General features: G+C 36.4%; 3 protein-coding genes across 3 annotated transcripts; 2 read left to right on the plus strand and 1 right to left on the minus strand.

The window, feature by feature from the left end:
• Window positions 1-8,664: 8,664 nt before the first annotated feature.
• LOC132276107 (uncharacterized) lies at window positions 8,665-9,537 on the minus strand. Its single transcript, XM_059777380.1, has 2 exons — window positions 8,980-9,537; window positions 8,665-8,883 (listed from the first exon to the last, which is right to left on the minus strand). Exons 1-2 carry the CDS (start codon window positions 9,535-9,537, stop codon window positions 8,665-8,667), a joined length of 777 nt encoding a protein of 258 aa, XP_059633363.1.
• A 16,322-nt stretch (window positions 9,538-25,859) lies between these two features.
• LOC132276114 (guanosine nucleotide diphosphate dissociation inhibitor 2-like) lies at window positions 25,860-35,400 on the plus strand. Its single transcript, XM_059777387.1, has 13 exons — window positions 25,860-25,892; window positions 26,958-27,083; window positions 27,177-27,260; window positions 27,380-27,487; window positions 27,611-27,783; window positions 31,122-31,233; window positions 31,349-31,429; window positions 31,615-31,677; window positions 31,795-31,896; window positions 32,127-32,251; window positions 33,754-33,964; window positions 34,059-34,133; window positions 35,159-35,400. Exons 1-13 carry the CDS (start codon window positions 25,860-25,862, stop codon window positions 35,207-35,209), a joined length of 1,344 nt encoding a protein of 447 aa, XP_059633370.1. The 3' UTR covers window positions 35,210-35,400.
• A 2,470-nt stretch (window positions 35,401-37,870) lies between these two features.
• On the plus strand, window positions 37,871-46,849 carry LOC132302892 (uncharacterized). Its single transcript, XM_059799888.1, has 3 exons — window positions 37,871-38,374; window positions 44,146-44,352; window positions 46,477-46,849. Exons 1-3 carry the CDS (start codon window positions 37,895-37,897, stop codon window positions 46,618-46,620), a joined length of 831 nt encoding a protein of 276 aa, XP_059655871.1. The 5' UTR covers window positions 37,871-37,894; the 3' UTR covers window positions 46,621-46,849.
• Window positions 46,850-69,962: the final 23,113 nt, after the last annotated feature.

The raw sequence follows: 69,962 nt of genomic DNA on the forward strand, positions 1-69,962 counted from the left end.
TTAACCAATCTATTGGACCTGGACATGTGTCATTATGGTATGTTTTGGGATGGGATAATTAAACCATCACAATGAGTCAAACAATCTAGAACGATTAATTTGATATACTTTACGTTAGGTATGGATTCGTATCATATTACAACGCCATGATATTGGTGATTGTTAATGTTTCGGTATGCGTGAGGTAGTGGTAAATAAAGATCACTAAAACGCCATGATGATATATCAGAGGTGCTGGATTTGCTGAACATCTTCTTGAAAATTTCAGAAGTTGTTACCAAGTCAGAAGGAGGATTTAGTACTGGATTAAGTACTTATTGGAATGACACCGAGTGAGGATAGGAGACTGAATAAATATTCATTAGTAAATTCTTAATCAAGAATTTATTCAAGAGGGTGTGTCATTGGGAGGAATTTGCCGGTGTTGCACATGGAGGAAGAAACTAAGTCTCTTCATTTCCATAAATAATATGGAATTATTTTTTTAGTCACATTTTGCAACAATTAGCTGTTGCAAGGAAATTGATGACTTATGTAGAGGATGGGAAGATTTCATATTCTTTTGAAGTTAGATAAAGAAGTCGGATTGTCACTAACTTGTCTTAAAGAAGCAGGGTGTGTCAAAGACAAGATGGTGAGATCAAATACTTATATAAAGATGAGGTGCATGGTATGTATGGAAAGGTCGTAGTTTGTTGACTTTTGTTGAGTTAAAGTCATAGTTAACTATTAATAAATTGAATTACCGATTGATTTTTAATATCGGCAAGTTTATCACGGATCAGTGGTGGATAAATTTAGTTACAGAATTTGCTTTTGAAGATGCTCCAATTTAAACAATGGGTACAGACGAAAGCTGGTGGTACCAGACTAACGGTACTTTCTGTAGACAAATTTGATGGAGGATGCAAGGATTGAGTTTCACAACTCTTAGTTCTTTATTCACCCTAGTAGAAACATGATGCTTCACAGTATGAAGCAGATGTTTGGAGGACAGGCAGGAAGAGGAATATAGTGTTTTTCTCTAAGTCTAATATTTATTAAATAGTAGAGATGGACCATCAAAGATCACTAGATCGTTTGCAGCCATTTCCTATACTAAAGTGGAAATGAGAGAGCATTTTACAGATTTAGTTGCGGGAATTCTGATTTTACACAAGGGTCAGGATTCTGGATGGGATATTGGTTGACTGATACATTAGGTCAACTTGATTCTTGTCTATTTCGAACTGGTAGGACTTTAGTTCATACGAATAGAATGGATCACGAGACGGTTTAGATGGATTACAGTGGTGATTCACACTTTATATCAAGTTCCGTCTGGTGGAAGCAATGATGTAAATGGATGCTCTCAACAAATGATAGAATATTTAAATCTTTCGGTTAGTTGTGGAGTTATTAGATGCATTTATAGCAGGTGTAATAATAACACTTGTTATTACTACGATAGTTGAGAAGGTCAACTTTGAATATTGGAGCTGACCTTGAAGACGGTGTTACCTTACTCAGATGGAGTTTAAGGTACTCGAGGAGGATTTTGTAGTTTCTGTAAATAATGATATGACGGTCAGGCGACTGAGATGGAAATTTATAATTTTTTTTGGTACACCCAGACAGTTAGAAGGTACATCACGACATCAAATGTCAGTTTTGGTGAACAGGTACGGATAGGGACGTGTATATAATTGCCCTAAGTGTAAAACCTGCTACAAAAGTGGAAAGTTGATCATTAGATATCATAGGAATCTTTAGCCACTTCCTATAACAAATATGGAAGTTGAACTAAACAGGAGTGATAGTTGGTGGGAAGGATCGACATTGATTTAGAATTTCAATTTTCTATATGGAATCTGAGTGGTGAATTGAGAAAGATCGCTTGAGGACATAAATTTGAGTGATACTTATTTTAGAACTTCATAGTAGTTCTATAGTTCAGTGATAGTGGTGTTATAGCATGTGGATGTCCATATTAGTGGATGCAAAGTGCTATTTCGAAGAAGCTTTATGAAGATTTTGGATCAGCAGCTCTACTTCATATCTATAGACAGATGAATTAATCGAGAGATTAAATTAGACCATAAAGGATATGTTTGAGGTGTATATCCTAGATTTTCATGGACAGTTGGAAGTGCTTACTTCACTTGTCAGAATTTTATCTATGATATTGTTGGCACAAGGAGGTTAGTGTGACAACTTTGGAGGTTTTGTATCTTTCACAATGCATACCTCTCATTTGTTGGTTGGAAATGGAAGTATGGGTTGTACAATCAGACCTTGACTTCATTTAAAAATATGTCGGAAATAGATACTTCCCTTTATATTGAATTGCGCGCGATTGGGAGGCAACAGTAGGATGTTGTAAATAGTTGAACTCGTATACTAGAGTTTTTCTATCAGGGAGTAGTTTGCTCGTTCTGTTTTCTATGTAGGAAGAAAGACGATTTTTGGAGAAAGGTCAATTTTACTTATTACATTGACTTTTAGAAGATTGTGTTTCGCAATTGAGGCAGTCATCTCTGAATTAGCGTTACCAAATTATTAGTGCTGGGTGCATAGGAGTTTGTGCGTATATTCTATGGCACTTGGAGGTATGTAGATCATTCCCTTGTCGACATGGGAGGATTACGTTGTTATTTGATACAACCTACGCATCGTATGATTATTGTGTTTCTTAAAATATAGGAACTCTGTATACCACTTGGTATATTGGAGTTAAGTGGAGCCCTTATAGCGAGGTTGCGTCTATTTGGGAATATGAGAATGTTTTTCGCTCACAGTTTCCAAGCATAATGGAAGAAAGTAAGGGCGAATTCCGAGGACGGAATTCCTTTTATTAGGGGGGAAGAATGTAATACCCCTAATTTTAAAAGGATAGTCTCGGTATTTATTTATTTATTTTTATTGTATTCTTTTAATTATTTAATTGATTATTTGACTAATTGTTTATGTGTTTAATTGAATTAAGTGTTACTTGATTAATTGGTTACTTATTTATGTGTTATTTGTATTTTGTCTAGGTGTTATTTATATTATTTGTTTAATTAGATTGTGTGCTTAAATGATGTATTTGATTAATTGTAATTAATTGTAAATTAAATGATTAAATGTTTTATTTTATTTTATTTTATGGTTATGATTAGTGGTAATGGGCTAACTAATTGGGTCCCATGGACTACTTGGATAGAAGGTTGGATGGGTATGGATAATTACCCATAGATAGTTCTATATATATATATATATATATATATATATATACACATACATATATATAAAAATGAAAGTAATTTATTAATATTATAGTAACTCTAGTATTAATAAATAATCTGATGTATATATTTTATATATTTATATAATAAGGATACGTAACATGTTTTAAGTTACTTTTTTTAATATTATGGTAACTTTAGTATAAATAAATAATCTGATATATATATTTTATTTATTTAATGAGGATATACATAGATTATATACGTAACATATTTTAAGTTACCTTTTTAATATTTTCATTTTTTATTTTTCTTTATTAAGTTGACTTGGATTGGGAAAAGGAATAGGGTTATTATTTAGCCTATAAATACACAACTATAGGTTGAAAAAGGAGTGAAAATATATCACGTAATATATTCTAGAGAGAGAAAGTTAGAGAGAGAAGGAGAAAGAGGAAGGAAGGAGGAGAAAACCCTTTAGAGAGAAGATCAAGGAAGAAGAAGTTTAACTTTCAATCCGAAAGTTTAAGGCAAGTTTTTCTTCTATCTCTTTCCCTTTGATTCGTATTTCTGTACATGCCTAGGAAATTCCAGGATTTATTAAACACATAAAATTAAATAATTATGCATGTTTAGTTGGGTTAGAACATATGTTTTATGAAATTGGTTCATATCTGTTCTTGTGTTATGAATTGATAAAATGCATGATTTTGATTTAATTTCTTATGTGAATTTTTACATGTTTAAATTATGTATTTTTCATATATGTGGAATGATGGAACATAGAAACATGCCTAGGATTCCTGAACATTAAATAGGGACTAGGTTTGGGTTTTAATAAATTTAAATAGACTCAATCATAATGATGCTTGCTATTTGAATGTTTTAAACAAACGAATGGATTTAATCTTTTAAAATATTTTAGCAATTGAGATTAAATGTGTAGGATGAATTGGATATAGAGAATTCTTATTTAACGGTATAATAAAATATCATCATGTATAAGATTCAGTTTGTATAGCACATATGATATAGGAAATTTAAAAAAATAATAAGTCATTCCTATTATGTGATAACTTGATATCATATTTATCATAGTTATTTATGGAATGTTTGATGTATTTCCTTAATTGTTACATCAATTATTGGATTGTGTGGTTTAATGCACCGGTATAGGACGGTGGCATTCTAGGGATGGATTAACTTATCAGTTAAATCCTACCTATTTTATATAAGGGAATGGATTAACAAAAATGTTAAGTCCTACTTATATTTAAGTCAGGCCTGCTGAACAAGTTGAATGACTTATGGAGGATTAATTTATTATATAAGGGAATGGATTAACTAAAATGTTAAGTCCTACTTATATTCAAGTCAGGTCAGCTGAACAAGTTGAATGACTTATGGAGGATTAATTTATACTGGATAGGATGGTTACTAGATTTTATATATATAAGTATGGTGCCATGATATGAGCTTGAGTCTCGGGATCAATGGTTAGGGCGCGTATATCGCCAGGGATGTGTACCTAGATATAATGTAGTTATGTACCCTGGTAGGTCTAGGTACTCATGCCCACTATATGTGCGTTTTGCATGTTGCCTACTAATCAGGTTGAGACAACCTTATAGTCTAGTGAGGTTCCTTTAGTGTGTATACATATATATATACGGACTACTAGTTACTGTTGGATTGACTAGGATGTATACGTGTATCGGATCTCTGCTTGGACTGTAGTAGAGTAAAACTTGTTTGTGGGCCTGACCCACCATTATTTTTCAGGTGTTCGTCACGAGTAGAGGTTGTTCGTGCTGAGCGGGGATCAATCTACTTCATTCTTCCGATGCTACATAGGAGTTCCTTTATGATTCAGTTTCCTGTTTTAGATTACTGTCATTTGTTTAGTTTGGATTTTTTAGGGGTCCACACAGTATGGATTCCCGAGTTGTATTTTGGAGGATCAGTTGTATCAGAAGAGTTTATTAATTAATGGAAATATATTATGAGGTTTATTATTAGATTATCATTTTAGTTTCTTGTCAGCATTTTATTTATTCTTCTTTATTCTTTTGTACTCTGTGTTCGTTTATTATCAATTTGTTTTGATATCCTCGGGTATTCGGGCGTGGGCCTGGCCAACCCGCATTCGGAAATGCGGGGGTATCACAGTGCCAACTGCCACTTATTTGCTTAGGTGCCTGGCGCTTGGCTAGAATGCCACTTGCCACTTGGCCTTTTATTTTTCTTAGCAAGTGTCTGGCGTTCGGCTCATAGTGCCAGCTGCCACTTATTTGCTTAGGTGCCTGGCGCTTGGCTAGAATGCCATTTGCCACTTGGCCTTTTATTTTTCTTAGCAAGTGTTTGGCGTTCGACTCATAGTGCCAGCTGCCACTTATTTGCTTAGGATTTTAGAGAGGAGTGCAATCCTTATAAATCTCAGAAACTCATACATTCAACTGTTTTCAATTTAAAATAAATAGAATTCAGTACTGAATCTCAATTTTTTATTGATAATACCTCTTTAGAGAAGTAGCATTCCAAGGCTTGTTAACCAGCCTTCCGGCCATGGTTTCTAAGGTATATACGCCTTTTCCTATGGCCTCTGTAATTCTGTATGGGCCTTCCCATGGTGGCATCATCTTTTTGACTATCCCTATCTTCTTTTTCAGGACCAGGTCACCTGGCCTAAAGTCTCTGTGCTTTACTTTCCTGTTATGGCTGTTCGCGAGCGTCTGCTGGTAAGATGCGAGCCTTACCGCTGCTGCGTCTCTTTTTTCTTCCAGCAAATCGAGGTTAAACCTTAGCATACTGTCATTATGCTCACGGTTCCATGCCAAGCTTCGAACACTCGGAACTAAGTGCTCGACTGGTATAACTGCCTCGGTTCCATACGCCATGGTGAATGGGCTTTCTCCGGTCGGTCGTCTAAGGGTCGTTCTGTAGGCCCATAAGACGTTCGGCAGTTCATCTAACCACCTTCCTTTTCTTTCCTCTAGTTTCTTCTTGATACAAGTAAATATTGTTCTGTTTGTAATTTCCGCTTGTCCATTGGCCTATGGGTGACTTACTGCTGCCAGCTTTTGATTAATTCCATATTCCTCCAACAGCTCTCTTACTTGCTTACTGTCAAGGTTGGTACCATTATCCATGACGATTGACCTCGGAACACCAAACCGGCAAATAATATTACTCTAAATGAATCGTCTCACATGAGTTTGAGTAACGCTCGGATATGGCTCTGCTTCCACCCACTTAGTAAAGTAGTCTATAGCCAGTAACACATACTTGTTCTGAGCTCTGGCAGTTGGTAGAGGACCAACTACATCCATCCCCCATTGTGTGAAAGGCCATGGTGTGGCCATTACATGCAAGTCTTCAGGTGGTTGGTGAATCAGTGGTCCGAACCTTTGGCACTTATCGCACCTTCTGGACAATTCTTCCGAATCTCGCGACATGTTTGGCCAGAAGTACCCTTGAGCCATTGCCTTGTGTGCTAATGATCTCCCCCCTGAGTGGTTTCCACATACGCCTTCATGAATAGCTCGTAATATTTGCCGAGCCTCTGTGGGGGTAACACACTTTAAGTACAGTCTGGAAAAAGATCTTCTGTATAACTGGTTATGCACTATGGCGTACTTGGCAGCATTAGTTTTGATTTTCCTAGCCTCATTTCTTTGTTCAGGCAGAGTACCATCTCGGATGTAAGTTATGATCGGATCAATCCAACTTGGCTCATATGGAATAACATTCACTTGCCAAGGATCCGAGCCTAAAGGTTCTTCAAAAATGGATGGCTGATTTAATATTCCCACTGGAACCACTCTTGCCAATGTTTCTCCAGAACCCGAGGTGCTACATGCTAGCATATCGGCATCTTCGTTATACTCCCTTGGAATCTGAATGAATTCAATTTTTTCAAAGTTTTTTGCCTCCCGCATAACTGCAGAACGATATGCTTCCATCGTTTCATCCTTGGTTTCATACTCACCCCTCACCTGCCGAACGACTAACTGTGAGTCACTAAAAACATTTAAATTCCTGACCTTAAGTTCTTTGGCAAGCTTTATTCCTGCCAGCAAAGCTTCATACTCTACCTCATTGTTCGTGGCTGCGAATTCAAGCCGAAGCGCTTGGCTTAAGGCTGTACCTTCTGGTGTCTGCAGCTTGATCCCAATGCCTGCACCCATCTGATTTGAGGATCCATCAACGAAGGGTTTCCATAAGCACCTACAAAGATCCTTCTCCACGTCCTCTGAATCACATTCTAGTAAAAAATCTGCCACCGCCTGCCCCTTGACCGCTGTTCTAGGTTCGTACGTGATATCAAATGAGCTTAACTCTATAGCCCACTTCGTCATTCTTCCGGAGAGATCTGGTTTGTGCAGGATTATTCTGATAGGGAAAGTGGTTGGAACGATAATAGGATGGGACTCAAAATAATGCCTGAGCTTTCTTTTCGCATGCACTAGCGAGAGTATCATCCGCTCTGCCTTTGAATAACGTCTTTCGGCCTCAGTCATTGTCTTGCTAACATAAAACACTGGATATTGTTTCCCGTCTGCGTAGCGGACCAGAACGCCACTTGTCGCGATGCTGGACACTCCGAGATACAAAAACAGTTTTTCGCCCAATTCTCGAGCGGACAGTACCAGAAGGTTCTGCATATATTTTTTTAGAGCAGTTAATGCTAGGCGTTGTGCCTGCCGTGGCTCCGGATTGTGTCAAAAAATGGTTTGCATCGATCTGACAATTTGGAAATGAAACGGCTCGGTGCAGCAATCCGTCCCGTAAGTGTTTGCACCTCTTTGATTGTCGTCGGCTCGGCATTCTTAGTTAGAGCATCTGCTTGGGCAGGGCTTGCCTCGATGCCTCTGAGATTAACCACGTGCCCTAGGAATTGGCCTGAACTTACACCGAACGAGCACTTGGTCGGATTGAGCTTTATTCCATATCGCCGCAAAACATCAAACACGCCTCGAAGATGCTGCACATGATCAGCTTTCTTCTTACTCTTGACCACCATATCATCAATGTAAGCCTCCACTGTCTTCCCTATTTGTTCCTTAAAAATCTTGCTAATAAGTCTTTGGTAAGTTGCCCCGGGGTTCTTTAGTCCGAACGGCATAACTTTGTAGCAATACGTCCCGCGTTCAGTAACGAAAGAAGTTTTTTCTTCATCAGCGGGGTCCATGGGGATCTGATTATAACCCGAATAAGCATCCAAAAAGGTCAAGCGTTCAAATCCAGTAGTTGCATCCACCATCTGATCAATCTTTGGCAGCGGGAAGCTATCCTTCGGACAAGTTTTGTTTAAATTGGTAAAATCAATGCATACGCGCCATTTCCCATTTTTCTTTTGCACAACGACCACATTCGATAGCCAGTCGGGGTAGTACACTTCTCTTACGAACCCCGCATCAAGCAGCTTATCAACTTCCTCGGCAATAATTCGGTTGCGCTAGGGGGCAAACCGTCGCTGCTTCTGCTTTACAGGTTTTGCATTGGGGTTAACATTCAAGGAATGACAGGATACCGAAGGATCGATCCCGGGCATGTCTAGGTGACTCCATGCGAACACATCTGCGTTTTGAGACAAAAAATCAACTAAGTCCTGCTTTTCCTCCTCAACGAGTCGCTCCCCTACTCTGGTTGTTCGTTCTGGTCGGAACTGATCGATCTGCGCATCAAGTAGGGGTTCTTCAGTCAAGCCTACTGGTTCCTCCTCTCCATTCGGCTTGGAGGGAGGCTCCTGTAATTGCTATCTCAGACTTACTGAACGAATGGGAGCTTTCCCCTTTCCAGCATGTTTCATCGTTACAGAGTAACATTCTTTTGCTGCAACTTGGTCTCTATGAATGTCAATCACTTTGGTTCCGTCTGGTGCCAAGTATCTCATTACCTGATGCAGAGTGGAAGGAACACCTCGAACTCTGTGGATCCACCCTCTGCCCATCAGAAGATTGTAAGAGGGATGAATTTCAACAACTACAAAGGTTTCCATCAAAACCCTCTCGGCAGCATGTACCGCTACCTCCACCGTGCCGACCGGCTCCACTCGCTTTCCATCAAACCCTACTAGTGGATTCCCGATGGATTTCAACTGATCCTGTTTAATCTTGAGCCGATCGAATGTATCTCTTGGCATGATGTTCGCACTACTTCCAGGGTCAATTAGAACTCTGCGCACCAAGCATTTGGCCAGTGTCAAACTTACGACCAATGGGTCCTCATGAGGGATCTGAACACGCAACAAGTCTGCTGCGTCAAACTTTATCTGCGTTGATGCGCTCTGCTGGTGTAGGGTGTTTACACTGCCTATCCTTCTCTTCATCCGTGCCTGACGAAGGCGTGTTCGAAGCAATTCATCTTATTCCTCAGCAGGTTCTGGCCGACCGTGAATTGCATTAATTACTTGAACTGGTTGCGTGTTGTGAGAATTCGACTTCTGATTCTTCTTCACATGCTCTATTGGCCGGTTCTGCTCCACCGCTGGTCCTTGAATATAACTTGCGAACTCCCCTCTGGCTATCAGCATCTCTACCTGTCTCCTTAGGTTCCTGCATTCGTTAGTCTGGTGGCCAAAATCAGAATGAAATGCACAGTGTTTAGACTAATCCCTCTGTTCGAGAGGTTGTCTGATTGGTAAAGGAGGCCGGAACTTATCTTTATTTTCTTGGTACAGTCTTGCTAGGGTAACTTTCAATGGAGTAATCAGCTCTTCCTCTCTAGGCCTCTTCTCGGATTTCCACGATGAGCGTTGCGGTTAGACCTGTTTTTGCCTGATCTTTGCTTTGGTCTTTTCTTCCGTGGATATAACGGATGTCTTCCGAGCGTTTGCCGCCTCTTCTTCTTCCAAGCGCACAAATCCATCGGCTCTTTCGTTAAGTTCATCCATAGTCCTCGGCGTGTTGACCACCAAGCTTGTGTGGAACGGGGTGCCACGATTCATAGCCAGAATGAATGCTTGAACTGCCGTTGAAGGGTGACATTCAATAACCATGCTCTTGGTAAGGTTAAACCTGGTTAGGAAAGCCTGGAGATGCTCTTCAGCGTGTTGCTTCATTGTGAATAAGCTCAAAATATCTTTTGCTAGACGCTTGTTTCCATAGTATTGGCTTATGAACCGATCGCACAGGCTTTGGAAACTATCCACCGAACCCCTCGGCAGGTTCTTGAACCAATTCAGAGCTGGTCCGGCTAGACTCGTAGGAAAGCACTTGCACATCAAAGAATCATTCTCAGTGTTTAGAGCAATTTTCAGCTGGATGTGATACACATGATCGATCGGATCAGTCGTTCCGTCGAATAGAATGAAAACGGGCATGGAAAATTTCCTCGGACTCGGAGCATTCAGAATCTCATCGGTGAACGGTGAATCCACCGTTCGAGCTACTGAACGGAGTGCTTCATTTTCCCTCTGGAACCCGTGGCTGCTCTCTGGTCTACTGATCTCCTCTCTGAGCTGTGATAGTCGAACGTCGTCATGGAAGGCCGATAGGTCGGATCGAATGATCTATCCTCAACGAAGTCCTTGCGCCATGGAGGCATAGCTTTCTGACGAATCAACTCTGTTGCTTCACCTCGGCTGAGCGTTTCTTGATGTGGATCAAAAGTCATTGCTTCATTTCGCCTGATCTGCTCACGCCGTGGATCCATGTGAATCGATCCTTCACGATCATCCATATGACGAAGATTTGGCCATCTCGCCGTATTTCCTCGCGGTGAGGATCTACTAGATTGTTTTCAACCTCTTCACCGTGATGTGCTGCATCGGTACGTGCACCTTCTTCTCCTACCGGAAGTGGTCGTGGAATTACTGGAGCTTCTTGACGCTGTATTTCATTCCTTAGATCTGCATTCTCTCTTCGGAGAGCTTCGATCATGTTCATCAACTCATCAAGTTTCACTTGCTGGACGTTCTCAACCGTATTAGAGTTGTCACCCCCTATCATGATTCCGGATCGAAGCAAAGGCACGAATTACGAACTTCGAAACAAATCTAAGCGTTACCGATGCAAACTCCGCTAGATCTGGACTTAACTTTACCGAATTGTGATCGCTGTTTGCTAGATCTAAACTTTTCTAGCTTCAAACTCGTCGGATCTGACTGCAACTGAGCAAATCACAATTGCGTCCTTCCAAAGCAAATGCCTCAGAATCCACAATAAGCAAGAATTCTCTCGGAACAAACTACAATCTCATTGATCTGGATTCAACTTCCAGAAGTCATACTGCATATTCACAAACTCGATTGAACTAATATGGTACTGATCGGGCTCGAATTGATCTTCGTCATCGTTTCCCACAGACGGCGCCAATTGAAGATACAAGATTTCGTTTCTTCTCTCTCTCTCTCTCTCTCTAGCCTTCTCCCCACTTTCCACTCGTCATGGTCTATTTATAGGCCATGACCTTTTTTGTAGTTAACCAATTACATTGGGCTTATATCCAAAAGCTCTCTTCCTTCTGGGCTGGGTCTTGCAATGGGCTTGACCTTCCTCGGTGGACCCCCTACGTTCGGCCCATTCCAGGGTGCTTTGGCATGGATCCTATTTCAATCATTCGACCCGATCTCGTTTCTGCGATCCATATCCGGCCCATGCCACTTGCCGCATCCTCAGGTTAGTTTAGGTTTTTTTTTTTCAGAAAAAAAGTAGAAAATTATAACAATAAAAGTGATTTATATATTAATCTGGTTCGTTTAATTTAGTTTTCTAAAAACAAAAGAAAATATATATAAAAGACTACTTTAAAATAAAAAGATTTTTCTAAAAAAAATTATTGTTTAAAAACTATCCACCAAACAATTTTTATAAAAATAAATATATAAATGAAATTGTTCCATTAAATTATTTCTTATTTCAGTTGTCCGAGTTGATAGTCTGTTCATTTCTCCCAAAACCAATTATGTATTGATTTCTATGATATTATTTGAATTATTTAATTTGCTTGTCATATGAAAATTATAAATTTTGGATATGGTATGTGTGTAGCATAGGAATTATTGGTTAACTAGTTCAATCAGAAGCATATGGGCCTGTAGGGCTGCAAGTTGGGCTGGCTCAACTCAGCCCAGTCCCAACCCAACTTTAACCCGAATGGGGTTGGGTTAGGTCAACCCATATTATACTTAACATGAGTTATAGTCATAATTCGAACCGAATATTTTCGAACGGGTCGGGTTGGGTTACCGGTTGAGTTTTTTAAATATATTTTATAGTTTTTTTTTTTTTTTTTTTCAAAAATTTATATATATTTGATTATATTATTACTAAAAACAAAATATTTTAAGGGCAAATCATTTAGCCTCCCCAATTGCCTCCTTCTCTGATCTCATTCTCAACCACTTTAGTATATAAAATATTAGAGTAAAATATATATTTTTTACAACAAGAATGTTAAAGATAATATATTTTTTTAGTAGTTAGAGAAGAAAGGATAAGGATCTTCGCACAACAATCCAATCATTATAATATTATCATTAATGTACCAATCTATTGTAATTTATTACTAAGTAAAAGACATCTTAAGAAAATAACAAATTTTACTGGATTATGGTTTTAACTTTGCAAAAGGCATATAAATAGTGATGGTATTTTGGACCAATAAAAATTGAATATTCAAGTCTCATGATCCGACTCACAACTTCAAGAGTTAATCCTAGCCGTCCTTACTAGTTAATAAAACACTACGTACTACTGTTCATGCAAAACACGAATTGTCATTTTCAACTGGCCATTCACATTTACTCCCCCCCCAAAAAAAAAAAAAAAAAAACTATATTTTTAGGGCAAATCATTTCAGCCTCCCCAATCGCCTCCATCTCTATACTCGTTCTCAACTCTGAACTTGTCCCCCATCCTCCACCCCTCTCTCTCTCTCTCTGTGCAACTGCAAACTACAAAATCTACAAGAATCAGAAGTTCAAAACCCATATATTTCAGTTTATCTATCTGTCTGCAAGAATCAAAAGTTCAAAACCTATTACCTATATCAAAACCCACATCATTTCAGATTGTTCAAAAAATCAAAACCCATATCTTTCAGTTTCCATTCGCCCGCTGTTCCAGTACGGGTTCGCCGTTCGCAAGCTTCAGTTGCTGGCCCGCTGTCTCTCAACTCTCAAGCTTGCCCCCCTCCCTCTCCGCAACTGCTAACTTGTATGTATGGGATTTTTTTTTTTTTTTTTTTCCTCTCTCTAAATCAACTAATCAAGGTCTGTTATTCTTGTATTGCAAACTAAATCCTATTTGGTGAAATTTTTTTGATCTTTTTTAAATATATATATTTTTTACAATATAAAGTAACAAAATTTGAATTGCATTTTGAGGTAATCATTGCATTGAATTTTGAGGTAATCACTGTAATCTACATTTTATTTCAGCAAAACAAATATTTTTTTAAAAATTTCTATAACTTCTATTTCTGTTTTTTATTATTTTTTATTTTTATTATTTTTTTAAATTATGTCTACAAGAAAATTTGAATCTGGGCATAAAAAAAAAAAAAGAAAAAGGAATCTGGATTGGATTGAATTGGATTAGAAATCTGCAGCGATTGAATCTGAAACAATTTTTATCAACATGCCAGGCTTTTTGAAGATGGAAATCTTTTCAGAACTAAAAAAAAAAATCATAACAAGAACTTTGACAAGCAAAATTACTTAATATAGGGTAAAGCTCTAAAGTTACTTCTTGAAAATTAAAATACTTACAAAAAGCGTGCTTTTAAGTGAATTCCACAGTGTTGGAAGGGGCTTGCCATGAACTACCTCACACTCTGCTTCCACTAGTAGATTCTCAAATAGGATTAGTAAATTGGTCAAAAGAAGAGATAGATAGGGTACTGAGTGGTGAATTGTTCAGAAATAAATTGGTAATTTTTTATTTTATTTTATTAATTACCCAAATAGGATTTTCTATGCCTTAATCAGTCAATTGTCTACAGGTTTAGTTAACTAAAATTGAATTAAATAACAGTTGATTTTGGTTGATATATTTTGATTTAGTCACTGCATTGAGAAATCCTGATGTTTTGTTTCACATAAAAATACAATTTGTGTAATGCACGAAGGATATATTCAATCTTTCTGCAATATTTTTATTTACAAATTTTGGTTTTTGATTTTCTTTTGTTATTAGAATGCAGAATATCATGATATTGATTTGTTAATTTTGAAGATTATTCCTAAACTGATGCATTGTACTTTGTTATTGGATTAATTTAACATAAGAGATGAGTATAATATGTGTTAATCATACTTATTCGTAATCACACCTCTTTCTACGGATAGGTGTCCAACATTTTTGCGGAAAGCATAGTTGGGGTGGGTTGGGTTGATACATGATACAAATAGTACTTAGATGGTGGTGTTTTAATTGTTATGAATGAAATTGTGAAACCTCTTCCTCACAACTTGAGTGTTTTCTTATTTTTAGGGTTAGCATCGGGTTTTAATATTTTGCAAGAACAACGTTCAAGAAACATGCCTCCTCAGTCATCAGGTAACAAACTCTTACTTATTCTAAAATTTTAATTTGCATTTTTAGCTAATGGTTACGCTATTTTTGTTTTTGCTTTTGTTTCTACATACATATATATAATATTGTTATGATGTGATACTCGAGCAATTTATTAATGGGAATTAAAGACTTGGAAGTTTAGTTTTCAATTTCAGAATAAATGTTTTACAAGTTTATTAATGCTTTTAAAACTTTTACTCTTTTATCCTAATAATGTAGGTCTCTTTTCAGAAAGAAGAGAGTTGATGGGATTGGGTGGAGTTGGCAAAAAGAAAATTGGTATGTTTTTTTACCTAGCTAATTGAATTATATAAATCCCCTTACTGTTGTAGCTGTGATGTTGGTTTTAAAATGACCAATTATGATAGGAAGTCGCTTTTCTGTTTATCTTAATCAAATGTATGTCAATATAAGGCTTTAAGATTGAATGGTGTCAAGTGTGCACCCATCAGCTCTTGCTCCATTTACATTCCATGAAATCTATTTAGAATGAAAAGCTCGTTCGAAGAATAAGAAGAAGCCTGAGCAATGCTGGCTGATTTACTAAAGTTTTGAACTTTCTAACCCTACTAAAACGGACTCATTCACTACTTTCTCTTCTAGGAATGCCAGAATCTTGGGATCATAAGTGCCCCAATAGGATGCATGCAAGGCTAAGAAGCGTAAGGTCAATAACCTATTAATCTCCCTGGGGGATCATAAGTTGGAGTCTAATCCCCCCAACGCTTCCAATTCACTCACACCAGTTAACAATGCTTGAATGGACCTTCTCTATAAAGGGGGCTCTGGCCATCCTAGCTTGTCTTTCATTTGGAAAGGGAAATGACTTTGCACCTTCTCGTCTAACGAGGAAAGAATATTTTAGCAATTGTTGCATGCCAGGGAACCCATTGAAGGGAAGTTACTAGAGGGGCCTCAATCGGACCAAGCCTTTAGGTGGCCAGTCAGTCGTTTTCTTGCTTTCCGCCTCGTCACTTGCACCCGACACTTCCCAATGAATAGGTTCTTATTTCTTGCTATGGGTTTTGAGTTTGTGTAAGACGGTGATAGAGAGAAGTGGCAATCAGGGCTTGAAAGCCTGTGGCTAGCTAGCTTGATTATAGTCACATTAGGGAAGGGGGGAAGAAGGTGTCATGTATTAATTCATTCTTACATCCCTCAAAGACGAAGAAAACAGCTGAGTTGCACGTTCAACAAAGTCAAGTAGATGGTTGGTGATGTGCTGGTGGAGATATTTGAAGTGTGCCGTTAGTGCGATTCTTTCTTCTGAGCCCATATCCATATCAGTTGCAAAACAGCTCGCATTCGCATCTCAAATTTGTTCGAGCAGGAGATCCTGTAGAAAGAAGTATTGGTGTATGTGATGCTAGAATGCTCTTCGGTTTTCTTCCGTCGTATAAGTCTCTGCAGTGAAGTTCCTGATTTCTTGATAATGTCAGCTCCTTCAAGGGAGGTCTTGACCTTCCAATAGAATCCATTCTTTGTCTCACTCCCCACGCAGCAAGCGAAGGTTTGAGTTTATTGGGTAATAGACAGGTAAGCATTTCCTTTTCTCTCAGTCAGCTCACCTAACTGTGGGAATTGCATAAGAAATGAGTCGACGTCCTTCCTAGAACGCTTCACACACTTGTGTAACCAGTCTAACATACGAAATATCCCGATTGAGAAGGTTTGTGTGTAGATAGATGCCCCTTGTGAATCCCTTGTCTCCCACGTAAGGTAAGTTCATCATTTGGATGAAGGCCGCTTCCTATATCCATTAGTAATCAATTAAGTCGCACATCTCAAGTGAGCCTCCCCTTCCTTACGGCTCAGATACTCTTCCTAAGGCACTATAGGAGAAATAGAAAGAAATTATGGAATAGACTAGCTACGAAAAAAAAGAGTCAACAACTGACCTTAGAGCGACATCATTCTCACTTCTAAAAGAATCAAGGAGTTCGCTCGAACAGATGGAACTAGGAAGGCATATTCTTTATTGCTTCTAATGGCTAGGAAGTGGCGTAGAAGGAAGCTAAAGGCTCACCGAGGTGACTGGTTGAGGAGAATTTAGAGAAATGGAGGGCTTAAAGAACAATAGAACGTGCGTTACTGCACACGAGAATGTGATTGATTGTTCTAGCCCGATTCCCTAAGAAAGGAAACAGCATAGTGAACTGGCCAGTTTAGACTCCTGTAAGCAGACTGCATGTGCCCCCCATAACTGACAAGAGGACAAATCATCATTCTTGTTTCATTTCTGTAAAAAGTTAAATCTTGAGGCAATGAAATTGTCTTTGAAAATTTTCCTCACTTCATTTATGACTTTACGAAGTACTTTATTTCATTGTTGATTTTCAACCAAAGTAAACTCAATGATGAGAAATTTTAATCATTTCCTTCCTTTCAAACTTCTTACATTTAATTTAAATTTCTTACTCATATGTCGTATGTTCTTTTTTCTCTTCATAAAATTTCTTACTTGTGCATACTTATTAAGCATACGAGTTTAAATTTCTAAAAATTAGGTGGATTATATGTATATGTATAATATTTATCACTTATTTTGCAGGGGATTATCTTGGGGCAGGGTATCCATAATTCAAAATTTGGAATACTTACAGATCATGTAAGAAGATGCCCTTGTATGAGTCTGTAATGGAATTAGCTGCACTAAGTTGATGAATCTGGCGAAAGCCCTACTTGAAGAATTTGAAAGATTTAAAAAAAAGTACAGAAATATTCCTTGAAGATCTCAGTGGAAGAATGAATCAAGAGCTTGTGATTTGTAAAGAACCTAAACAGATTATAAAGATGGATACTTCTGAGAATATAGATGTTGGAGAATATCTCAGAAACATATGTCAACAATGTACTTTTCGAGGCCACTGAGAAGAACAAAATAATTATTCTGTGGGGAAAGATAGGAGTAGGCAAAACTGTAATTCTGAAGAATCTTAATAACAAATTGGAGGGTAAAACAATGTTCGAATGGGTGCTTTGGTCGACAGCTGAACTAGAAGATGGGCAGAGCGTGATCAGAAAAATTCAACAAGACATCCTCACTAGATTGAAGATAAGTGTGGGGTCGGGTAAATATAGCAGAGAACAGATAGCTTTTTGCATTACTAAAGCGTTGAGCGGCAGGAGGTACCTTGTCATCCTTGATGGTCTCTCATCATCTATAAAAAAAAAAAAAAAAAAACACTATATTTTTAGGGCAAATAATTTCAGCCTCCCCAATCGCCTCCAACCTCCATCTCTATACTCGTTCTCAACTCTGAACTTGTCCCCCCTCCTCTCTCTCTCTCTGTGCAACTGCAAACTACAAAATCTACAAGAATCAGAAGTTCAAAACCCATATATTTCAGTTTATCTATCTGTCTGCAAGAATCAAAAGTTCAAAACGTATTACCTATATCAAAACCCATATCATTTCAGATTGTTCAAAAAATCAAAACCCATATCTTTCTGTTTCCATCGCCCGCTGTTCCAGTACGGGTTCGCCGTTCACAAGCTTCAGCCGCTGGCCCGTTGTCTCTCAACTCTCAAGCTTGCCCCCCTCCTCCTCTGCAACTGCTAACTTGTATGTATGGGTTGTTTGTTTGCTTGCTTTTTTTTCTTCCTAAATCAACTAATCAAGGTCTGTAATTCTTGTTTTGCAAACTAAATCCTATTTAGTGAAATTTTTTATGATCTTTTTAAAATATATATATATATATATATATATATATATTTGCAATATAAAGTAACAAAATTTACATTGCTTTTTGAGGTAATCATTGCATTGCTTTTTGAGGTAATCATTGCATTGAATTTTGGGGAAATCACCGTAATCTACATTTTATTTCAGCAAGACAAATATTTTTTTAAAAATTTATATAACTTCTATTTCTGGTGTTTTTTTTTTTTTTTTTTTTTTTTGTTCAATTATGTCTACAAGAAAATTTGAATCTGGGCATGAAAAAAGGAAAAAAAGAAAAAGAAAAAGAAAAAAAAGAATCTGGATTGGATTGAATTGGATTAGAATCTGCAGGGATTGAATCTGAAACAATTTTTATCAACATGCCAAGCTTTTTGAAGATGGAAATCTTTTCAAAACTAAAAAAAAAATCATAACAAGAACTTTGACAAGCAAAATTACTTAATATAGGGTAAAGCTCTAAAGTTACTTCTTGATAATTAAAATACTTACAAAAAGCATGCTTTGGAGTGAATTCCAGAGTGTTGGAAGGGGCTTGCCGTGAACTACCTTCCACTAGTAGATTCTCTAATAGGATTAGTAAATCGGTCAAAAGAAGAGATAGAGAGGGTATTGAGTGGTGAATTGTTTATAAATAAATTGGTAATTTTATTTATTTATTAATTACCCAAATAGGATTTTCTATACCTTAATCAGTCAATTGTCTAAAGGTTAAGTTAACTAAAATTGAATTAAACGACAGTTGATTTTGGTTGATATATTTTGATTTAGCCCACCCCATTGAGAAATCTTGGATGTTTTGTTTCACATAGAAATACAATCTATGTAATGCACGAAGGATATATTCAATCTTTCTACAATATTTTTATTTTCAAATTTTGGTTTTTGATTTTCTTTTGTTATTAGAATGCAGAATATCATGATATTGATTTGTTAATTTTGAAGATTATTCCTAAACTGATGCATTGTACTTTGTTATTGGATTAATTTAACATAAGAGATGAGTATAATATATGCTAATCGCACTTATCCGTAATTACACCTCTTTCTACGGATAGGTGTCCAACATTTTGATTGAAAGCATAGTTGGGTTGATACATGATACAAATAGTATTTAGATGGTGGTGTTTTAATTGTTATGAATGAGATTGTGAAACATCTTCCTCACAACTTGAGTGTTTTCTTATTTTTAGCGTGAGCATCAGGTCTAATATTTTGCAAGAACAACGTTCAAGAAACATGCCTCCTCAGTCATCAGATAACAAACTCTTACTTTTTCTAAAATTTTAATTTGCATTTTTAGCTATTGGTTACGTTGTTTTTGTTTTTGCTTTTGTTTCTACATACATATATATAATATTGTTATGATGTGATGTTCGAACAATTTATTAATGGGAATTAAAGACTTAGAAGTTTAGTTTTCAATTTCAGAATATATGTTTTACAAGTTTATTAATGCTTTTAAAACTTTTCCTCTTTTGTCCTAATAATGTAGGTCTCTTTTCAGAAAGAAGAGAGTTGATGGGATTGGGTGGAGTTGGCAAAAAGAAAATTGGTATGTTTTTTTTGTCTAGCTAATTGAATTATATAAATCCCCTTACTGTTGTAGCTGTGATGTTGGTTTTAAAATGACCAATTTTGATAGGAGGTCGCTTTTTAGTTTATCTTAATCAAATGTATATCTATGCAAGAGGATTATGGACGATTCTAGATGAGGATGTTAATGTCAACATTATGAGGATGTTGATGTCAACGTTGACTTTAGTGATGACGACTAATGATGTTGATAACATATTGATGCACTCTAATTAAGTCAAAGCACTTGGAATTGAAGGAAATTTAGATTTTAAGACATACTATTGAGCATAGTGTCTAATTCTTTTAGTTACAATAATTTTTGGTCACTTCACACACGATTTTTCAGTTCTTGAAATTCTGAAACAATGGTGTGTAATATGATTCATCTACTTAGGCTCTCTTCTTTTTCATTTCTCTAAACCCTAAAAAGGAAAAGAAGACTACAATTTTAATTTAACTTTATCAGTTTGAGCATTGACAGAGCTTCTTAAATGTTGAAACTGCAAAGATATGGACTTGTAGAGACAAAATAAGCTCTCTGAGTGTCTTGACTAATATTGGCGTGGGAGACTTCTATGGATATGGACTTGTAGAGAGAAAGATATATGGTTGGGGGCACAAAAGTGTACAACAATTGTGAACCAACGATAGGGTTGTGAGCTTTTGGCTTGTTTCATGCATCGGATCTAGGAAGTGTACAAACAATGAAATGGAAAACTCTGATGCACTCAAAGTTTTAGACAGAGACAATAATTAATATTATATATTTATAACTTTACTAATCTAATATGATACTGCATATATCACACACACACACACATATATATGCTTGTAACTTTATACTTAGATATAATTTGATTTAGCCCACCCCATTGAGAAATCCTGGATTAGCCCTTGATTGCTTCAGACGTTTTAAAATTCTTTAATTTGGGTGTGATGGTCTTCCCTTACTTGCAGAAGATAAGATAACATGGAGAGAATTGTATGTTTGAATTTGTATATACGCACGTATGCATGTATACAAATTTTATGAAATTAGTTTAAACATTTTGTTGTTGTGATGGGCCCATTGTTTATATGATGTGTCTTGGGTGCCTACAAAAGGTTATCTCAATTTCAAGTGTCCAAGGAACGGCAGGACATTGATAGTGTCCAAGGAATGGCAAGACATTGATGGGTGGTATCTCAGTTTCACCAGTGAATCCATTTTTCATAAATGGTGTCTTTGAAAGACTATTTTCTGGAAAGGTATTAGTAGTATCTTTTAAAAAACACAATTTTAAAATTTTTTATGTATGAATTTGTGTATAGGCAAGTATGCATGTATTGTGCACCGATGCATATGTATATATTTATTTGTTTAAATATATAAGATATGTTATTTTATACATATTGCTTCTAAAAACTGTGGCCATTTAGTTGGCTGACCAAATTGAACTTTTTTTTATTTCTTCTGATTTTTTTGTATATTAGTTATGGCAGATTTTGAGCTGCAGTACTGTTTATATTTAAAAATTATCTGTAATTTGACTTGAAATAGTCATTATAGTGGCTCTGGACCCCTGTACTTGTTTAGATTGACTTTTCTAAAAATAAATGGAATTGCTTCGAGGTTAGTTTAGTAATTTTACTACGTATGCTAAATCAAGACACATTCAAAGGTGACCAAGTCATTTTACATTGTACCAGACCTTTGCAAATAGTGTCAGGTGACAAGAGGGGATAGTTTGTGAAATTCTTTACAAACATGGTGGCGAGTTGACGACAATCGCCCTAGTTCGTTTCTAACTGAAGTATAGGGCAAACCTTAGGGGGTGATTGAAATTTAGCCCAATAAAAAGAAAATATACAATTAGGTCATTCTAAATTCTCATAATTGTTTTAATGGCATTGATACGCTGGATCACCTTCTATGGACATGCACTTATGCTAAGGCAGTTCAGTATTGGTTTATGCATCTTTACCAGTGTCTGCTATCTATCAGTTACAATCATTTTCAGATCTGATTATCTGGTTTAGTAATCACAATGCAGCTGGTAGTATGCAGTCTTGACTCTCTTTCTGCTAATTATCTTCAATGGTTTGGTATTAGTAATTGCTGCTGCTAGTATGCAGTCTCTAGTCTTTTTCTGTTAATTATCTTCAATAGTTTGGTATTAGTTTATTGATTCTCAGGTTTAGTAATCACTATGCAGCTCTGGTAGTATGCAATTTCTTTCTGCTAATTGTCTTCGATTGCTTGGTATTAGTTTATCGATTCTATGGTTTAGTAATCACTCTATCCATGAGTTTCACTCTCTCTATATTCTCGTGTTTTACTTAAAATTTTATTTTTCTTCATTAAAATTAATCATTACACACACATATATATTTACCTTATGTTATATTGTGGTCTGCTAGAATTCGAAAATGCCCACTACTCCCACAAAAGATAGTCCGCGTGATTGATCACGATAGGCAGGTGGAAGACCATCACAGATCCAATTTCAGGATGAATCAGGCGGCAATGGGAATGAATCAGGCGGCCATGACAAACGCGTACGTCACAAATGTAAGTTTTGCCCGAGATGCGGTAATGGCTACGAGGATTAAACTGATCCACACCATTTGGAAGTCTGTCCTCAAAGGTAAGTTATTGTTATTATTAATTTTTATTCTTTTGCAGAATCTGGGAAGATTGCGAGAAAGTTATGTGATGTTACGCTAGTTTGTTTCGACGCAAAATATTCTTTTTGGATTTTTTTTTTTTCAAGTTAAATATTCTTTTATTTTTACTTTGTCGGTGTTTGGTAAAAGTTTATGTCGAAGTTGAGGTCGAGTTCATCGGACAAAATTATGTAAAATAACTTGTCGAAAATTTATAAATAAATTATTTTTGTTAAATTTTAATATTTTTTTTTCTTATTTTACGACAATCAAACACTAGAAAATAAAAAAATATTTTTTAAAAAATATTTTACGTCCAAACAAAGGAGCCTTAGAGAAGAAGATTTACTTACTTTACTGCGGTGAAGATTTACTTACTTTACTGCGGTGAACTTTTGTATTACTAAGTTGTATCAAATTTCTATGGTAAGCAAATGATGAATTAATTGGAGCGAGTATTTTAGGGTAAGTCATGTAATCTTTTTTTATGCCGTTCTCACGCTAAGAGAAAATTCATCCACATTTCATGAATTCAAAGATGAATCTTAAATAAAAAATCCTCCCTACGAAAAATGATTCTTCAAATCTGCACCTCTGAGTCAACAATAGTGGATCAATTTTACACAAAATTGGACATATTGATGAGATAAATGAGTCAAATTTTTGAACAGTTTCGGACAACCCATTAGTTAAATGAAATGCACCAATTCTGTCTCCCAAGCACGAAATCTCAAAGAATACATTACACATGCAAAACAGTGCTTGCTGTGCCACACACTCTTTATAATCTCCTCAATTGAAAATTCCATTTTCTTGCAAATCTCTTCCATTCGACTTCGACCAAGATTAAGGACAGTTAGATTCTTAGCATCTACTGTTTTCTTCTCGTTATAAAAGCCACTACTCATGACTCGATCCTCTTACTCTCTATATCACCTTGCTCAAGTTAGTCTTGCGACTTTTTCAACTTAAGCTCACTATATTCAATTCTCAGAATAAGATATTTATTCACAATGTTAGTCTTACTTACCTTGCCTAAAAGAGTGTTGACTTCCTCATTGAGATCAGATATGATTGAATTCCTCAAAAGCCTTTCTTTTTCCCTTCATCAATTTGTTTTCTCAAACCATCATTCTCTTCTTTTGCTTGAATGAGCTCTTTTGCTAACTTGTTGATAGTCAATTTTACTTCAATAGTCTCTGCGAACAGTTTATCTATCTGTCAGCCAGAATCAAAAGTTCAAAACCTATTTCTTATATCAAAACCCATATCGGCATATCATTTCAGATTGTTCAAAAAATCAAAACCCATATTTTTCAATTTCCATCGGACGTTGTTCCAATTCGGGTTCGCCGTTCGCAAGCTTCAGCTTTGTCTCTCAACTCTCAAGCTTGCCCCCCTCTCTCTCTCCAACTGCTAACTTATATGTATGGGTTTTGTTTTAATTTTTGAAAGTGACGGTGGCGGTAGCAAAGGGGACGGGGACGGGGACGGCGGCAACAGAAAGAGAAAGAAGAGAGAAAGGAAAAAAAAATTAAAAAAATAATAAATATTTTTTTTTATATTGGGTTTTGGGTTCGTTTCAGGTTGAGCCCGAGCCTAACCCGAACATGTCTAGGTTTTGACAAAACCTAATCCGAACATGAATCCGATTTGTAAATTTTAAGCCCAAATTTCAAAATTTCTGGGTTGGGATTGGATTGGGCTGGGTTAGCATGTGGATAGGAATTGAGAGTGTTTGGCTTGGGTTTTATTATATCTAATTTTGGAATTGTTTGATTTAGCTTATCTTATTTTTGGACAAATCCATGTTTATTTTATTCTTGTCCCAAACAAACAAAATTCTACACAAAACGGACAAAATAGTCATTTTATATAACATGTATTTATATCTCTAGGGAGCTATTTGGACCAAATCACTATATAGATAATAGAGAGATTTTTTTTGTACTTAACCCCAAACAAAACTAGACAAGCTATGGAAGGTAGGTGCTCCATTTAAGGGTAAAGAATGTAATATTGCAAAATTAGCTGTTACACAACGCATCAACTCACTTGTAAAATTCAAACAATAATTATTCAGAACAACAAAAGAAATTATCATTTTTGAAAGTAAATCACCTGCCATCTCGTATGCAATTTGCACCGTGAAGGCGAGAGGGAACATAAAATCCCAAGGAATAATGATGTTACATAACAATAAGGGTATAGTCCACCAGTATCAGTGGCAATAATCATAATATTTCATAGCCAATGGCGGCTTTTGATGATGTATTGGCTAACACCACACACTCACACACGTATTTATGCACGTATGATCTGTGTATATTGCTTGTGGGCAAGTGCACGTGTAATTTATCTTTTTTCTTCATAAGAATATATTTCCCATTTTCTAAGGAAAATGGTGTATGTTTAGATATCTATAAATACTTATCACGGTTTCAGGATTTTATACTTTAATGACGAGGAAGAGGTTAATTGAAACAGGTAAAAGTCGTATATTATTAAGTGAGATTTAGCATGACTCTATCTTTCCATGGCACAATTTTGAAACTGATTTCGTTTTCACATTATATAATGTGCCGGATAGGGATCAAAAGTTTTGGATATGATTCTGCAAATGAATCATTTTCACAATTTATTGCGTGTTGGAGAGAGCTCAACAGATGATATTTGAGAGAAGGAATGGTTTTCTTCCACTATTCACAAGAACCAAAATGGTGGTAGAGTTGTAAATTATGAAGTAATTTCCTGTTGAAGAGTGAGCAAGAGAGGTTCCGGAAGCGGGCAGTCTTTTCTTGGTTGTGTAGTTCTTCACATATGACTCTGCACCATGTAATGATGTTACAAACAAACATGATAACTGGTATAGATCAACGAGGTGGCAAATGGTGCTAAATGATGATCTAATATCAAGCATGAATCTCTAGGTTATTAATTAGGAATTGTTAATTTATTTGTTGTTGAGTTGGTTCATTCTTTTACATGATCCTAGGTCTGGACAAGTTGATAGGATTGAAGAATAGTTGACGTTGAATCTAAAGGATCTATTACTAGATGGATACCTTTGGCAGCTAATCCTCTTGATAGTACAATAGTAGCATCTAAATGTGCAAATGTCGTAGTGGAAGCTGCCATTGAAAGACTCTATTGAGACAAGGATGGGCTATCGATAACGTAGAGGAAGTAGGTTGGGCAGTTGGTCAGATCTAGTATGGATCGTACATGGATGATAATTGGAGTCGGCGGTTCCATGTGGTAATGTATGCGTATTGGTACCTTCTTTAGGACCGATTGCTTCTGATTTGCGTTCATATGTTTGGAGAAGCCTTCTAAACATCTTACCCAGTGTGATTATATCTATCGGCTCATACTTTCCTATCGTCCTTAGGTGCTACAAGGATTAAAGTTTATGGATGTCAAAAAATCATCTTCAAGTATACTGGAGAACTTGCAAAGAAAGAGTGAGAACCCAGACATAGGTTAATGTCTGCCTTAGGTTCACAAATGCTAAATGAAGGAACTGAGTTCAAAATCTCAAGTTATATGGATTTTTCCCAGAGTGCTTGTTATGTAGCAGAACTTTTTGTCCTGTCATTTTGAGTTTGAATATTAATTTTGGATTGATGAAAGGAGATTGAGGCCATCAGATGTTATCCTTAGAATTTAGGAGTTATGGAAAGATTCATTTAGCTTACTGTTATTTTTGATGTGGTAGCTCATGAGCTCTGCTGAGAGGATCTTTGTTTCCAATCGTCAGCTCCTCCCTTTGAGGGTGGTCTATCATTATGGCAAAGTTGTCTGATAGAGTTGGAGCTCTGTGCCTCTGTCATTAAGCTCCTTTCAACACTGGCTTGCGTTGTCCTCTGGTTCTTTTTGCTTAGTAGCTCCCTTTCTTTCCTTGTCTGGTTGGGCTGATAATTTCTCACTACAAAAATTTCATTCTATTCTTTGCTTCTGTTGGCCTCGTTCTTATGGTTGCCTTTTTGATCTTACCCTTCTATTTAATCTATTAGATGCTATTTCTCAATCTAAATTTTAGTTTGTATGTTGCATTTGGTGTTGGATTTGGGTGGACCTTCTACATGTTTAGAGGGAGTTATAAAAATTAACCAAAAACTTGTTACTTTGTCTTCTATTTTCTTCTCTTTTTAATTTGGGGCCACGAGTATGTCATCTATGCAATATGATCTATTGCTACAACCCAAATTATGTTTAAGTTTTTTTCTTATTCAACATGCTAAACACATTACATATATTTGTTTTGGTTTTTTGTTTTTTGTTTTGTTTTTGTTTTGTTTTTGGTATAAAGAATATATTTAAATAACCCAAGAACCTCATCCGATCAGCTATTGGATCACTAATACTGCCCGTGTGGTGAACCAGGTTCTGCACATGGATAGGAATGACTATTATGGAGGAGAGTCGACTTCACTCAATCTCATTCAGGTTTATAACCTTAACTTTTATACAAGATATGTGACAACTATTTCAATTTCTTATTAATGTTCTATTTGTCTTGACAAATCTATTAATTTACAGCTCTGGAAGAAGTTTAAGGGAAATGATAAACCTCCAGCACATTTGGGTTCTAGCAGGGATTATAATGTGGACATGATCCCGAAGGTTTCTATCTTTTCTACTCTATTGCATCCTTTACGATGGACCATCTTTGCGGTTTTTTTTGTTTGTTTGTTTGTTTGTTTCTTGACTTTCATGATTTTCCAACTTATATATATATATAGTTTATGATGGCAAATGGTACCCTTGTACGCGTCCTCATTCACACTGATGTTACAAAATATTTGTCCTTCAAAGCAGTAGATGGCGGCTATGTCTACAATAAAGGAAAGGTATAATAAATTTTTATATTTTAGTTTTTTTTTTTTTACTCGGTACTAGAAGTTGTTTTCAGCTTGTTGCCCAGATGTTATATTCATAATTTATCATCTCTTGTAATAAACTTTATGCAATAGGTACACAAGGTGCCGGCAACTGACATGGAGGCACTAAAATCTCCTCTAATGGGCATCTTTGAGAAGCGCCGTGCTCGCAAATTCTTTATATACGTCCAAGATTATGATGAAAGTGATCCCAAAACACACGAGGGAATGGATCTTACTAGAGTGAAAACGAGAGAGCTTATTGCGTACGCTCTTGATCTTTACTTTTGTTTTGCTCCAGATATCTCTCAAGGAGATTCAGTGAAAAGACAGTCTACGTATTTTTGTTTTTGTTTGTCGGTTTGGGCTTTTCACTGGTTACTTTTTTGTTGGCATGTATTTCATAGGTGTGGTGGCACATTGGGGTCTCATTAAGTTTGAAAAATAGAGCGTGACTTGAAGCTCAATATATGCAAGATTAGATTAGTTTAGTACACCCAATACTTGTGAAGGAGCACGTATGTTACATTGATACCTAAACAGGTCATTATGGTTAAAAACTGTAGTTATACAAACTGGTTAATATACTCAAAAGACATGTAAAATCTACAAATTTGCTTTATTCATCTATAGTAATATGTGCTAGTTATTAGACTCAAATAATACTAAAATTATTAGATTCCTTTAGAGTTAGCTTGCAGGTAGATCAAATTATTTAGATTTGTAAGGTTAGAATTATTATATTTTGGTTTGTATCTATAGCTCTTGAATTCGAAATATTACAGGACCTTAAGGATTTAGCATCGACGCGGAGATATTCGAGAACTTTTTAAAGTGATATCCGTTAAGAGTGCATAGACAGGTACAGCTCATACATTACAAAAGAATCATGCAGAGGGGTGATGTAGATGAATAATTTGCCCTCCAACAGTATGTTATACCAAGCTGTGTGGAAAGCTTCTTTGTATGCCTATTTATATAGTTCACTTGTTGAACACATTCCTGCCACCTCATCCACTTCCCTTCATTTTTCCTGCTTCACTCTCCCCTCCTACCAAACAGATTAATAGATTCTTAAGCCTTGCAGCTTGTCCCACTACTATAATCCTCAATGATTTGGGCATAATCCAAGTTCGTCCAAATCATCCCCATTAGGATGACCCAATTTGAAGATAAGAAAGGACTTTGGATCACACCATTGATGGACTTAAAATTTGATTCTGTGCTACTTATCAAAAAAATTAAAAAAAAAAATGATTCTTTGCTGTGCCTGTATGGGCAGTTTTTTTTATTTTTTTATTATTATTTCAGTTCAGATTATCGTTAATAATTTATATTCATAATTGCTGTCCTCGCAAAACAATGCTGGTCCTGATGGAATATACTAGAAAGTTTTGAAAAAAATAGCTGATAGTTGGAAAGGGGGATTCATCCATTCAATGATCAATAATCAATGTAAGATGATATAGCCATTTTGACAACATTTCTTATGAAAGAGTAGGTGGCACTAGTTTGCCCGTATTCTTGGTAGGTTTTTACATGACTAAGTATATTTTAAATTTGTCGACACATCTATGAAATGTCTAACATGTGTCTAAGATTGTCAATGAAGTGTTTGTATCTTGTACGTGCCCGACACTGACACAACATCTTGATAGAAGTGTTTCTGCTTCTTAGTCTGCACAAATGATACCAGAATATGGCTTTTGTTCCATCAACATACTGATCCTTGTTACAAAAATTTGATGTCACCCTTTAAAATGCTCAAGCTAGAAGTGTTACGTTAAAGTTGTATTTTGTTTTACCCCAAGCAAGATGTGATATAATATGGATATTTACTTATGTTTAAAAACTACTCTGATTTGGGTAAATTTGGTATGCACTACGTGTCCAAATCATGTTTTGATTGGATTTCATATTTGAACCTATGTATTAAACTTTGAATTTGGGTTTATATTCACCTGGATAACTAGATCTCATCCATTTTCAGAAGCTGCTATTTCTACTCAACCAGGGTCTTATCCTTTGTCAGGGAATGCTTATAATTTTTTCTTTCTCACCATTCTACTCAACGTGGTCTTTTTTTTGTTTTTTGTTTTTTGTGGATAAGTACCATCGATGACCCTTTCTTGTGTTGTAAGTAAAATAGTTTGATGCTTAGAGTTAAAGGTTGGTTATCAATATTAAATTAGTGAAATTAGAGGTCTTTAGACGAAATAAAATGTCCCCTGTAACTTGTCAACCCTGCAAAGGTTTAGGGTGTTTTATTTGATAAAAAATTTTGGGGCTCTATTGCGGTTTTTGATCTTTGAGAACTTGTGGTTAATTTTAGTAAGGAAAACTGGACAGCGACTATAGTTCTAAAAGCCCTCTAAGGGCCAATGTTCCAGCGAACTGTAATATTTTACTCTCTGGTTCATAATCTGGCTTCTCACTGAATATGATAAGTGAGAATTAATTTGAAAATTTCCATGTGAGTTATGAGATGTTATTATTTTGCTTTGCTGTTTCTGTGTTAAGTGTGAATTTTTAATGGTAATCAAGAAGCTCTACCCTGGCCCTTCATATGGTATGGGAAATATAGGTAGTTAACTGGAGGAAGGATAGTAAAAGATAAGGAAAGAACAAAGACAGAATCATATTATCCTTTTGGTTGCCTGAATGTTGTGGAAAGACGAAATAAATTTACAACAATTTATGATGGCGCTGGACCTCCAAACTGTTGCTAAACTCCTAGTTCATTTCCCTCTTGATGTCTCCTTCGCATTCTTGAAGTGAAAAGGTGCGTTAAAATAGTCCATACATAATTTATTGCATTTGGACTAGAAATTATGTGATGCAGATGGTGTCTGTACTTTTCAAAACAACCTCAACATTGATGTCTGAGCAAAACATGTTGTAATCTGTCTCATGATCATTTGGTGAATTGCTACTCCGTTGAGTTGATTAGGATAGCTCAATATGAAAGTCTATAATGGGAAAGATGCGTGGACTAATTTTCAAGGAAGATACAAAAGAACTGTGTACTCTAGGAATGCTAGTTCTAAGAACTTGATTAAGGGACTTCGTTTCATTTTATAGCAGTTAAAAGAAACTATCAAGTTGGAAGGGCACTATTTTCCAATTTTTTACAATAACATGCCTGTGATATGATGTCTACAGGGTTTTCCCTCAAGTGAAGAAAGCCGTGATGTTGCCTTGGCTGTTTGAATTGGAAATTGAGTGTTCATCTCCGTTAAATTTGGTGTTTGTAGCAGATGACTATTCCTGTGCAAGTGATTTGTACTTGTGTTAGGATGCTATTGCATGTGAAACTCTATGTGGTTATCATTAGGAGTAAGCTGTACAACATGCTTATTGCGTGGAATATGCACAACTGTTTTACATATCCTCAAGCGTGTTTAACTAATAATAGTATTAATCACTGATTCTGCATGAGTTCTTCATAGTAATATTTGCATCTCTTGTTTATTTATTTATTAATTATTATTATCTAATCAAGTATAACTAACAATAGCCTCTGCTGCTTGCCCTGTCACTAGTATTAATTGCTGTGAATTTATCCAGCAATCAAGCTAATTCTGTACCTTCAATTTTTTGACAGAAAATATGGTCTTGATGACAACACTGTGGACTTTATTGGTCATGCATTGGCGCTTCACAGAGACGACCGCTATTTAGATGAACCTGCATTAGATACCGTGAAGAGAATGAAGGTGAAAAATGCACAGGATCCATATTTTATTCCCTTTTTACTTGGTTTTGTTCTCTTATAAGGTTTAAATTTCGTGTGAACTTGTCTGAAAACATTTGCTTCTTATTGTGCCATAGCTATATGCAGAGTCTCTTGCACGGTTTCAAGGAGGATCTCCGTACATTTACCCCTTGTACGGATTAGGAGAGCTCCCTCAGGTTCTGTCTTTTCTATTTTTATCCACTACCCTCTCTATTTTTTTTTCTCTCTCTCTTTCTCCTCGTTCTCCTTTTCACCTTTGTTTTTTTGTTCGTTCTTTCGTGTTATTTGATCTTTTTCATGACCTGTTTCTGATATGAAAGTTTGGCTCTTTAGTTTGACTATGTTGATTTGTTTCATTTAGGCTTTTGCTCGGCTCAGTGCTGTTTATGGTGGGACTTACATGTTGAATAAACCTGAGTGCAAGGTACTTCTTTTTTTTGTGTCTCAGTTTTAAAGGTCATTTTCCTTATATTGATCTTTCAATTGGATAGGGGAATACATAAATTCTTATCGTGAGGCTTGATGCTTGCTCAAATTCCAGGTAGAGTTCGACGAGGAAGGCAAGGTTATTGGTGTCACATCAGAAGGGGAAACTGCTAAGTGCAAGAAAGTTGTTTGTGATCCTTCCTACTTGCCCAACAAGGTACTTATTTCTCTTAGCCTTTTAGATTTATTTCAGCCTGCAGTTGGTGGTTGACTTTATGCTTGGTGGAGCTTCTGGGTTTTGGTTCGGTCATAGTATTTATGCCTGAACTGAAAATATGTTATGTATATAATACATCTTCAGAAGCCTACTGAGTTTGTAGTTATTCAACGCTTTTAAAATTAGAGAAGAATATGTAATCTGAACATGCGAAGTATGGTGTATGACAGGTCAGGAAGGTTGGCAGGGTCGCAAGAGCAATTTGCATTATGAGCCACCCAATTCCAAACACCAATGATTCTCACTCAGTGCAGGTTATTCTGCCGCAGAAGCAGTTGGGTCGCAAGTCAGATATGTGAGTTCTCATCCAACATCTTCGAGAGATTCCATCTCTCTGGTTTCTTGAGTTACAGGAATACATATTTTCTTTATGCTTTTTGGTTCAGATTAGCTGGGAGATTTCCCAGTAGGATTTAATCTGAATCTTCTTGTTGGGAGACATTGAGATCTGAGGCAAAGCCAACCAGTCAAGAGGAATAACTCCATTATTCTCTGGGTTTCTTATATTTATTTGGAATGGGGATCCGCATTACAATTGTTTTTTTTTTTTTTAAAAAAAAAAAAAAAAAGTTTACCTGCCAAATGCTAAGAAAGTATTCAAAAGATATTCACTTGTAGCCAGAGTGTAGAAAGACAAGGTTTATGGTTGTTATGACCCATAAAATGATTAAACAACTGTCCAATTTTTAAAATCAGTTCACTAATGTAGTGTCTAGGTTTCTCATGGCAATTGGAACATGTCATGCATAGTTTTTGAATTGAGTTCATAGTGTCTTTGTTGTGGCATTAGTGATCTCATCCATTTATATTTGTTTTATAATTGTAAAAAAAATATTTAAAATTCGAATGACCTTTTTATTCAGTTTTGGTATTTTCGTGATCATGATGATGGTTTTAGTTCTTATGTCCAACCTTTCTATTGGGTGGGTGACAGAGACACTTCTAAATGGCTTTGTGGTCATTTCACATATTTTGTAACAGTGGAAGAGAGAGAGAGAGAGAGAGAGAGAGAGAGAGAGAGAGAGGTGTTTGATTTAATGGCTTTCGTTTATTTTGTAGTTTTTTCCCCTTCACAATGTAAACACAGGGAAGACCAGCATTAGGTAATAGCCACCCTATACCCTTGTATGACAGTCTATGGCATCATCAATTTCAGTAAAACTAAAATCTAATAATAGAATAGTTCCCCATTAGGAATATATTAAAAATGGATAAAATGGCAAATGGAGGAAAAAATACTATAAATTAAGAAGCATAGTGTCACGAAGTGATTCCTAAGACGCTTGGAGGATGGAAGACACGCATGCTGGTTGGCAAAGAGCAGAGTTTGACTGGGAATGGTTCCAGGGAAGGGGCGTGCAGGAGCACAGGATGGTACCTCTTCAGAGTTCAGGCAGGTCGACTCGGTTCAGTTCGAGGTGCTTGTCGCTGGTCTTGGACTTGACTATGAAGAAGGGAGTTGGCCATCCCTGCACAAACTGGTCGGGAGCTGGAGCCGTTCCCCTGACGAGGCCATGGCAGGCCGAAACCAGTCAGCATGTATCCTTGGGAGGGCAGGTCGTGGTGGCTGACCAGGGCGCTTGCGCGAGCTGAAGCAACGCCTTGGTGCCGCACGGGCCGTGCCGCTGCGCCAAATCTCTAGGCCCGTGACAATAGGCATAGTACGTGCCTCTCCTCGTACTTTTCTTAATTGTCTTAACTTGGTGTACAAGTGACTAATTTCTAACATTTGAGGTTTTAGATGTCAACTAGTCATTTATCTTATGTGATACCTCTGAGGTTCTGGCCTTTCTGCAGGTATCTCTTTTGTTGTTCTTATTCACACAATGTTACCCCAAAGGGGAAATTCATTGCATTTGTATCAACGGAGGCGGAGACTGATCATCCAGAGACTGAACTAAAGCCGGGAATTGATCTTCTAGGGCCCGTGGACGAGATATTCTTTGATATCTATGACAGATATGAACCGGTTAATGAGCCTTCTCTGGATAATTGTTTTATATCAAATGTGAGTTTCTCTTAAATGCCATTATTGAATGCTGTATCTACCTTGAAGCTTTCACTTTGTTGATGAGTAATACCTCCTTTATTATGTTCAACAGAGCTATGATGCCACAACTCACTTTGAGTCAACTGTCATCGATGTGCTCAATATGTATTCCTTGATAACTGGGAAGGTATAAATTGTGTTTTGCATTTGAAATTTGTTACCCTGGTTCAATACTTCAAACATTCTTTCAACTAGCTTTGTGGCTTGATTCATGTTTTTGATAACGTAAATTATTGTGCTGTTATAACGTTTGATGAGTACGTGAAAGCACCTCAACAGCATTGCATTATAAGGGGGAGGAACCATATCAATATATCGTTCACTGCTATATCTGCTGGTGTTGACTTTTAAATTTAAAAATGTTAATGTTCTAAACGCTTTGGAACATCATAAATGATAAAATAGAAAATGAAACAACAGGAACATACGGTACAGTTTTATTAGTGAAATAAGTGATAGACACAAGTATAACAGTAAATAACAGCCAAACAACCACTTAACATAGGAAGAAGTCAGTAGTACGACCCGTAGCTTCAATCTGGTTGTCTGATTTTATATTATACATTCTAAGCATGCATCATGGATGTACAATTTCAATGTCCAGTGAACTCTTATTTCAGACATAGTTTAACTAGTAAGATGGGATGATGCAATTGTCTTATGTGTGATATATTGGATCATTGGTTTCATGCATAGTTTAACTTGTAAAATGCGATCTATGAGACTAGATCCAGAACATTGTTTTTGAAAACATCAAGACAGCTTCGAGTTCTTTTTGTTCATTGAGAATAAGCTTCCCTGTAAAACATTTAGATTTGTGTATTGTATGTAGTATTCTAAAATAAAGAATTAAAATCATTTTTCTGCAATTGCAAAAGAAGCTCTTTCAAAGAGAAGTTAGTGGGAGAGTTGACTTTGAGAAGAAAGAATTAGTTTCTAGAAAACTATTATCTTCAACTTACCTATTGCATTTTATTTTTCCTGTAAAAAAGGCATTTAATAAGAAGTGCCTAAAAGTTATATTGAGGCCATGATAGGTCAAAATTTCGTTGAGTTGCTTTCGAGTAAACATGTCAATCAAAAGGCAGTTCCTATAAATATTGTTTCTATGGTTATTCAGATTATTAAAGTTGATTACGTGTTAACGTGCAGGTTCTTGACCTCAGTGTGGATCTAAGTGCTGCCAGTGCTGCTGAAGAATGAGAAGTTGCATGGGGTGTGCTTGCACGTACCTGTGCTTCCTTCTTGCCAAATTCAGTAAAACATCACATATTTCTGTGTGATTTACCTAATCAAAAAGCGCTTGGATTTGACTTGATTTTCTCTTTTAATCATATATATTATCATATCATAATGTAATAAAAAATGGTATTCGAATGCTGCTTGTTTGTTAACTTTTAAGTGTAGTATTTGGAAATGCATATGCATGCACATTGTTACCATGTAGGCTGGCTAGGGCATGCGTCATTCCACCATGACAGGAACTAGAAATTCAAAATAATATCTAAGCTGAAGGAATCTGAGCCAGCACTCTCTTGAGAGGAATGTCTTAAGGGTTTTGGGTTGCAATACCTGCCCTGTTTGGATGTTTGGCTTAGAAGTAGTAGTGGGTGTTAAGTGTGTTACTGTTCCTCTAGTCTGGTTTGCCGTGTTTAAAAAATTAATAGTTTGAAAGATAGTGGACTTTAAGCTTTTAAATTAGGAAATTTGTGTTTCGCACTCCAAGAAAATCTTCTTGTACTCTCTTATAATAACAAGAAGATACAAAAAAAATAAAAATAAAAATAAAATTAGTAGAGTAAATTTTGAGGCTCATTTTGGAATGCAAGTATTGCCTCAAGAATTTATTTGTCGCATTGCTTTTTTGAGGTCATTTGGCATGACATGCTGCAAGTAATGGATGGTGGATGGGAATTCAACGCCTAGATGCAACCTAAAAAGTTGTATAAAAATTTTTGGTTGATGAGAATTTTTTTTTTTTTATAATGAAAATTAAGTCTTAGAAGGGTCTGTTTTGGGAGAACCGTCTTGAGTTTAAAAAAGGCACGTGTTTTGAGTTTTTGAGAAGATTGACAAACTAAGCAAGACATTGCTCCATACCAAAATTCCACCATGTGAAATGGGAATTATGCTCCGTCTGGAACTAGGTAATGGAAAATTGGAAGGGTAAGTTTTAAATTGAAGGAGCCTTTTCCTTTGTGTTGAGGAATTCTAGTTTTCGAGTTCAGCTTTTTTGTTGTATCACCAGCAAAAAATAGATTTGGTCCGAAAGGAACATGATATTGCATGATTTGATTACTAAACTCATCCATAGTTTAAATTGGTTTTTGGTAGACAAAAATGTAAGAAAATGAGAAGAGAATACTTTTGCTTTCTTTCCTCCCATACTGGGAAGAAATTTTTTGGGACATAAGTTCTCTCTCCTCCATGCTTTTGTTTGCCGTTTCCCTTTACCAAAAGAAAAGAAAAGAAAAGAAAAGCCTCCGACCCCTCATTTTTCATTTAATTTTTTTCTTGGGTTTTTTTTTTTTTTTTTTTTTTTTTTTTTTTTTTTTTTTTTTTAAGTTCCATGAATTTGCTTTTTTACTTGCCCATTTGTTGGATTACTAGTTATTTGTATATTCATGCTCTAGAAAATTTCTTTTCAGTTTTTAAATTCTAAAAAAAGAAAATTACATCGCCATTAACAATTATCTTAAAAATGTACTCCATTTTAAACAATTGTGACTGAAAAAATCAAATGAGGTGTTTTGTTTGAAGAAGTGCCGCTCTCATGCTCTACATGCAAATAGGCGCTCTGAGAGCAAATCCTTTCATAATTTGCGGATTTAATTTGACCAATTCACAAATTCAATTTGTGAATTCTTGAATTCACAACGAATTGTTATTCATTCAATTATAGACAATTACATGTGACATTTATTATAAAAGACAATTACTAAAATATACCTAATACTGAATAAAAACGACCTACGTAAAAAGAATAAAAAGTTCTATGTCATATTATTGTTTGCTTTATTATGATCACTTATTAGTTAAATATATTAAATATTTATGTACAATGTATAGACACATATATATTTGTAAACAAATTATACATATATTTTTATTTTTAATGTATTTTTATGTAAGACATTTATTATTTTATAATTCTTAAAAGTATTTATTTCATCATGTATGAAATTTTAAACAATATTTCTTTAAGAATCCAGAATAAATATATAGATTCGAGGTTTCATTTCTTTAAAATTAAAAAATATGCTACAATTTTTGTATTTTAATTATTACTAATATTATGCATCTCCTAACATAAAAGAAATAAGCTTATTAATAGCTCAAACACATTTTATAGTGCTTATAAATTGTATTTTTATTCTTTCACAAATTATATAATGACCTTTTATTATATGTAAAAGTATTGAAAACATTTTATACACATAATAGCATTGAAGTGTACATCACTCTAAAGGTGCTTCCACCGTGACCAAATTTAAATTTTGCTACTTTCACACGCTCTTAAATTTTACTCTTGCACCTGCGAAAAGACTTAAATTTTATCCTTAATTTATTTTTAAAAGTAATATTACACAAATAAATAGACTAGTAAAAATTTGAATCTCAACCTTCAAATTTTGGAAAACAAATAAGATGCTGAAATTATGTTATTTATTTTTAAAAAGAAATTTGTCATGTATCAATGTAACATCATGGATTAATACCTAATTAACTTTAATAATATCCATATGAAAATTTGAAAATCTTTAAATATATATTTTTTATTTTTAAAAATGTAAAAATCTAAGTGCTGACGTGGCAATATCCTCACATCCCAAATCCCGTGTTAAGAAAGAGGCATCATCATTTTGGTACCATCTAATTTGCAGAGCGATGGTGTCAACCAACGTTCTCAAAGGCGGTGGCGCGCTCCTCCTTTCCCGCTGCAGTCGTGGCGCCGGTGGTGGTTCCGGTGGCCATCGTCCGCCGCTTCCTGCCTCCTTTCTCTCTTGTTATTCCCGCGTAAAGGCAGTTAACTGGAATGGGGTTGGGATTTCGATGGTACTCTCGCTTTCGCATTCCCCTTCTTTGCCAAGAAGAGTGTTTTGTACGACCACTCAGAATGTTGCAGTTGATTCTTCATCTGTCCCAGAAACGTCGTCGTCTTCATCTTCTAGTGTTGGTGATGGTGATGATATAGGAATGATTAAGGATGCGGCGAACAGTCTGGACATTTGGGTTGGACAAATTCTCAAAGCCTGGAGACATCCGGAAGCTGATTCCCTCTACGTCGAAGAGGTGGATGTGGGTGAGCCCCAACCCAGAATCATCTGCAGTGGCCTTGTCAATTATATCCCTCTTGACCATCTTCAGGTGCGTGTGTATATATATATATATATGTAATTTTGTATTGCAGAACTTCTTTTAAATATATCTGTGGCTTTTAATCGTTATGGGTTTCAAATTTTGAGATTTTGTGTATTTTCTTTGGGTAAAATGTATCTGCAAACTATATGTTATTCGATTCGCATTATCTGCTTGGTATGATTAATTTATGTGAAAACTGGTCCTTTCATGGTGGAAATGTGTCTCTTGGTTATAGTGATAGAATCATAGAATGGACTGATTTGTCATATGCTTTGTAGGATTGTAAATGTGGATAGCGACACAAATTATTAAAATATTCTAAAATATGGTGCCACTACGCAGTGCAGGATTTAACACTGTTTAATGAAATTTCACCCTTTTGTGGAGAAATTGCCTATCTTCTTTGAAGACAAACATTTGCACCTTGAACTAGCCTGTTATACAGTGGACTACTTTACATCGAGTGAAGCTGAAGTCTTGTTAAAGTATGATTATCATTGTAGTCTGATCTTATCACACCAGGGTATCATGTGTGCAAGGTGAAACACAGTATTTGGATCTTGTTGGCTTGTTTTTGTCTCTGTTCAATCTTGATGATATAAGTCACTTATACTTATTGTTATCCCTAGATAGTTTTAGTTTTGTTTAGCCTTGTTAAGGAAAACGATGCAAATTGACCTATTCTTTTCCCATCATAACCCTTACATGTATATGCGCATAAATATATATTCCCTCTGTCCCAAAATAAGTGTCCATCTTTCCATTTTTATCCGTCCCAAAATAAGTGTCCCATTCGAAAAGTCAATGTACTGTCTTTGTAATCTTACCAATGTATTCTTCTTACATTGAACCTATAAAAAGTAAACCATCGCATCATTGTGGACCCACTATCTGTTTGGTATGATTAATTTATGTGAAAACTGGTCCTTTCATGGTGGAAATGTGTCTCTTGGTTATAGTGATAGAATCATAGAATGGACTGATTTGTCATATGCTTTGTAGGATTGTAAATGTGGCTAGCGACACAAATTATTAAAATATTCTAAAATATGGTGCCACTACGCAGTGCAGGATTTAACACTGTTTAATGAAATTTCACCCTTTTGTGGAGAAATTGCCTATCTTCTTTGAAGACAAACATTTGCACCTTGAACTAGCCTGTTATACAGTGGACTACTTTACATCGAGTGAAGCTGAAGTCTTGTTAAAGTATGATTATCATTGTAGTCTGATCTTATCACACCAGGGTATCATGTGTGCAAGGTGAAACACAGTATTTGGATCTTGCTGGCTTGTTTTTGTCTCTCTGTTCAATCTTGATGATATAAGTCACTTATGCTTATTGTTATCCCTAGATAGTTTTAGTTTTGTTTAGCCTTGTTAAGGAAAACGATGCAAATTGACCTATTCTTTTCCCATCATAACCCTTACATGTATATGCGCATAAATATATATTCCCTCTGTCCCAAAATAAGTGTCCATCTTTCCATTTTTATCCGTCCCAAAATAAGTGTCCCATTCGAAAAGTCAATGTACTGCCTTTGTAATCTTACCAATGTATTCTTCTTACATTGAACCTATAAAAAGTAAACCATCGCATCATTGTGGACCCACTAGGGGTAAATTTGGTAATTCATTCACTACTAATACAATTTTTTTTGCATAATAATATTATTTGTTTCATTATTTTTTTCTAATAATTCCAATTGAAAAAGTTCATTGACTTGTTATTCATCAAGCCTTGATTTCCTTTCCTTCATGTGAAATCCTGGTTCTTCCATTGGTAAGGAAGGTACATGAAGATTTTGTCAGAGGGATGAGATGGAATAGGAGAGGAGCCATCATAATAATGTGTACGAAAATATATGCACTTTGCACATACTTATAGGCACATATACAGACAAATTTGTGTCATTTCCTTGCCATGTTTGTGACTTATTTCAAAGCACCATGTCAATGTGTTCGCGTCATGTTGAGTTTTCTTCCACCATATCTTGATGTGATAATCAAGAGTATGTTGGCTATTGGTGTGAGTTCTTTTCTCATTTTTGTTGGATTTTAACCCCTAGATTTGGGCCTAAACTCTTATCAATTTCTCAGAGCTCAAATCTTATGTGCTTTGTTACATGCCTTGCATCACAACAGACAAACGGTGTTTTTTTTTTTTTTTTTGGATTGCTTTACTCATGTCATTTGACTAACTTGTTTGGAAAAGTTTATTATAGTTTGTTTCCTCCTAACCAAACCCTTGGGATTCCTCAAGGCGCACCAACTTGAGGATGGCCTTTTTCAATTGGGGGAGTATGATGTAGATCATGTGTCATAGCTGTACTAGAATTCAGTGTATGGTAACAAAGCTTTCCTTTTTCATGCATCCCTTAATGTGGATCATCACGCCTCATGAAGAGTCAAATTATATCTGTACACTGGATCATATTTTTTATTCATTTTTATTATTATAGAAAAACAATAATAAGTATACATGTGCATTGGATCATAACCAATTACTGAACACTAGATGAGGTCTTTCATGTCTATACTCCATGGTTGTACGGGTGAAAGTTAGGCAAGGGCTCTTTTACACTAGAAGCAGGGGCAAAGCCAGTATATGCCCGGCTAATATAGTAAATTTTGATTTTTTTTTTTTTACATATATTTATGAAAAAATTGTATATAATGCCCCCCCTAAAATTTTTATTTTCTAAAATTATCTCTTAACTATTTATTTATTTTCTCTTTTTATTTTCTAAATTCGTTTAATTTCTTTTACTCTCTTAACTTTTTATTTTCTTTAAATTTCCCTTTTGAATCAAACTTTAATTTTTTCCTTTCAAAGTTCTCTCATTTTTCTTTCCTATTTATCTATCTTATATTACTCATTGATTGACATATTATTTTGTAGTAAATTTTTTTCTTCTTTCCCTAATGATTTGAAGAGTCTGTAATTTCATATTCATTGAATTTTTTTTCTTTTTACATTGTGCCCCCCCCCCGAATTGAATTTCTGGCTCCGCCCCTACCTAGAAGGCAAACTGTAAGCCTCATTTCAATATAAATTAATCTCTCGATTTTTTTTTTGGTTATAAATAATTAAAATGTTTAGACAATTTAAAAACATACTAGAGTAATCTGGCTTTTCTTCCCATCCTAAAGTTGTTAGCAATTTGCTACTTGCACATTGGTAGCAACCATTATGTCACATCGACTATGTAGATTATAGAGTCATACGAGAAAGATGTGGATTTCAAAGCTAAGATTGAGAAATTTAAGGAACATATAGTGTACAGTCGTACAAAATTTAGCTTGAAAAATGGATTGTTATATAAGGGTGCACAATTTATGTGCCTAAGAAGCTAGGGAATTGGGTGATTTAGAAGGCTCATTTATGCGTTTGTTGAGCACGTTGGAGTTCGGAAGAGATTGTTGAACCTCTTTATTATCCAAAGGTCTAACCTCTTTATTATCCAAAGGTCTAGCAGGACATGGCTCCTTTCATTTATAGTTGTGTTTTGCGTTGTACATGAAACCATTTAATCTGATTAACAATTCCTAGCAGACCGTGGGAGAGTATGCTGATGCGATATTTTAGAGGATTATGGAAGACGAAGTCTGGATTTTATTATGTTATGACAAATGCAATGAACTCAAGATAAAACCAAGAATCACGACAGAAAAGTAAACACACCAAACAAAGAACACAAAGATTTATATGTGGTTTGGCAACAACCTACGTCCACGGTTGGGATCTGGCGAAAGTTTTCACTATGTGTAAAATCGGAGATTATAAGTTTCAGCCCCTCACTCTGTTTTTGTACGAATTTCAGAGTTTCCCTCTCCCCCACTCCAAACCCTAAGCGTCTTTATTGGGCTACAAGAGACTAATTAGGGTCCACGGCCCATGAGCAAAAAGGGGGTCAAAAATTTTCCATCAGGACATGGTTCCTTTCATTTATAGTTGTGTTTTACGTTGTACATGAAACCATTTAATCTGATTAACAATTCCTAGAAGACTGCGGGAGAGTATGCTGATGCGATATTTTAGAGGATTATGGAAGATGAAGTCTGGATTTTATTATGTTATGACAAATGCAATGAACTCAAGATAAAACCAAGAATCATGACAGAAAAGTAAACACTCCAAACAAAGAACACAAAGATTTATATGAGGTTCGGCAACAACCTACGTCCACGGTTGGGATCCGGCGAAAGTTTTCACTATGTGTAAAATCGGAGATTATAAGTTTCAGCCCCTCACTCTGTTTCTGTACGAATTTCAGAGTTTCCCTCTCCCCCACTCCAAACCCTAAGCGTCCTTATTGGGCTACAAGAGACTAATTAGGGTCCACGGCCCATGAGCAAAAAAGGGGTCAAAATTTTTCCGTCCAACAGTTCGTCGGGTCGCAACGCTACCCGGCACCATATTTGGGCGACAACATCACAGATTATTCGGATGAGGTAGTGGTTTGCTTCAACAAGATGATTCTTCTCATAACACTAGTGGAGATGCTTTGGGTAATACACAGTTTGAGATAGTCAAAACTAAGGATAATAAGTCGGTCGGGCTCAACCTGACACCGACTTGAATTTTGATTGGGTTTGTACAGATTTTCTTAAACCTCGGGTCAGGCGTGGGCCAAAAAACCTCAGACTGACCTAAACTGGGCTATGCTTAGGCAGAGGTCTTAGGCAACTCAATCTAACATGAGCTTGATACCGTATATATATCTATATTAAATATAAAATGGCAAATTTTATTTTCCATCATTGGGATGATTTAAGAAAAATAAAATAAAAAATTTGGTGCAATTTAAATATATATATGCTTCCACATAGATTGTCACCGCCTTTAACATATGAACTCTGGATTATTTAGATGGAGAGAATGATTGTATGTTTTAAAAGTAGTCTCACGTATGAATCATATGTCAGATCAAATCATATGTGAGATGGAGTGACTTTTTTGGCTTCCTTGTGGACTCCTCTTACAAAGGAGTTTGAGGATGTTTCATTTATTTGGATTCAAAGAGAGATGATCATGAGTTCTTACTGTAAGTCTAAGCTCTTAATTGTATGGAAACCATCTCCTATCGGGTGGTTGGATCTAATTTTGATTATTGTTCAGTTGGAAATCTAGGCAAATTGGAGATGGCATTTGCAGGGATCGTGACAGAGTAGTTAACTTAATCTATTTGAAGCCAACTGGTCAAGAAGATCTCATTTACGCAAAGTTCTTGCATCTTATTTATGCTTAAAGTTCTTTAACAGAGCATCTCTTTTGAAGTGAGCCATCTCTTGGTGGAGGGATCATTATTATTACAGGCTGAGCAAAGAAGAAAGAAAGGGATCCTTGCCGTTATGATTACTTGATCGGGTGAGTTTGAAATGTTGCCTGCCATGTGTGTTTACTTTGCTTGGATCTGTAGGTTAAGCAATGGGGAAGTGAACTTCTTGGCTAAGAGGGTCCTGGATCCCTTGAGTGTGTTAGATCATCTTTACATCCTTGATATAGGTTCTTGGGTTGTTTTGCTTTGGGCATCAATGGCTCTTTTTCTGGAATTTTCCACATGTGTGGTTGCTCAACCTGTTTACCTTTATTTATTTTTATTTTGTAAAGATTTTTTTGTTCCCTATGAGATGTTTGGATTTGAAGTTAAGTTTTGGGTTTGAGATATTGAGAAGGCTAATATTTTGTAAATCTTTAGCTGTTAACTGTTTCTAACTTGAAATCTTGAGATAATGATTCATGTGATGGTGTTGATACAAATATCAATTTGCAGGACAAGAAGGTAATCGTTCTTGCTAATTTGAAGCCAAGAAATATGCGTGGTATCAAGTCATACGGAATGCTTATGGCTGCTTCTGATGCTTCACATGAGAATGTTGAGCTTCTAGTGCCTCCTGAAGGTTCAGTTACAGGTGAAAGAGTATGGTTTGGTTCTGAAGATGAAAAAGAGAATCTACCTGAGGCTGCCTCACCTAACCAGGTAAGACTACAATGAATTCAAATTTTGACTGCTCAATGAAAACAGAAAAAATAAGAGGGCGCGTGCTAATAAACTAGAAGCTATTCAAAAAGAAAAAAAAAAAAGGCCTTGGGTTGACATATACTTATTGTTAGACAAATAACAGTACTAATGGTTATGGTTATGCAAAATTGGCGATTGTCATTTTCATTTTTATTGTCATGTAACAAAGAAATCAAGTTTAGTCCTTCTGTTATGTGTTCAACAAGTGAATGCTTTGTGTTGGGCCCTATTCCTATTTCTTTGTCAGATAGCAAAGTTTGTGTCTGTATTCTTGTAGGTATCCTAGATAAAAAACCTTTTGAGTACAGAAACTGGATATTAATATTTCCTGAGATTTTTTGGTATCATTGTCTCAATTTACTTATTTTTTTTTTTCTGCATCAAATTAAATTGATACATTCCTATATGAAGTTTGATTACATATGGAAGCCCCTGTATCACTATCAGACATTTGACTTTGAGTTTACTATGCATGCTTATGAAACTTGTTATTTATTCTTCTACATAATTCTCATGCTACTCATCTGAGTAGCTGCTTTATTTGTTGATTTAAATACCTAGAATTAGTACTCGAAGCTAATGATGAGATGTGGCATGCTGGATTGAAATAAGCTGGTGAACTTTGTTAACATATAATGCCACCTTTTCTATTGTTGCCTTCCTTGATATGACTCCATTAGGCCTTGTTATATAGTTGGTCTATCCCTAAATCACTGATTAAAGAAAAGGTTGATTCCACTTTCCCAAATATCATCCTCAAACTTTAAAGATGCTTTTAAATAACTACGAAAACATTGGATTACTATGTGTGAAATTTCCCTGAATATCAAACTTATTACGTACTACTTACTACTTAGTACAACAACAATAAGAAAGCCTTTTTTCCCAACTTCTTGGGGTCGGCTGCATGAATCCTATGTTTCCGTTCCCCTCTATCTAAGGCCATAGCCTCAGTCAAACCACATGCTATCATATCCTTCTTTACTAACCCTACCTACGTTAACTTTGGTCTTCCTCTTCCCCTAGTATTACGCTATTACCATCAATGTTGATTATGTCAGTCTTCTTAACTCGTGCATTTAAAGGTCTTCCTTGCACATGTCCAAACCATCTTAACCGATTTTCTCATTTTATCTCCAATTTTGGCTACTCCAACCATCTCCCGAATGTGGTCATTTCTAATTCTATCCTTTATAGTCTTACCACAAACCCATCTCAACATTCTCATTTCCGCTACACTCACTTAATGCATATGTTGTTTCCTTGATTCTATGATTAACTTCATCTGCAGTTTCTCTTCATTATGAATAATTGAACCTAAGTAACAAAAATGTTCACTTCTCTTGTACCCCTTGATTCTCAATCCCCACTACATCCTCATTTGTATTTCTAGATTTACTGAAGTTACACCTCATGTATTCAATCTTACTTCTACTTATATCAAACCTTTTAATTCTAAAGCTTCTCTCCAAACGTCCAATTTGGCATTAACTCCTCTAGTCTCAACGGCTAAAACAATATCATCTGCTAATAGCATACACCATGAATCTCATCTTTGATGTGTCTTGTCAGAAGGCAAAAAGGTACGAGTTTAATGTTGACCCTTCACGTAATCCTACAGTGATCGAGAATTCACTTGTTTTCCCTAAGGTGTTCTAACTACCATTATACATTTCCTTTATCGTGTCAATATATCCCTTCATGACTCCTATCTTTTCTAAAACCCTCCATGTTAGATCTCTAGGTACCATATCATAGGCTTTCTTGAAATTATTAAAACCCATTTGTAGATTTCTCTTCTTCTCTCTATATCTTTCGTTTAGTCTCCTAAATAAGTAATCAACTTATGCAAATGTTGATTTTTGTCAACTAAAGGTTCTGTCTCATAAGAATCTGGCTTACAGTTTTGTGTAGATTTATTTAGTTGTTCTGCCTGTGATAAAAAAGGCCTAAATTTGATGAAAATATTAGGGGAATAAAACTGGTCTCAAATAATTTATGTTTTATTTCGCGATGTATTAGACGTTTTGGTCATCCTATTGCCCTGCTTGGTTAATTGGTCTTCTGTTTGATAATTTGCAGATTCAGAAGAAAAAGATCTGGAAATTGGTGCAGCCTCATCTAAAAACAGATGATTCTTGTGCTGCTGCACTTAACATGCATTTCATGCGAACATCTGCAGGTGTGGTGGTATCCGGATCCTTGAAGAATGCAAATATATCGTGATCAAACTGAACTTCATGCTATTTTTGCGACTTTGTACCTCGTCAGACAAAATTCTCTTCTTTTTATCTCCAATTGACATCATGTCTAACTTTCTATTAGTGCATTAATTTCTTATTCTATCTTTTCTTAATATTGTCACCTTGATTTCAACATTTTTAGCTACGGTTTTCTAAACATGTGTGATTAAGATAACCGATTTTATCGATGACTTTTCAAGTTTTCTTATAAATTTGTGTATTCTACAATCACCTAGCACTTCATTAGAACAGCTTTATTTAGTCTTCCTCATTCTCTCATTGTGGATTATTTATCCATTGGATCTCTTACCTATCCAATTTCACAAACAGCCATTATCTAGTTTGGCGCTCATTTAATTGGGGGTCTTGGGAGGGAAAAGATATTTAATGTGCCCGGTGCACTAGGCACATCACAGCTGTTTGTGTCGTACACGCGGATATGGACAGTTGAATATCTTCTCGTTGGGAGGGGTAGATTGGGTACATTCCGACTATTAGCATTAAGTGGCTATCCTAGACTCAAACTCATATTTGGTATATTTGGTAGACTGAACTTTTATTATGGGACTGTCATTCTTTCATGTAACTGATTGAAAATACAATTGTCCCCCTACTCTTCTTAAATTAGTTATTTTTCCAGCATCCATTATTTCAATCTCAATAGTAGCTGTGAATTTGACGTCCACATGTATTCTTATAGATTCCTCAAATTGGCAACTGTCTTCTTAGTCTTAAAATCACGTAAAACATATTAGGCAGCAAACTACTTTCACCAAAATACTTTCAGACTACCCTTTTAGATCTTACGACATTCCTAGCTTACAAACCACTAAATTTAGAGGTGTGGCTTCCAAAACATGTGCAGACTCAACCAAAGGCACTAATAGATGTGTTTGGAGTAGTCTCACAGAGGAAGAGGATAGAAGCCACTTGTGATTTCATTCGTAATTTTACTCAGTTTGTTTTGACGTAAAATATTTTTAAATTTTTTTATTTTTTATTTTTTTTTTTTTCCAGGTAATATATATATATATATATATATATATATATATATATATATATAGTTATATTTTGATGTTTGACAAAAATTAAAGTCGAAATTGAGTTCATTGGACGAGACATGTAAAATAATTTATCAAAAATGTAAGAGTTCATTATTTTTTATCTTCGTAAATACTTTACGATAACCAAACATTAGAAAATAAAAAAATATTTTATATCCAAACAAATGGAGCCCTAATGGTAAAGAAAATAGCTTAAGTGTAGAAACCCCATATAATATAGGTTATGTGCACAATATATCCCTCTTTTTTTAAAAGGAACATTTCATTCCATAAATTTTAAAAATGTGCAAATAAGCTCTTCTTACTTTATTCGTTTAAGTAAGATATTCTCTATCGAGAAAGCGTAACACTACTAGCCGCCCTTACCCTTACACAGCTTATTATTCCGATCTTGCTGCTCGCTTCGCTTCTGTGGTCACTGTAGCTGGTGTTAAAGTCCATGCTTTAGTCAATATATATCTTAAGTAAAGAGACTCATAATAGTTTCTCTATCCATCATTCGAAGGCCCGTGATCCAACCCATGACCACTTTTTGACAAAAAGTAAATATCAAATTCCGATTTTACCCTTTTTATTCCTATTTTGCCCATAACAGAATGTGCATACCCCACCATCTCCATAACTTATGATTTTCTTTTTTTATTTTCTGTGTCATTATATATTTTATTTGTTTGTGTCAAAAATTTTATTCATTTTTTCCAAACGTGCCATCATCTTCAAGCTCAAGAAGTCATTATTACCCATATACGAGGCCAGTGAAAGAATATTACTATAAATGTTATATTTTTCATAGAAAAGAGATGTTAGAAAAGAAATCCTACCATTTAAACTAGTATTTATTATTGAAAACGATGATAAAAGTGATTTATATATTAATCTGGTTATGAAGATACAAGATTTCGTTTCTTCTCTCTCTCTCTCTCTCTAGCCTTCTCCCCACTTTCCACTCGTCATGGTCTATTTATAGGCCATGACTTTTTTTGCAGTTAACCAATTACATTGGGCTTATATCCAAAAGCTCTTTTCCTTCTGGGCTGGGTCTTGCAATGGGCTTGACCTTCCTCGGTGGACCCCCCACGTTGGGCCCATTCCAGGGTGCTTTGGCATGGATCCTACTTCAATCATTCGACTTGATCTCGTTTCCGCGATCCATATCCGGCCCATGCCACTTGCCGCATCCTCAACTGTCCCCATAATTACCCCTTATTGATTAGGGGGTAATTATTAGAGGCTGCTAATGATGACCTGACGGCTCGAGGAGATCGTGTGGGAGAATGGACGGTTAGATCTAGGGGTCGGCGCTTCGAGATTCAAAAAGACAACCTATCGCTTTCCTGACTCCTCGGCTCTTGGGCTCATCTCGTCTTTATAAGCTCCATTGATTCTCCATCGATCCTCTTTACCGTCTCCATATCACCTTTTGCTGCTTGAATCCTCTCCGACGATCTCTTGCGAAAGATCTTCCTTCCAGTGGCTTTGCAATACTCTCTGCCGTTTTCACTCTCTAAGGTTAGTTTCATTTGCATTTTTCTTTTGGAAGACTTCTTTCTTCTCTCCGGAATCCTCATCCACTCTCACTATGACAATAGATCTAGACGTTCTTCGTATGAAACTTCAACTTCCTGACGATGTAGAAATTAGAAACTGCCCCCGGGAAGTGAATATTAGAACCGGTGCTGGCCTTCTTCCCGGCGAGGCCTTGTTTTCACTTCTCCACCTCAATCTCCTTAGATTTCCTTTACATCCTTTCTTTTGCTATGTTTTTAACAAGCTTAATCTTTCCCCTTTACAAGTAAACCCCAACTTCCTTAGGATTTTATCCGTTATGCTACTCCTGATTCGTGATAGAGGTCTGGATCTGGACCTCGTAGATCTCCTCCTCTGTCACAAGGTCAGCAAGATCAGAACTGACGAACCGTTTTACCACTTTTTCCCCATTGAGAAGAGGTCGGATAAGATCAAATCTGAGAAAGGTTGGAGGAAAAACATTATTGGGGTTAGGGGAGCCTGGTTCTCTCCAGCTGCGGAGGATTTCCCTATCCCGAGCGCTTTCGGAGAGTGCTCTGTCTCTTTTTACAAGAAATATAAAAACCATAAGAGTGACAATCCTTGCGAGATTTGCATTCCTCGTTTTTGTTCTTTCTTGTGCCATTCCTTAGGCATTCCTTGTGATGACTTGAGCTACAGTGTGTGCAGGGATAGGGATAACTACTTGAAGCGGTACGTTCTGACCAACGTTCCCTCTTGCTCGGACCTTCTCACCTCAGATAATCTCCTCGACATCTCAGTCCTCGGCAAGACAATGAGCCAACTCCAGATCCCTTCCTTCGGCAGGAAGAAAACTGCCCCCAGGCCTGTTACCACCCCTGCATCAAATTCCTCACCGGCTTCAGCATCTTCCTCTGCTACCCTTTCTGATACCACTCCTTCCACCGATCCATCCGTGACGGCTTGTAATACCCCGTAATTAATTAAAGAGTTTAGTTTATTTAAATTATATTATGTGTGGATTCCTTTACCTATTATTGTGCATGCTACATTGTTATATTAAGTTCATTTAATGGTGCATGTACATTAATTGTGTATGTTAAAATAGTAAATTTATTCATTTAATTATGCATGTATTATTATTAATAATTTTATTTGTTGGTTATGCTTATATTAATCATTATTAGTTAATTAAAATATTATATTTGTGTTATAAAGTATTATAATGATATAATGTATTCTTATGTAATAATAAAAATAATAATAATAATAATAATAGTTTAATAATATAATAATAATAATAATATAATAATAATAATTATAAAAGTTTATTAATAATAATAATAGTTATAATAATAATAATAGTATTAAATCAATGTAATGATGGAAAATTAAATATTAGGATAGAATTTCATTTACTATGGTAGAATGGTGGATCAAATATCTTGATTAAGATTGCATTGTCTTAAAGCCATATAGGTGGGAATGTTGAAAGTTAATGTTTAAGTTAGATATTTGTATTATATATATTATATAAATTAGTATATATTAGTTAGTTAGTTACAATTTGAAAGAAACTCACGTAAGTAGAAGAGCAAAATTCTAGTGAGCCATTGTAAAAGTGTGGAAAGGAAGAGAGAGAAAGAAAGGAGCTTGGACCGGTGTAGGGAATTTACCCGACTACGCGCAACCGGCGGATTTATTTTAAATCCAAAAAGGCAAGTTATTATCTATTTTTCCCCTTTGAATTAATAAATTAATTGCTTAGTTTATTTATATTATTTTAGAGCAAAGAGACCATGTAAGGAGTTTAATAAATTAGGAATTTTAGTTTATTAAATTTGTGAAATTTTAATTATATAGGATGGTATATATTTATTTAATGTCCTATAAAATTAATAATGGCTAAAAATAATTAAATAAGGCTTTAGGGATTTTTCTAGAATTTTCTAGAATTTTTCGGGAGTTTTCTGTAATTTCCGGCGAGACTCCGGCGAGTTTTCCGGCCACCGGCAGTGAGGAAGGTGACCGGAGTTATCTGGTGTGTTGCGGTGTATTGTAACAAGCATGCGCATGGATCAGCAGCCGTTAGATGGGTTGTGAATCCTTAGATTGATTCGGTGTAGCGCGGGACACCATATGATGGTGCGCGCTAATCATCAGTCGTAGGATGAAAGGAGCATAGGTGGATTGATCCGGTGTGGCGCACATGTAGGAAAGGTGATGCAGCCAACCAACCGGAGGACGCCACGTCAGCAGGAAGCCATCAACGTGCGCGTGGGACTCTCCAGACGCGCGTGGGAGCGCGTGCGCGCGAGTGGCTGATGCCAGACGCGCGTGGAGGCGCGTGGGAGAGTGGGAAAGCTTGGCGGCGCGTGTGGGGAGCTCTGGGAGGCGCGTGGGGGATCGTGAAGAGCCTCTGCAGCTGCTGGAAAAGTCCAGAATACCCCTAGGGACTGTTTTGTCATTACCAGGACCTTCACTATACATTTTGGGGCCTCGGGTTGGCATTTTTAGAATTAACGGGACATTATATTATTATTTTATTTCTCGTTAACTATTATAATTGTCCGATTAATATTTCTAAATATTAATTGTATCAGTTAAAGTGCGAATCGCTAGTAAACATATGTAATTAATTTAACGACTATTAATGGTATTATTTTATTAAACTGTAATAACCATTAATGTTAAATTAATTAGTGCTTGGTTTTATTCATATAAATAACCCATTATATATTATGGAATATTTATACTGTTAATCGTACATAAACCATGATTATTATGCTGTGTGCATTTCAGAGAATAAATGGACTGTTCAAATAATGTCGCATTTATATTATATGGATGTGTTGCCATATAGAACCATGTGAGCTGGCTAATAAGTTTAGACTCATTTATACCTTATGCATTCGTTGCTATAGACAGATGTGTGGCTGTCGGGGCATGTGGTTTAATATTATTGGCATGTGTTGCCTAATTGACATACTCGGTATATTTATTAATATTACTGGCATGTGTTGCCTAATTTGTATGCTCAGTATATTCATCAGTACTTTGAGAGGTATTAACACTGTGTAGTTCGTTATAGTCTGTGTTGTCAGTACCGTGCACCATGTATAATAGCTGATTTCCCGGGTAGGGAAAGGCGACACTTAACCACCTAGTGTGAGTCTAAGTGATCACCGTCTATTCTGGTTGAGGTCATGTTATACATTGGATAGTTCCCTTAGGATGTATACAGATATGGTACTCAACCGATTCATAATGATTAATTTATTTGATTCTCTGATTTGGGTCATAGTAGAGAGGACTTGCTCGTGGGGTTGACCCACCATTGTTGTTATTTCAGGATACGGTCAGTACCCGTTCCAAGGTTGAGGTTAGCAGTGTGGGACCACCATCCGAACTCATCTACTCTTACGATCCAGTTCAGAGTAGAAGTTTTATGTATTACTTCAGTTTCAGTTTTTATTTATTTTTGACGTTGAACTCTCAGGGTTATATTTAGGGATCCTTGACATAGGATTTCCAAGTTGTAATGAAGTACTGTATTAAATAAAGGATGGATGTATGTTGTATTATTTAGTGTTCCTTTCCTGTCTAAATTCTTTTATTATCATCATTTTGTATTCCATGCTTGTATATTGCCAGTTGTTTTTGATATCCCTCGTTTTTCGTGTATAAGCCTGATCAACTTATGCGTGGAAAATGTGGGGGTGTTACAGTTGGTATCAGAGCATTCCAGGTTCGAGTGTCTTAGGGATCTGTGATTACTATACTTCCGCGTTGTGTATTCTGATAATTAGAGCCTAAGTATTAGGGTTCTTTGTATTCTTTTAGTCGGTCCATTATAATGTACTGACGTTAGATTTTTTCTGAATTTAAAAGAAGGATGTCTCGGCGTGGGACAAGGAATGCGAACCGTCATCGCAGTATTTCCCCAACTCAAAATGAGAATCAGGAATTTTCCCCTCAAGTTGCTGATATCATTGCACGAGCTGTAGCAGCAGGAGTAGCATCTGCTCTACGAAACCAGCAACCTCCTCCGATAGTACCTGTTCCTGAACCAGTGGCACAGCCAATGTCATGGGACAAAGTTCGTCACTCGTTCATCCGGGGAAATCCACCAACATTTGCAGGGTCCACAGATGTCTTGTTAGCATATCAGTGGAAACAGGAGAGCGAGCGTCATCTTCGGATGGTAATCTGTACCGAAGTGCAGAAACAGATGCTAGCTACGTTTATGCTGATAGGCAATGCATTGCAGTGGTGGGAGTCTATTACTACTGTCGATGAGAGGACCAGATTGACGTATGCTGAATTTCAGACTCGCTTTGACGACAAGTATTTTCCTATGTCAGTAAGATCAGCGATGAAGACTGAATTTCTGGATCTGCAACAGGAGGATATGACTGTGGCTGAGTATGAACAGAAGTTCATTAATTTGTCATTATTTGCACCAGAGGAGGTCAATACGGAAGAAAAGAAGAGAGACCGCTTTGTGAAAGGGTTGATATGGCCGATTAAAGTGGTGATCATAGGTAGTCCTGCATATACTACTTATATCCAGGTGGTTAATGCCGCTTTACAGCACTGCCAGATGAGGAGTGATTACCGGAAGTCCAAGGGAGATAAGCGGACTAACCGAGACTACCAGACAATGGAGAAAGGAAGCAGCAGTGGTACCAAGTCCAATGATCGGGGCAGATTTCAAGGACATCAACCTTGGAAGAAAAACAAAGGAAACCCAGATGTGCAGAGGGATAGAGTCCCTAATCAGGGTAGACAAGGTGGGATACCTCAGACCGGACAGGAACAGTGGTCGGGAAATCAACAGAGAAGGCAGGCAGGTCCTTTTATGGGACGTTGTTATCACTGTAGAGAGATTGGGCATCCGGCCAGGATGTGTCCCAAAGCTAAGCAGGGACAGTATGGGCAGCCGAGACCTAATCAGCCGTTACCTCTACCGGCCCCACCGATGCCACGTGGGCAAGTTCAGAATTTTTCGGCACTTCCGGCACCACCATTTCCTCCGGGACAACCTCCACAGCAGTTGCATCATGGCAGAGTTTATAACTTCATGCCACATAATGCGCAGGCTCCTTAGGCTATTAAGGGTATGTTTTCTATACATGGTAGAACTGCTCGTATACTGTTTGACACTGGTGCATCACATTCTTTTGTGTCTAGATCTTTTGTTATCTTATCTGGTATGACGACTCCGTTATGTGACCAACCTCTTAATATTTATTCACCATTGGGAGTTGGAGCAATTTTACGAGAGTGTAGCGGTGATATCCTTATAGATATGGGCCGGCTTCGATTTCTTGCAAATTTGTTAGTATTAGATATGCATTCGTATGATGTTATACTTGGGATGGACTGGTTATCTCAGTACCATGCTCAGGTTAACTATTACGAAAAGTCTATTGTATTTGCTATACCAGGACAGGAGATGTATCTTCTTGTTGTACCACAACCTGATAGAGGGCCTAGCACTTATTTATTCGTTCTTGAGGAGGACTCACAGGAAGCGACTGCGGTATCTCTTGACAGCATCCCGGTAGTACAGGAATTCCAGGATGTATTCCAGGAAATTCCAAGCTTGCCACCAAGTCGAGAGATAGACTTCGTCATTGATTTAGCTCCAGGCACTACGCCTATTGCTAAGGCGCCGTACAGAATGGCACCAGTGGAGATGCGAGAGTTGAAGGATCAAATTCAGCAGTTGCTCAGCCAGGGATTTATTCGTAGGAGTACTTCACCATGGGGAGCACCAGTACTGTTTGTAAAGAAGAAGGATGGATCTCTTCGTCTTTGTATTGATTACAGAGAACTGAACAAGGTCACTGTTCGCAACAAGTACCCGTTGCCCAGAATTGATGACCTGTTTGATCAGTTGAAGGGAGCTACTTACTTCTCAAAGATCGATTTGAGGTCTGGTTATCATCAGCTACGAGTCAGAGAACAAGATGTTCCAAAGACAGCATTTCTCACAAGGTACGGATCTTATGAGTTTCGTGTTATGCCTTCGGTTTAACGAACGCTCCAGCTGTCTTTATGGACTTGATGAATAGAGTATTCAGAGAATACTTAGATCAGTTTGTCATTGTTTTCATTGATGATATTCTGGTTTACTCTAAGTCGGAGAAGGACCATGCCAGACATTTACGCACAGTCTTGCAGACACTTCGAGAACATCAGTTGTTTGCGAAGTTTGAGAAGTGTGAATTTTGGCAGAAAGAGGTCAAATTTCTGGGACATGTAGTGTCAGAAGAAGGGTTAGCAGTAGATCCAGCCAAGGTTGCGGCCGTTATGGAGTGGGGACAACCTACCTCACCGACAGAGATTCGCAGTTTTCTGGGATTGGCGGGGTATTATCGCAGGTTTATCCAAGGATTTTCCAAAATTACGGGTCCACTTACTCAACTGACTAAGAAGAATGTACCATTTGTATGGGATGATTCTTGTCGGACTGCTTTTGCTGAATTGAAGAGCAAGTTAACTTCTGCACCTGTCTTAGCCACACCTCAGAGTGGAATCGAGTTTTTATTATTTACCGACGCTTCTCTGAAGGGTTTGGGTTGTGTGTTGATGCAAGAAGAGCGACCCGTTTCTTATGGGTCTAGGAAGCTTAAGCCTCATGAGCTTAATTACCCGACTCACGATCTAGAGCTCGCAGCAGTGGTTTTTGCCTTGCGTATTTGGAGACATTATCTTTTGGGGGAGACTTTTCGATTGTTTAGCGATCATAAAAGTCTACAGTATTTGTTCACACAGAGGGAACTGAATATGAGACAGCGCAGATGGTTGGAGTTCGTGAAAGACTATCACTTCTCTATACAGTATCATCCAGGGAAGGCGAATGTTGTAGCAGACGCACTCAGTCGCCGACCCTATGTCAGCCTTTCAGCTTTGTTTGCAACAGAGTGGGATACTTTGAAGACTGTTGATGAGTTAACAGACGCTTTTATGGCATGTGTGGTAGTAACTCCTTCTATCATTCATCAGGTCATTCAAGCGCAACTCTCAGATCAACAGTGTATTGATCGGGTTTCGGAGTTAGCCTCCGGAGATGTTCCTTTTTATTCTATAGGGACTGATGGAGGATTGAGGTACAAGGGACGTTTAATTGTGCCTTCAGCTGATAATTTGAGAAATGTTGTGATGAGAGAGACACACACTTCTCAGTTCTCTGTACATCCAGGGGGAGACAAGATGTATCAGGACATGAAACGCCAGTTTTGGTGGGCCGGCATGAAAAGAGATATAGCTATCTTTGTCTCTAAATGTAGCACCTGTCAGATGATTAAGATTGATCATCAGAGACCGCCAGGATCGTTACAGCCACTTCCCATACCAGAGTGGAAATGGGAGAGTATTTCCATGGACTTCATAGAGGGATTACCTACTTCACAGCATAATCACAACTCTATTTGGGTCATTGTTGATAGACTGACCAAGTCCGCTTACTTTCTGCCTGTTCGGTCAAACTTTACGTCAGAACAGTATGCTAAGATGTATATTGCAGAAATGGTGAAACTTCATGGAGTACCATTGTCCATCGTATCAGATAGAGATCCGAAGTTTGTATCAGGATTTTGGAGGAGCTTTCAGCAGGCTTTGGGTACAGAACTTTATCTTAGCACTGCTTATCATCCTCAAACAGATGGACAGACTGAGCGAGTTAATCAGATTTTAGAAGACATGTTGCGGGCATGTGTTCTTGATTTTAAGGGCAATTGGGAGGAATATTTGCCGCTTTCAGAGTTTGCTTATAACAATAGTTATCAGAAAACTATTGGTATGGCACCATTTGAGGCTTTGTATGGTAGACCGTGTAGGTCTCCTGTCTGTTGGCTTGGAGTTGGTGAGAACAGCTTTTTGGGTCCTGAATTTATTAAGGATACGTCAGAAAAGATCGCTATCATTAGGGATCGGATGCGTACAGCTCAAAGCAGACAGAAAAGTTATGCTGACCGTCGAACTCGTGCTTTGGAGTTTAAGGTTGGCGATCAAGTTTTGCTTAAGGTTTCTCCTATGAAGGGAGTAATGCGGTTTGGGTCAAAGGGTAAGTTATCGCCTCGGTTTGTGGGTCCTTTTATGATTACAGATCGGATAGGGGCAGTAGCTTATCGTCTGGCTCTACCAGATAATCTTCATAGGGTACATAATGTTTTTCATGTATCTATGCTGCGAAAATTTCTACGGGAAGAAGATCGATACCAACACATTGATGTGGGTGAGATTGAGTTGCAACCCGATGCAACCTACTTGGAACAACCTTACTGTATTCTCGATCGTAGGAATCAGATACTGCGCACGAAGACTATTCCATTAGTACGTGTACAATGGAGTCATCATAGTGCTACAGAGTCTACTTGGGAACGGGAAGATATTATCCGTGCCAAGTATCCAGAGCTTTTTAATACAGGTATGTAGTGAATTTCGGGGACGAAATTCCGTTATTAGGGGGGGAGAATGTAATACCCCGTAATTAATTAAAGAGTTTAGTTTATTTAAATTCAATTATGTGTGGATTCCTTTACCTATTATTGTGCATGCTACATTGTTATATTAAGTTCATTTAATGGTGCATGTACATTAATTGTGTATGTTAAAATAGTAAATTTATTCATTTAATTATGCATGTATTATTATTAATAATTTTATTTGTTGGTTATGCTTATATTAATCATTATTAGTTAATTAAAATATTATATTTGTGTTATAAAGTATTATAATGATATAATGTATTCTTATGTAATAATAAAAATAATAATAATAATAATAATAGTTTAATAATATAATAATAATAATAATATAATAATAATAATTATAAAAGTTTATTAATAATAATAATAGTTATAATAATAATAATAGTATTAAATCAATGTAATGATGGAAAATTAAATATTAGGATAGAATTTCATTTACTATGGTAGAATGGTGGATCAAATATCTTGATTAAGATTGCATTGTCTTAAAGCCATATAGGTGGGAATGTTGAAAGTTAATGTTTAAGTTAGATATTTGTATTATATATATTATATAAATTAGTATATATTAGTTAGTTAGTTACAATTTGAAAGAAACTCACGTAAGTAGAAGAGCAAAATTCTAGTGAGCCATTGTAAAAGTGTGGAAAGGAAGAGAGAGAAAGAAAGGAGCTTGGACCGGTGTAGGGAATTTACCCGACTACGCGCAACCGGCGGATTTATTTTAAATCCAAAAAGGCAAGTTATTATCTATTTTTCCCCTTTGAATTAATAAATTAATTGCTTAGTTTATTTATATTATTTTAGAGCAAAGAGACCATGTAAGGAGTTTAATAAATTAGGAATTTTAGTTTATTAAATTTGTGAAATTTTAATTATATAGGATGGTATATATTTATTTAATGTCCTATGAAATTAATAATGGCTAAAAATAATTAAATAAGGCTTTAGGGATTTTTCTAGAATTTTCTAGAATTTTTCGGGAGTTTTCTGTAATTTCCGGCGAGACTCCGGCGAGTTTTCCGGCCACCGGCAGTGAGGAAGGTGACCGGAGTTATCTGGTGTGTTGCGGTGTATTGTAACAAGCATGCGCATGGATCAGCAGCCGTTAGATGGGTTGTGAATCCTTAGATTGATTCGGTGTAGCGCGGGACGCCATATGATGGTGCGCGCTAATCATCAGCCGTAGGATGAAAGGAGCATAGGTGGATTGATCCGGTGTGGCGCGCATGTAGGAAAGGTGATGCAGCCAACCAACCGGAGGACGCCACGTCAGCAGGAAGCCATCAACGCGCGCTTGGGACTCTTCAGACGCGCGTGGGAGCGCGTGCGCGCGCGTGGCTGATGCCAGACGCGCGTGGAGGCGCGTGGGAGAGTGGGAAAGCTTGGCGGCGCGTGTGGGGAGCTCTGGGAGACGCGTGGGGGCGCGTGAAGAGCCTCTGCAGCTGCTGGAAAAGTCCAGAATACCCCTAGGGACTGTTTTGTCATTACCAGGACCTTCACTATACATTTTGGGGCCTCGGGTTGGCATTTTTAGAATTAACGGGACATTATATTATTATTTTATTTCTCGTTAACTATTATAATTGTCCGATTAATATTTCTAAATATTAATTGTATCAGTTAAAGTGCGAATCGCTAGTAAACATATGTAATTAATTTAACGACTATTAATGGTATTATTTTATTAAACTGTAATAACCATTAATGTTAAATTAATTAGTGCTTGGTTTTATTCATATAAATAACCCATTATATATTATGGAATATTTATACTGTTAATCGTACATAAACCATGATTATTATGCTGTGTGCATTTCAGAGAATAAATGGACTGTTCAAATAATGTCGCATTTATATTATATGGATGTGTTGCCATATAAAACCATGTGAGCTGGCTAATAAGTTTAGACTCATTTATACCTTATGCATTCGTTGCTATAGACAGATGTGTGGCTGTCGGGGTATGTGGTTTAATATTATTGGCATGTGTTGCCTAATTGACATACTCGGTATATTTATTAATATTACTGGCATGTGTTGCCTAATTTGTATGCTCAGTATATTCATCAGTACTTTGAGAGGTATTAACACTGTGTAGTTCGTTATAGTCTGTGTTGTCAGTACCGTGCACCATGTATAATAGCTGATTTCCCGGGTAGGGAAAGGCGACACTTAACCACCTAGTGTGAGTCTAAGTGATCACCGTCTATTCTGGTTGAGGTCATGTTATACATTGGATAGTTCCCTTAGGATGTATACAGATATAGTACTCAACCGATTCATAATGATTAATTTATTTGATTCTCTGATTTGGGTCATAGTAGAGAGGACTTGCTCGTGGGGTTGACCCACCATTGTTGTTATTTCAGGATACGGTCAGTACCCGTTCCAAGGTTGAGGTTAGCAGTGTGGGACCACCATCCGAACTCATCTACTCTTACGATCCAGTTCAGGGTAGAAGTTTTATGTATTACTTCAGTTTCAGTTTTTATTTATTTTTGACGTTGAACTCTCAGGGTTATATTTAGGGATCCTTGACATAGGATTTCCAAGTTGTAATGAAGTACTGTATTAAATAAAGGATGGATGTATGTTGTATTATTTAGTGTTCCTTTCCTGTCTAAATTCTTTTATTATCATCATTTTGTATTCCATGCTTGTATATTGCCAGTTGTTTTTGATATCCCTCGTTTTTCGTGTATAAGCCTGATCAACTTATGCGTGGAAAATGTGGGGGTGTTACACGGCTGCTGACCCGATCGCCAACACGGCGACTGCCAGTCCGAACGTTGCCCCTTTTGTCAACAATCCTCCTGGTTCCACTGCTGCTTCCGCACGGGAAAAGTCCAGAGGAAAGAGGCATCAACCTGACAATGCCCTCAGCGTTGATGATATTCCTTTGTCTCAGAGGGTTAGGCCCTCTGGGCTGAACGTGATATCCCTGGCGAGACCTCCCCAAGCTAGGCCCCCCACCCCTTCTGGGCATGCCTCCGCTTCTGGAACGGCGCCATGGAGCCCTCGCTTCATTCGAACAGACGGATCGTCTGTGAAACCGACTGAGACCATGTTCAAAGATGGTCAGACCGCAATGGCTTACTACAGGAGTATGTGGACTCCCAAGGACATCGAGGTAGCCAAAGGTCTGTCTCAGAGGGAGGTGTTCAGCCGATTCCCCTTGTCCGCCATGGAGGTAATTTCTACCCCTTAGTCAATAAATCTTTACATACTCTTGACACTTTTTTTCTTTTAACTATCTGCTCGGCTTAACCAGTTGTCCTGTATATCTCTAACACCTTGTACAGGATGATGGCTATGCAGAAGCAAGTTGAGCAGGTGAATGCCAAGGTCCGCGCGCTTTCTGACAACCTTAGCACGGCAAACAAGGAGAATGATAATTTAGCTGCTCAGAAGACAGGGTTGATGGTTCAACTTGGTAAAACTGAAAAAGAGAGGGATTTGCTGAGGAAGGAGACTGACTCTCTTCAGGATGAGAGGAATGCTCTGCAGCTTGAAAAGAGCGTCTGGCAGACCGAGCGGGAATCCCTTAGGGCCGAGAAGGAAGAATTGCTGTGCCTTCTGAGTGAGGAGCAATCTGCTCGGATGGCCTTTGAGAAAAGGGCCTTGGACGAGCGCAACGCTTTACTTGATACCATCAGCAGGTAAATGGTGGTATGCTGGCTCTGCATGCTCGGTTCTCTAGAGTTGGAGCTCTCAGATATGCTCAGGAGTTCCGTGAGGGTTACGCCGATCGCGTCCCGGATGAGGGTCAGACTGGCTCTACCCCTGATGATGTTGATAAGGACCTGGATATTGACCCTCCTGGTGTTTATACCGATCCAGACTCCACCGCTGTCGAGGGCATATTTGATGAATGTCAGGAGATTGCGTCTTCTCGGATCACTCCTACTCCTCATGCCGCTCTGACTTTGGACATTCTTCCTTTGTCCACTCTGACTCCATCTGCCGTTACTGCTGAAGATAACCCCCAACAGAATGATTCTTCCAACGCTGTTGAGGGTAGGACTCAACAGAACGATTCTGTCATTCACCTCGACTCTCCACCTTGTGAGGATGGCGACATCACCAACAACGAGGAGGTAGCCTAACATCACCAAGAGGCCGACGAAGCAAACGCCTCTTAGTTAGAACTTTTTTTTTTTTTTTTTTAAATGTACTGACTTTGGCATATTCGCCATCTTTACACCTCATTTTTTGTAACCCTCTGTACCTTATTAATGAGATGGCCGACTTCTGATCAAACTTTTTGTGTCAACTTCCTTCTTTTCTTTTTTCTTTTTTTAAGTGTTTGGCGTTCGGCTCATTGTGTCAACTGCCGCTTACTTTGCTCAGGTGCCTGGCGTTCGGCTAGAATGCCACTTGCCACTTGGCCCTCTAATTTTCTTTAGCAAGTGTTTGGCGTTCGACTCATAGTGCCAGCTGCCACTTATTTGTTTAGGTGCCTGGCGCTCGGCCGGAATGCCTCTTGCCACTTGGCCTTTATTTTTCTTAGCAAGTGTTTGACGTTTGGCTCATAGTGCCAACTGCCACTTATTTGCTTAGGTGCCTGGCGCTTGGCTAGAATGCCATTTGCCACTTGGCCTTTTATTTTTCTTAGCAAGTGTTTGGCGTTCGGCTCATAGTGCCTGCAATACCCCTAATTTTAAAAGGATAGTTTCGGTATTTATTTATTTATTTTTATTGTATTCTTTTAATTGTTTAATTGATTATTTGACTAATTGTTTATGTGTTTAATTGAATTAAGTGTTACTTGATTAATTGGCTACTTATTTATGTGTTATTTGTATTTTGTCTAGGTGTTATTTATATTATTTGTTTAATTAGATTGTATGCTTAAATGATGTATTTGATTAATTGTAAATTAAATGATTAAAAGTTTTATTTTATTTTATTTTATGGTTATGATTAGTGGTAATGGGCTAACTAATTGGGTCCCATGAACTACTTGGATAGAAGGTTGGATGGGTATGGATAATTACCCATAGATAGTTCTATATGTATATATATAGATATATATGTATATACATATATATAAAAAGGAAAGTAATTTATTAATATTATAGTAACTTTAGTATTAATAAATAATCTGATGTATATATTTTATATATTTATATAATAAGGATACGTAACATGTTTTAAGTTACTTTTTTTTTAATATTATGGTAACTTTAGTATAAATAAATAATCTGATGTATATATTTTATTTATTTAATGAGGATATACATAGATTATATACGTAACATATTTTAAGTTACCTTTTTAATATTTTTATTTTTTATTTTTCTTTATTAAGTTGACTTGGATTGGGAAAAAGGAATAGGGTTATTATTTAGCCTATAAATACACAACTATAGGTTGAAAAAGGAGTGAAAATATATCACGTAATATATTCTAGAGAGAGAGAGTTAGAGAGAGAAGGAGAAAGAGGAAGGAAGGAGGAGAAAACCCTTTAGAGAGAAGATCAAGGAAGAAGAAGTTTAACTTTCAATCCGAAAGTTTAAGGCAAGTTCTTCTTCTATCTCTTTCCCTTTGATTCGTGTTTCTGTACATGCCTAGGAAATTCTAGGATTTATTAAACACATAAAATTAAATAATTATGCATGTTTAATTGGGTTAGAACATATGTTTTATGAAATTGGTTCATATCTGTTCTTGTGTTATGAATGATAAAATGCATGATTTTGATTTAATTTCTTATGTGAATTTTTACATGTTTAAATTATGTATTTTTCATATATGTGGAATGATGGAACATAGAAACATGCCTAGGATTCCTGAATATTAAATAGGGACTAGGTTTGGGTTTTAATAAATTTAAATAGACTCAATCATAATGATGCTTGCTATTTGAATGTTTTAAACAAACGAATGGATTTAATCTTTTAAAATATTTTAGCAATTGAGATTAAATGTGTAGGATGAATTGGATATAGAGAATCCTTATTTAACGGTATAATAAAATATCATCATGTATAAGATTCAGTTTGTGTAGTACATATGATATAGGAAATTTAAAAAAATAATAAGTCATTCCTATTATGTGATAACTTGATATCATATTTATCATAGTTATTTATGGAATGTTTGATGTATTTCCTTAATTGTTACATCAATTGTTGGATTGTGTGGTTTAATGCACCGGTATGGGACGGTGGCATTTTAGGGATGGATTAACTTATCAGTTAAGTCCTACCTATTTTATATAAGGGAATGGATTAACAAAAATGTTAAGTCCTACTTATATTTAAGTCAGGTCAGTTGAACAAGTTGAATGACTTATGGAGGATTAATTTATTATATAAGGGAATGGATTAACTAAAATGTTAAGTCCTACTTATATTCAAGTCAGGTCAGCTGAACAAGTTGAATGACTTATGGAGGATTAATTTATACTGGATAGGATGGTTACTAGATTTTATATATATAAGTATGGTGCCATGATATGAGCTTGAGTCTCAGGATCAATGGTTAGGGCGCGTATATCGCCAGGGATGTGTACCTAGATATAGTGTAGTTGTGTACCCTGGTAGGTCTAGGTACTCATGCCCACTATATGTGCGTTTTGCATGTTGCCTACTATTCAGCTTGAGACAACCCTATAGTCTAGTGAGGTTCCTTTAGTGTGTATATATATATATACGGACTACTAGTTACTGTTGGATTGACTAGGATGTATACGTGTATCGGATCTCTGCTTGGACTATAGTAGAGTAGAACTTGTTTGTGGGCCTGACCCACCATTATTTTTCAGGTGTTCGTCACGAGAAGAGGTTGTTCGTGCTGAGCGGGGATCAGTCTACTTCATTCTTCCGATGCTACATAGGAGTTCCTTTATGATTCAGTTTCCTGTTTTAGATTACTGTCATTTGTTTAGTTTGGATTTTTTAGGGGTCCACACAGTATGGATTCCCGAGTTGTATTTTGGAGGATCAGTTGTATCAGAAGAGTTTATTAATTAATGGAAATATATTATGAGGTTTATTATTAGATTATCATTTTAGTTTCTTGTCAGCATTTTATTTATTCTTCTTTATTCTTTTGTACTCTGTGTTCGTTTATTATCAATTTGTTTTGATATCCTCGGGTATTCGGGCGTGGGCCTGGCCAACCCGCATTCGGAAATTTGGGGGTATCAGAGTTGGTATCAGAGCACTCCAGGTTCAAGTGTCCTTAGAAGTGTCTTTCGTTATGTGACTTCCGCGTTGCGTCTTTTAAAACTTAGAGCCCGTATTAGGATTCGTTGTACTCTATTTACGGTTTGTTAGGACTGCTGATGTCAATTATATTCTGTAGTCATAGAATGGTTGGCACTAGAAAAATGATGGGTTCAAGGCGAAAGCAATAAAGACCCAAAGGAGTAGAGGAGTATGTTATCGATTTCGTTGCCAGAAGGCAGAGTTAAGGATTGACGGTTTAGGTTCGTTTGGCGTTACTTTAAAAGTATAAGCCAAGGAAGGATTTAGGTGTACGTGATAGGTCACCGCATATCGGGACCAACACGACTTCAGTTGATCTCAAAAAGGAGACAAGTAAGGAGTAGGAGCCGAAGAGGATCCTAATGGAGGAGATTTATGTGTATCTAATAGAGAGGGTACTAAATCTTGAAGACGGATGATTGTACGAGGTGATCTGAATTGCTAGTAGTATAGCGAATGTTATTAGTAAAATTGGGGTTGATCAATTTACAAATAATTAAATCTTTCTTATCATCTCTAAAAGAGGTATATAAGAAGTATTGTTCAGGAGTTTGGGGATCGGATGTGTTCTTATCAGAACGAAATACATAATTTTTAAATCACATACAAAAAGGCATTGGTATTATGTTGTGACGTTCTCATTCGATTTATAAAGTCAAGTAAGACAGTTTACATTCCGCATATAAGGAGGATGAGGGTTAAGCCTTTGGTATTTGCTTAGGAAAATATTTGTGCTTTTAAGCGATGTTTTAAAGGATATGTTTCAAGATTGAATGATTATTTACGAAACTATAAAAGGAAATTTTGAAACAATCTAGTAAGGTTGATTTCAAAGGAGACTCTCTTTTCTAGAAAGAACGATGTCCTAAGTAGGAGTATATTTTATTTTATTGTGTTTATCATACGTGTTTTATTTTTATTTTTGTTAATTATTCGGGATTTGGTATGTGGTTTAGTTGGGACATAAGTGTGTGATCAACCAATTATTGTTTTAATAACATGGAGTCATAACGCTATTTACGCTAAATTTGTGAGCATACGGTCATAGGATTTTGTAGATACACATAAATTTAACCAATCTATTGGACCTGGACATGTGTCATTATGGTATGTTTTGGGATGGGATAATTAAACCATCACAATGAGTCAAACAATCTAGAACGATTAATTTGATATACTTTACGTTAGGTATGGATTCGTATCATATTACAACGCTATGATATTGGTGATTGTTAATGTTTCGGTATGCGTGAGGTAGTGGTAAATAAAGATCACTAAAACGCCATGATGATATATCAGAGGTGCTGGATTTGCTGAACATCTTCTTGAAAATTTCAGAAGTTGTTACCAAGTCAGAAGGAGGATTTAGTACTGGATTAAGTACTTATTGGAATGACACCGAGTGAGGATAGGAGACTGAATAAATATTCATTAGTAAATTCTTAATCAAGAATTTATTCAAGAGGGTGTGTCATTGGGAGGAATTTGCCGGTGTTGCACATGGAGGAAGAAACTAAGTCTCTTCATTTCCATAAATAATATGGAATTATTTTTTTAGTCACATTTTGCAACAATTAGCTGTTGCAAGGAAATTGATGACTTATGTAGAGGATGGGAAGATTTCATATTCTTTTGAAGTTAGATAAAGAAGTCGGATTGTCACTAACTTGTCTTAAAGAAGCAGGGTGTGTCAAAGACAAGATGGTGAGATCAAATACTTATATAAAGATGAGGTGCATGGTATGTATGGAAAGGTCGTAGTTTGTTGACTTTTGTTGAGTTAAAGTCATAGTTAACTATTAATAAATTGAATTACCGATTGATTTTTAATATCGGCAAGTTTATCACGGATCAGTGGTGGATAAATTTAGTTACAGAATTTGCTTTTGAAGATGCTCCAATTTAAACAATGGGTACAGACGAAAGCTGGTGGTACCAGACTAACGGTACTTTCTGTAGACAAATTTGATGGAGGATGCAAGGATTGAGTTTCACAACTCTTAGTTCTTTATTCACCCTAGTAAAAACATGATGCTTCACAGTATGAAGCAGATGTTTGGAGGACAGGCAGGAAAAGGAATATAGTGTTTTTCTCTAAGTCTAATATTTATTAAATAGTAGAGATGGACCATCAAAGATCACTAGATCGTTTGCAGCCATTTCCTATACTAAAGTGGAAATGAGAGAGCATTTTACAGATTTAGTTGCGGGATTTCTGATTTTACACAAGGGTCAGGATTCTGGATGGGATATTGGTTGACTGATACATTAGGTCAACTTGATTCTTGTCTATTTCGAACTGGTAGGACTTTAGTTCATACGAATAGAATGGATCACGAGACGGTTTAGATGGATTACAATGGTGATTCACACTTTATATCAAGTTCCGTCTGGTGGAAGCAATGATGTAAATGGATGCTCTCAACAAATGATAGAATATTTAAATCTTTCGGTTAGTTGTGGAGTTATTAGATGCATTTATAGCAGGTGTAATAATAACACTTGTTATTACTACGATAGTTGAGAATGTCAACTTTGAATATTGGAGCTGACCTTGAAGACGGTGTTACCTTACTCAGATGGAGTTTAAGGTACTCGAGGAGGATTTTGTAGTTTCTGTAAATAATGATATGACGGTCAGGCGACTGAGATGGAAATTTATAATTTTTTTTGGTACACCCAGACAGTTAGAAGGTACATCACGACATCAAATGTCAGTTTTGGTGAACAGGTACGGATAGGGACGTGTATATAATTGCCCTAAGTGTAAAACCTGCTACAAAAGTGGAAAGTTGATCATTAGATATCATAGGAATCTTTAGCCACTTCCTATAACAAATATGGAAGTTGAACTAAACAGGAGTGTAGTTGGTGGGAAGGATCGACATTGATTTGGAATTTCAATTTTCTATATGGAATCTGAGTGGTGAATTGAGAAAGATCGCTTGAGGACATAAATTTGAGTGATACTTATTTTAGAACTTCATAGTAGTTCTATAGTTCAGTGATAGTGGTGTTATAGCATGTGGATGTCCATATTAGTGGATGCAAAGTGCTATTTCGAAGAAGCTTTATGAAGATTTTGGATCAGCAGCTCTACTTCATATCTATAGACAGAGGAATTAATCGAGAGATTAAATTAGACCATAAAGGATATGTTTGAGTTGTATATCCTAGATTTTCATGGACAGTTGGAAGTGCTTACTTCACTTGTCAGAATTTTATCTATGATATTGTTGGCACAAGGAGGTTAGTGTGACAACTTTGGAGGTTTTGTATCTTTCACAATGCATACCTCTCATTTGTTGGTTGGAAATGGAAGTATGGGTTGTACAATCAGACCTTGACTTCATTTAAAAATATGTCAGAAATAGATACTTCCCTTTATATTGAATTGCGCGCGATTGGGAGGCAACAGTAGGATGTTGTAAATAGTTGAACTCGTATACTAGAGTTTTTCTATCAGGGAGTAGTTTGCTCGTTCTGTTTTCTATGTAGGAAGAAAGACGATTTTTGGAGAAAGGTCAATTTTACTTATTACATTGACTTTTAGAAGATTGTGTTTCGCAATTGAGGCAGTCATCTCTGAATTAGCGTTACCAAATTATTAGTGCTGGGTGCATAGGAGTTTGTGCGTATATTCTATGGCACTTGGAGGTATGTAGATCATTCCCTTGTCGACATGGGAGGATTACGTTGTTATTTGATACAACCTACGCATCGTATGATTATTGTGTTTCTTAAAATATAGGAACTCTGTATACCACTTGGTATATTGGAGTTAAGTGGAGCCCTTATAGCGAGGTTGCGTCTATTTGGGAATATGAGAATGTTTTTCGCTCAAAGTTTCCAAGCATAATGGAAGAAAGTAAGGGCGAATTCCGAGGACGGAATTCCTTTTATTAGGGGGGAAGAATGTAATACCCCTAATTTTAAAAGGATAGTCTCGGTATTTATTTATTTATTTTTATTGTATTCTTTTAATTATTTAATTGATTATTTGACTAATTGTTTATGTGTTTAATTGAATTAAGTGTTACTTGATTAATTGGTTACTTATTTATGTGTTATTTGTATTTTGTCTAGGTGTTATTTATATTATTTGTTTAATTAGATTGTGTGCTTAAATGATGTATTTGATTAATTGTAAATTAAATGATTAAATGTTTTATTTTATTTTATTTTATGGTTATGATTAGTGGTAATGGGCTAACTAATTGGGTCCCATGGACTACTTGGATAGAAGGTTGGATGGGTATGGATAATTACCCATAGATAGTTCTATATGTATATATATATATATATATATATATATATATATATATATACATATATATAAAAATGAAAGTAATTTATTAATATTATAGTAACTCTAGTATTAATAAATAATCTGATGTATATATTTTATATATTTATATAATAAGGATACGTAACATGTTTTAAGTTACTTTTTTTAATATTATGGTAACTTTAGTATAAATAAATAATCTGATATATATATTTTATTTATTTAATGAGGATATACATAGATTATATACGTAACATATTTTAAGTTACCTTTTTAATATTTTCATTTTTTATTTTTCTTTATTAAGTTGACTTGGATTGGGAAAAGGAATAGGGTTATTATTTAGCCTATAAATACACAACTATAGGTTGAAAAAGGAGTGAAAATATATCACGTAATATATTCTAGAGAGAGAAAGTTAGAGAGAGAAGGAGAAAGAGGAAGGAAGGAGGAGAAAACCCTTTAGAGAGAAGATCAAGGAAGAAGAAGTTTAACTTTCAATCCGAAAGTTTAAGGCAAGTTTTTCTTCTATCTCTTTCCCTTTGATTCGTATTTCTGTACATGCCTAGGAAATTCCAGGATTTATTAAACACATAAAATTAAATAATTATGCATGTTTAGTTGGGTTCGAACATATGTTTTATGAAATTGGTTCATATCTGTTCTTGTGTTATGAATTGATAAAATGCATGATTTTGATTTAATTTCTTATGTGAATTTTTACATGTTTAAATTATGTATTTTTCATATATGTGGAATGATGGAAC

This window comes from Cornus florida, unplaced genomic scaffold, assembly GCF_030987335.1.
Source record: "Cornus florida cultivar Cherokee Brave unplaced genomic scaffold, ASM3098733v1 CherokeeBrave_3.0.0_Hap2_Chr01, whole genome shotgun sequence".
Taxonomy (NCBI): domain Eukaryota; kingdom Viridiplantae; phylum Streptophyta; class Magnoliopsida; order Cornales; family Cornaceae; genus Cornus; species Cornus florida.

What these genes read in the sequence shown, in the direction of transcription:
- LOC132276107 (XM_059777380.1), bottom strand. Translation starts at nt 9,537, where the DNA reads ATGAAGAGAAGGATAGGCAGTGTAAACACCCTACACCAGCAGAGCGCA. An exon ending in GGAAAGCTCCCATTCGTTCA is followed by an intron (nt 8,884 to 8,979) that starts GTAAGTCTGAGA and finishes CTTGATGCGCAG; the next exon opens with ATCGATCAGTTCCGACCAGA.
- LOC132276114 (XM_059777387.1), top strand. Translation starts at nt 25,860, where the DNA reads ATGGATGATAATTGGAGTCGGCGGTTCCATGTG. An exon ending in ATGTCTACAATAAAGGAAAG is followed by an intron (nt 27,488 to 27,610) that starts GTATAATAAATT and finishes TTTATGCAATAG; the next exon opens with GTACACAAGGTGCCGGCAAC. An exon ending in ATTCCTTGATAACTGGGAAG is followed by an intron (nt 34,134 to 35,158) that starts GTATAAATTGTG and finishes GTTAACGTGCAG; the next exon opens with GTTCTTGACCTCAGTGTGGA.
- LOC132302892 (XM_059799888.1), top strand. Translation starts at nt 37,895, where the DNA reads ATGGTGTCAACCAACGTTCTCAAAGGCGGTGGCGCGCTCCTCCTTTCC. An exon ending in TCCCTCTTGACCATCTTCAG is followed by an intron (nt 38,375 to 44,145) that starts GTGCGTGTGTAT and finishes ATCAATTTGCAG; the next exon opens with GACAAGAAGGTAATCGTTCT. An exon ending in AGGCTGCCTCACCTAACCAG is followed by an intron (nt 44,353 to 46,476) that starts GTAAGACTACAA and finishes GATAATTTGCAG; the next exon opens with ATTCAGAAGAAAAAGATCTG.